The sequence below is a fragment of the Anolis carolinensis genome, chromosome 4, assembly GCF_035594765.1.
Source record: "Anolis carolinensis isolate JA03-04 chromosome 4, rAnoCar3.1.pri, whole genome shotgun sequence".
Classification (NCBI taxonomy): domain Eukaryota; kingdom Metazoa; phylum Chordata; class Lepidosauria; order Squamata; family Dactyloidae; genus Anolis; species Anolis carolinensis.
Genome location: NC_085844.1, coordinates 231,384,131 through 231,456,219, shown reverse-complemented (window position 1 = coordinate 231,456,219; position 72,089 = coordinate 231,384,131). Strand labels below are relative to the sequence as shown.

Below are 72,089 nucleotides of genomic sequence, written 5' to 3'. Positions count from 1 at the left end.
CGGTCTGTGACTAAGCTCTTGGGCAATCCATGTAGTCTGAAAACATGTTGAAGAAATAGATCCGCAGTTTCCTTGGCCGTGGGGAGGCCTTCGCAGGGAATGAAATGGGTTAACTTGGTGAATAGGTCCACCACCACTAAGATCGTGGTGAATCCACAGGAAGGTGGTAGGTCAGTGATGAAATCCGCGGAAATTATTTCCCATGGGCGAGATGGGGTAGGAAGGGGGTGTAAAAGCCCTGAGGGCTTCTCCCTTCGTATCTTGGAGCGCTGGCATACTGGGCAGGTGTTGACATATTTTTCCACATCCTTGCGGATCTTGGGCCACCAAAAATCCCTTAGGATCAAATGCATAGTTTTAAATAGTCCGAAGTGTCCTGCTGGTTTGCAGTCATGACACAGACGAAGCGCTTTTTCCCTGCCCGGTCCGGGTGGGATATAAACATGATTTCTATAGCAGAGCAGCCCATCTTTAAGCGAAAAGGGAAAATGCAGACCTTGGCGAAGTTGGTCCTGCGCCCAGGCATCTGCTTGCTGACTAGCCCTGATTTCTTGAGCACAGATGGGTCCTGGAGTAGGGGAAGTTGAACCAATGGGAATGGATTTGGTGTTCCCCACCGTGAGCGTGGCAAAGTTCTCAGGTTGTAGCAGTTGGGATTCAAAGGTCTCCTTGCGTCCTGCAGCGTATTCCGGTTTACGTGACAGGGCGTCTGCTTGCTTGGTTTGGGCTGGGGTCACATAATGGATCTGGAAGTTGAAACGTTCAAAGAATAAAGCCCAACGTTGCTGCCTCTGATTTAGTTTGCGGGCAGTTCTTAGATGTTCTAGATTACGATGATCAGTGTGGACTTCAATGGGAAATTTGGCCCCTTCTAGCCAATGTCTCCAAGTTTCAAAGGCTGCCTTTATGGCCAGTAGTTCTTTTTCCCAAATGGTGTAATTCCTCTCTGGTGTGGTTAGTTGACGAGAATAAAAGGCACAGGGGTGGAGGTGATCTCCCACCGGTTGTAAGAGTACAGCCCCAATTGCCACATCAGAGGCGTCCGCTTGCACCACAAAAGGGGTTCCAGGATTTGGGTGCTGTAGAATTGGCTGGGAGGTGAATAGTTTCTTTAGTTGCTGGAACCCTTTCTCTGCTTGATCAGTCCAGCGGAAAGGCTGCTTTCCACGGATGCAGCTAGTGATGGGGTCGGACCAGCGGGCAAAATCTGGAATGAACTTGCGGTAGTAGTTCGCGAACCCCAAGAAACGCTGCACCTCTTTCTTGTTAGTTGGCGCCCGCCATTCCAATACTGCTGAAACTTTGGCTGGATCCATGGAAAGCCCTAGAGGCGAGATGCGGTAACCAAGGAAATCTACCTCTTGTAGATCAAAAGCGCATTTTTCCAGCTTGGCATAAAGTCCATGATCCCGCAATCGTTGTAACACCATTTTGACGTGGTTCTCATGTTCTGATTGTGATCTGGAAAACACCAAAAAATCGTCCAGGTAGATTATCAAGAACCTGTCTAGATAGTCCTGAAAAATGTCATTGACAAAATGCTGGAACGTTGCGGGGGCTCCGCATAAACCGAAATTCATAACTCGGGACTCAAATAATCCGAATTTGGTCTGGAAGGCGGTCTTCCACTCGTCCCCTTCCCTGATGCGAACTAAGTTGTAAGCCCCCCGAAGATCCAGCTTGGTGTAAACCTTGGCTCCTCGAAGCCGATCCAGTAGATCCGAGATTAAGGGCAGGGGATAGCTGTTCCGCTTGGTGATATTGTTCAATGCTCTGTAGTCCACCACCAATCGTAGTTCCCCTGACTTCTTCTTCACAAACATCACTGGGGAGGCGGCTGGGGATTGAGAGGGTCTGATGAATCCCTTGCGAAGGTTTGTCTCTAGGAATTCCCTGAGAGCTTCTTGCTCTGGTTCAGTCAGGGAGTAGAGATGCCCTCGCGGGATCGGGGCCCCCTCCACCAAGTCAATGGCACAGTCATAAGGTCTATGTGGGGGTAATTTTTCGGCTTCTTTCTCATTGAATACATCCCAATACTCGGAGTACTTCTTTGGCAAGGTGATGATGGGCTCGGTGTCTGTGGCATGGCATACCTTGGCTACGAGGCAATGGTTTTGGCAATACGGTGAAGCAAACTGCAGTTCTCTGTTGGACCAGGAGATGTTAGGGTCGTGGAGAGTCAGCCATGGAATTCCCAAAATCACAGGGAAATGGGGGACCTCGGTAACAAAGAAGGAAATCTCTTCCATATGTTCCCTTATCCACATCCTGGTGGGTTCCGACCACTGACTTACGGGGCCCGTCTTGAGGGGACGGCCGTCTATGGCTTGCACCACACGGGCATTCTTGAAATCATGATATTGTAATCCCAGAGAGTCGGCATACTCTCTATCGATGAAATTGTTGGTAGCTCCAGAGTCTATCATGGCGTGGATCATGACGGGTCCCCTTTTTGCTGACCATAATGTGACCACGAGAAGGAACAGGACCCCGGTTGGCGGCTCTTGGATGGATTTTTTGACCGGGTTGGCGAGCCTCTCTACACCCGGTCGTTGGCTTCCCCCGCCGGCTGTGTGCCAGTCGGCTCAGACGCCTTCGTCTCCGTGGAGGACGCCGCCGCAAGACGGGCGGCAGGCTTCCCTTTGGCTGGGCACTCTCTGGCGAAGTGGCCCCCGTTCCCGCAGTACCAGCAGAGGTTTAAGCGTTGACGACGGGCCTTCTCGGCGGCATCTAGTCTGGGACGCACATTGCCCAACTGCATCGGCACCTCCTCGCCTCCTCTGGGGTATGGGGTTGGCGGTGGGGGTCTCCACACCGGACGTGGCTGAACGCTGGCGGGAGCGGGGGGTTTTGCCCCGGCTCTACTGCCCTGGCCTCGAACTTCAGCCCGTAAACATTGATCAATGAGTGCCTCGAGGGTCTGGGGAGGATCCACCTTGGAGATTTCTTCCAGCATTTCAATGTTGAGACCCTCCCGGAATTGTCCCCTGAGGGCTACATCGTTCCAGCCGGTGTTGTGGGCCAGCACTCGGAACTCGGCTATATACTGAGACATAGGTCTGTCTCCTTGGAAAAGGCGACGGAGTTTGTGACCGGCTGCCTCCAAATTGTCCTCGATTCCCCAAGTCTCCTTGAGGTGGTCCAAGAAGTGTTGCGCTGATCTTAGGTGTGGAGAGACTTGGTCGAACAGTGCCGTCGCCCAGCTGGCCGCTGGCCCGTCTAGAAGACTGTAAACCCATGCCACTTTGATGTCTTCTTGGGGAAACTCGGCAGCACGGGCCTCCAGATAAGCTTGACATTGGCGACGGAAGACATGAACCTTAGAAGCTTCTCCAGTAAACTTGGTTGGCAACGCCATGGCCGGAAGACGAACTCCGCGTTCCTTCAAACCCCTTATTTCTCCATCCTGTGCATTGAGCTTATCACGGATTCGGTCCACCTCTTCCTTGTCGATGGTGTAGGTAATCGGCTGGCCGCTCGGCCCAGGTACGACTCCGGTAGACATTCTGGCCGAGGTTAATTGGTGCTTAGGGTGGCGGAGTCAAACTGTCACGACCCAGGCTGCAGAGCACCAATAACCATACACAGAGGCCAGAATCTATCTAATATCTTTATTGAAGGAATATATAAAGTTAATAAAAACAAGTGTAGAAAATAGTTCAGAATTAGACCTTTCAGGAAAGGTCAGAATTAGTCCAAAAAAGCAATGTCCAATAAGAAATATTAAGGTCCAAAGTTGTAATCCAATAACCGAAACACTCACTTTGCCAAGCAAAGTGAGGGGAGATGACAAGGTCCTTTAGTCCATGAAACTTGAGCGAGGCTAGGAAATAACTTGATACTTGAAACAAGGCTTGAACGTGGAACAAGGTAACTAAGAACAAGAACAAGGTCCGTGGAATAACTTGATAAATCCGTGGAACAAGGCAAGGATTGATCCTGGGAAACAAGGCAAAGTCCGTAGATAAACAAAGGCTGGGAAGCAAGGCGAAGGCTGGATAGCTAGGCAAGGCTTGAGCAGGAGCGAGGCTTGAATCGGAGCGTGCTGTCCAGACACAACTCGCTCCGTAGGCTGACGAATTGACTCCGCGAAGTTACTACGCGGGTAAAACACCTAAATAGAGTCTAGCTTTCCCGCCGAAGCAGTTCTCTGGGAATCAGAACCGAAAGCTAACTCTGAGACCAGATGTGAGACTCCCCAAAGATTCTCACGAGAAGCAGTCTTAATTGGCCACATTCTTAGCTGCAATCCTTGCACTCCTGCGCGAAGCTGAATCCAAACTTCTCTGTTGTTTACAAAACTCCCGGCGCAAGAATACGGGAGAAGTAGGCTCTGGGCTTGTTTGACATACTTCTGGGAGACAACTTTCTTGCAGGTGCAAGGTTCCCAGATCTGCCTGGGAAAGATCTGGCTGAGAGGAATCCAGTTCAGACTGGGAAGGTAAAAAACCCAAGTTTTCATCTTCATCAGGAATTACAATGTCCTGAGCAGGACTACAAGGCCCATGGGTCATCACAGATAGAATGCTGGACTTCATTGCTTTGTTGTACTTTCAAGTTGCTTTTGAGCTATGGTGACCCTAAGACAGACCTATCAGTTTCCTTGGTAAGATTTGTTCATAAGAGGCATGCTATTGTCTTGTTCTGAGGCTGAGAGACTGTGACTTGCCCAAGGCCACCCCAGTGGGTTTCAAACCCTGGTCTCTGGAATCATAATCTTCAACCCTCAACACCATGCTGACTAGAATCTCCAATGCTAGACTAGTAGATAGACTTGTGGTCTGATTCAGCCTGGTCCTTTTCATGTTCATATATGAGATGGGAGCTTCACCGTTATTACAATTAGTTGCGTGCTTTCAAGACAATTCAGAATGTTCAGTGGGAAACAAAGGGACATCAATACATTCACCATGTATTTGGCTTAGTTTCTGGCCAAGAAGATCTTCAGCTTTGCTCATTATAGTGAAGCAAGTAACCATGTGTAGCAACTATTCATAAAGATGAACTTTTGTCATTTCTACAACGCAATATTGAATTCACTTCCAGAGGGTCAGGATGAAATGCAAAACTCTTGCAAGTTGCCACACCCTTCTGCTATTAGATAAAAATTCAGGGTGCAAATCAGAAATTTCAGAAGTTACTCCTTTAGACTACAGCCACCAGAATTCACCAGCCAGCATAGCCACTGAAAATTTTAGTCCCAGAGGAATTATGTTAGAAATAGGGATGAAGAAGTAGATAATGTGGTTCAAATTTCAGTGTTAGCTGACAGTCAACACTATTCATACCAATATGACAACAGAACTGCAATTACTCCATATATAATAATATAATAATAATAAATTTATTTTTATACCCCGCCTCCATCTCCCCGAAGGGACTCGGGACAGCTTACATGGGGTCAAGCCCAGATAAAAATAGCAAACAAGATTAAACACATCAAAAGAAAGAGACACAAAGATAAAATTTTACAAATTGACATAATAAAATTAAAATAATGACCATAATAAAACATGAATTACTGTATATACTCAAATATAAGCCGACCCGAATATAAGCTGAGGCATCTAATTTTACCACAAAAAAACTTGGAAATCATTGACTCAAGTATAAGCCGAGGGTGGGAAATTTCAGAAATAAAAATAGATACGAAAAAATTATATTAATTGAGGCATCAGTAGGTTAAATGTTTTCGAATATTTACATCAATCTCTAATTTAAGATAAGATTATCCAATTCTGATTAAATCATTATTCTCATCTTCTTCAATGTAAATGTGCTTATGTATCCTTTTAATAATAATAGAGTAAAATAATACATGTAATAATAATAATAATAAATACAGGAAAATAATACATGTAATAATAAATAGAGTAGAATAATAAATGTAATAATAATAAGATCAGAGTGACATAATAAATGTATTAATAATAAAAATAAAAATAGAGTAAAATAAATGTAATAGTAGCAACAATAATAGAGTATAATAATAAATGTAATAATAATAGAGTAAAATAATATAATAATACCAATAATAATAGAGAAGAATAATAAATAATCCATATATTCTCGAGTATAAGCTGACTCAAATATAAGCCAACCATGATCCTCACCTGAGTATAAGCTGAGGGGGGCTTTTTTAGTCCTAAAAAAGGGCTGAAAAACTAGGCTTATACTTGAGTATACACAGTTCATAAAAACGAACTGGGTAAAGTGCACCAAATGAGTTTTGTAAACATGAGGTAGGTGGCTAAAGTGCTAGAATCAATGAGAGAGTAACTTGGGATGGGGTGGACCCTGTGGCTGTATCAGACTGATGGAGCAACAGATAGGGAAATGGTCGCGGCTACGGGAACTATCATGGGGATGGGGAATTCATTCTCCAAAAGCTTGTTGGAAGAGCCAAGTTTTTAAGCTCTTCCTGAATGCTAGCAGGATGGGGGCTTGCCTCATCTCCCTGGGGAGCGAGTTCCAGAGCCGGGGGGGGGGGCACCACAGAGAAGGCCCTCTCGTTCATCCCCACCAACCATGCTTGTGAAGGGGGTGGAAGTCAGAGGAGGACCTCACCCAACGAACAAAGAGATTGGTCTGGTTCATAGGGGGAAATGCAATCATGAAGGTAGGCGGGGCCCGAACCGTTCAAGGCTTTATAGGTGATCACCTGAACCTTGAATTGGGCCCGGAAGGTGAACGGCAGCTAATGGAGCTCCTTAAAAAGGAGGGGGGGGGTTGACCACTCCCTGTAATTTGCTCTAAATTTTGTAACATACCTCTCCAACAAAAACAATGGATATCAAAATATTTATATTAGGGGAAATTTGTTTAAAATGCATATACTAATAAAGTTAACATAGAAAGATGTTTTAAATTAAGAATGTCTGCTTGTGACATGTTCATATTAGGCAAGAATTACAGTAGAGTCTCACTTATCCAATGTTCGCTTATCCAACATTCTTGATTATCCAACGCATTTTTGTAGTCAATGTTTTCAATACATCATGATATTTTGGTGCTAAATTCGTAAATACAGTAATTACTACATAGCATTACTGCGTATTGAACTACTTTTTCTGTCAAATTTGTTGTATAACATGATGTTTTGGTGCTTAACTTGTAAAATCATAAGCTAATTTGATGTTTAATAGATTTTTCCTTGATCCCTCCTTATTATCCAACATATTCACTTATCCAACGTTCTGCCGGCCCGTTTAGCTTGGATAAGTGAGGCTCTACTGTAGTACAAAATATCTACATGACAAGGAAATGTGCATGCAAATCAAACGTGATTTCATGTGAACATTTGAATAATGGTTTAAATAATACAAAATAAAAAACACATAACTATTGACTGATTTGTCCTTTAAACAGTGTGGTAGAGATCGCATGCCAATAATAACTACCTAGGATTTGTTTCTCTGTCCCCAAGTAGTATTGAATTGTGTTGGATAAAAACAGCAGGCACACTTCATGAAAAACTTTATTTTTGTTCTAAAAGATATGAATTCTATCTTCTAATTTAGCAAAAGTATTAAAGAACAGGGTGTTTAACTTTTTTTCCTTTCTTTTCCCCCCTTCTTCTATCTTCCATTTCTCCTCTAATGAGAGAGAAGGAGAGGAAGAAGCACGAGAATTCCATCTGGACTTGAACTCGTGACCCTTTTAATTAGTGAAATAGTGCATTGACACAAGGCTTAGAAGACTGCCTCACATTAGGATATGAGGTTTGTTATGATTTAAGGTGGGCTCAGTGACACTATGCAATGCGCACAGCAACACTGAATTGTCAAGCTAATGTTAAAGACATAGACGTTCATTTTGAAGCCCACAGAGTAATCTAGCTACTCAGATGAAGAAAAAGCAAACTGATATGAGCCATTTGTCCTCTCTAGCGATGATATGAAATATATTCAAAAGATGTATATGCCAAGATTTCAGAAACCACGATAGGCAGAGATGTAAAATGGTGCTTTGTCTCTTTTGCTTAAATACTGGCTCTTAACAATGAATGTAGCAGAGCTCGGAAACATTACTTTGATGGAGTGCCATGCTTACTGGTGGATTCTGGAAGGGAAAAATTATCAAAGCTTTATATGTTTTTAGTACCCAAGCTTCACCCCATTCCAAAACAATCTAGAAGTCTTAAAGCAAATGCCACATAGTTTTAAAAAACACAAGAGATCAACATTCAATACAATTATAATTTTAGCAACACTAAAAAAAATATGAAAGTACAATCAATTTTTAAAAGCAGCACAAATAAAACAGTACACTCTTAAAATCCCTCCTGTTAAAAACTTGAATTCACCAGGGCATAGTAGTATAGCGTGTGAAAACTTGTCACTTCCATCTTGTCATTTGCAATTAACACAGTTGGACATCTCTTTATTTGCCATGGTCAAATGCTATGGGATCAAGAGAGTCGTAATTTTACAAAGTCTTTTGCCTTCTCTGCCAAAGAGTGTTGGTGTCCTACCAAACCACAACTCCCAGAATTCCACAGCATTGAGCCATGGCAGTTAAAGGTAGCCCAGGGGTCAGATGCAGCCCTCTGGGCACTTACCTCAGGCCCTCCTCATTTTTCCTGTCCTCTCAGAATGAGGAGACAGGAAAGCTTGGAAAAGATCACGATGCTGGGGAAAATGGAAGGAAAAAGGAAGAGAGGCCGACCAAGGGCAAGATGGATAGACAGGGAGCTCTGGCGTGGACTGGTCCATGAGGTCACGAAGAGTTGGAGACGACTAAACGACTGAGCAGCAGCAGCAGAATAAGGACACGGTAGCCCACTGAGTCCTTATGCAGAAAAGACAGGGGAGGAAGGCATGCTGTAGCTGAGAGCCCTCTGGAGCGCTCTCAGACACAACATGCCTCACACTCCTCCCGGCATAAGGATGGTGTGAGTGGCACTGTCCTTATGCCAAGAGGACAGCCAGAGGAAGGCACACAGCAGCTAAGAGCCCTCCAGAGTGCTCTCAGCTGTCACCTGTCTCACCCTCCTCCTGGCATAATGCCAAGAGGACAGGAAGAAGAGAAGGGAAGGGGGTCAAGGAGGAGGGTCAGGGCAGTTGCCGCATGTCTCGCTCCATCCTTATGCCAGGAGGACAACCTGAAGATGACCCAGGCCCTGCCCCACCCCCTCCCTGCCCCACCTTCTCACAGGACCTTTCCCTCCAGCCTGGCAGTATCAGTCGGGCCCACAATGCAGCCCCAAGACAAGAAAGTTGACCCATGCCTGGAGTAGATGCACCCCTTTAGACTAAGGCAAAAGCAAGCTGCAGCACTCTAAGCTTGTGTGCAGGTTGGATTGGCATAGTTTTCCCATGGGTTAGCATGTAAACCCCAGTATACCCTCAGCCAACATTTTCCATCCACTCTTGCCACAATGGTTTCTCTAGACTCATGACACATGGAAATTGAGGGAATCTCTAACAGGAAATTCTCTCTTGCATTTAGAAAGCTCAAATAATAATGCTACAGTTAAAGGCCCTGGTTTCTTATCCTGACCTCAAAGGATCATCTGAACAATCATTTGCCTTCTAAGAGCTTTAAAAAGTTAATGGTTTTCCCCTGACATTAAGTCTAGCCATGTCCAACTCTGGGGGTTGGTGCTCATCTCCATTTCTAAACTGAAGACACCTCCAATGTCATGTGGCCGGCATGACTGCATGGAATGCCATTACCTTCCTGATGGAGCAGTACCTATTGATCTACTCACATTTGTATGTTTCAAACTGCTAGGTTGGCAGAAGCTGGGACTAACAGTGGGGCTTGCCCCACTCCCCGGATTCGAACCACTGCCCTTTCGGTCATCAAGTTCAGCACTCGGCTGTTTAATCCACTGAGCCATTGGGGGCTATCTAGGAGCTTAGCTTTCATTAAAACAGAATTTTATGTTTGAACAGCACCACTAGGGTTAGAACAAGCTTCTGCCATTATTATTATTATTATTATTATTATTATTATTATTATTATTATTATTATTATTATTATTATTATGACACAACAAACAAGATAGACATGCTGGATTTCGTATCACAAAATCACAAGTCGAACACTTCCCAAGTGTCTAGGACTGTGTGATGTATTTTCGGATGATGCGTGCAGATCCCAGTAGGGTGGCCTTTTGCAGTTGGCAGATCGTGATTTTGTCAATGTCTATTGTTTCCAAATGCTGGCTGAGATCTTTTGGCACGGCACCCAGTGTGTCCATCACCACCAGGACCACCTGCACTGGTTTCTGCCAGAGTCTTTGAAGTTCAATCTTGAGGTCCTGATAGCGGCTGAGTTTTTCCTGTTGTTTTTCGTCAATGCGACTGTCACCTGGGATGGCAACATCAATGATCCAAACCTTTTTCTTTTCCACAACTGTGATGTCTGGTGTGTTGTGTTCCAGAACTTTGTCAGTCTGGATTCAGAAGTCCCACAGTATCTTTGTGTGCTCATTCTCCAATACTTTTGCAGGTTTGTGATCCATGCTTTTGAGGTTCAGAGTTGTAATAGCATTTCATAACTGTGCGGTTTTCTGGTATTGTATATTTCTGCCGCTTCTGTGACTGTTCATTTGTATTTTGATTCCGTAGCCCACTTGTCGATGGATGTCCAGAATCAGCAGCATCCACTGTGGTCCCTTTTTATCCTGGGCGACGACCGAGCCAGTATAAACTTCGTTTTGGTTTGATTCTCCATAATGCTAATGGGTTAGGTGCTCTTAGTTTTGCTCCTCAGCTGAGGCCTCTCTGGCTTGGTTGGACTTGCCCTCAGTCATCATTGGAGCGGTTAAGCCACCCCACCACGTCAAGGTGGCACCTGCGGGAGGGTTGTTGTTGTTGTTGTTGTTGTTATTATTATTATTATTATTATTATTATTATTATTATTATTATTATTATTAATCTGGACTGAAACCCAAAGTCACTTATAATGTAAAAATATAAATATCAAAATAGAATTAAACATACAATTATTAAAATCACATTAAAAGAAATAGGTAAAAAATATTTTTAAAACTTGAAACACCATACAGCACTCCCTGGCATGTCTTTCAGCACTTTCTCTTTTAAAAACCCGTCTGAATAAAGGGGTTTAGGCTGCCATAGGAAGACCAACAGGGAATAGGCCTATTCTGGCTGGAATGGCAATTTCTGAGAATAGTGAAATCTTACTTCTTCACAAAACAGCAAAAGGTATAATTTTCATGTGAGAAATTGCAGCAAAGAGGAAGGACATTTTCCTCCCTACAACCTCTTTCCAATGCAAAGTGCAAAGCCAGGGCAGCAGTAAATGGAAATTGCATGGGAAAAGAAAGGTTCCTGCAAATTGCCTCCTTTTGGTGTTATTTTGTAGAAGACAATCAATGGCGGAAGCAGTTTCCATAAGCAGGAGTAGGCACAGCCTACAGTTGAAGACCTATATCTCTTTGTGTCTTTGCCCATCTCTTGCTTAGTTACCTAGGATTCGAAAACCATGTACTTTGTCTTGTTTTCTTTCCTCTTGAGCATCAAATGCTATTTTGCTTTGGCTTTTTTAAAAACCCATTTCAGTTATGTGATTTCCTTATCTGTATACCTCTGAGAGCGACTTTACAAGACTTCATAAACAGCTGCTAAGTTTTATGAGCCTGTCATTTGGGTTTTCATTATGCCAGATAACAATCTCCCTCATATCTTATGAGAAGATATAATATGATCTTTAAAAAGAAGAAGAAAGGAATAAAAAAGCAGAATAAAAAAAGAAAGGAAAGGAAATCAAGTCAACATTGTCCATTGCTTCATCAGCTGTAACCTCCCCAATGTCAGCAGTTACCACTGCTTTTTTTCTCGTTGCTGCAATCCAAGGGGAAAAAAATTATCGCTCTCATTACTTTTGTACTCAGAAGGATCTACTCTTTCATATATTTATTTTCCCCTCCCAACAGTATCTGCTGCATTGGGGCTTCTTATCGGGAATGTGGAAATATCTGGGCCTGACTTTGCTTAGCCCTGACTACTCTTCAGCACAGCACAGATGGGATGAAAAGGAGGAATGAAAGGCGATTGTCAACAGTTTCTCCTTTTGCATATGGATAGCTATTACTCTTGTAATTTGACAGTTCTTGACTCTCAGCTGCATAATGGCAGCAAAATAGTAAGAATTTCAGAGCCCAACTTCTGTCTTACTTCAAGATAAGCTTATCAACTGTAGCCCGAATCCCTGTAGCTTAGGAACAGACGAAAACTCATGTCATGTTGAACTGCTCCGTGGTTACTTAAGTTTTGACTGTTGCCTTTTTTATTCCCACATACACATATACACATGAGTATAATTTGAAGCATTTATCTGTTTTTTGTGGTACATAAATCAACGTTTGAGCCCAGTGATACTGCATTTTGGGGTGACATTTAAAAGGACACAAAAATTCATTTAAGCATTGCATCTGATTTGTCAACTACTGGAGGTATCTTTCGAATGCTACATTGATGATGTATTTCGTTGGCACTAAATTCATGTTTATGAACTGAGTTTGCTATGTCTATTCACACTGAGCTCACAAACATATTTATGCAAGTGCCGCACCAGGTGGCAAATTTCTTTTTTTCCAGACAAAAGCTGACTTCGGTCCAATGTACTTGGAACATGGAATAACCAGATTTTAAGGATTTAAGTGCTATCATATTCTTTCTCTTCCTTTCCCCCTCCTTCACTCCCTCCCTCTCTCCCTCCTGTTCTCCAGTCTCCATAGCAGTTAAAAGCCATTTCCCAGAATACATACAATCACTGTTAGTTATCTGGTACCAGTTGGCATGTTTGTTTGTTTTTAAATATACTGATGTCTCTGTTTCAGAATTGGCTTTTTACACTAATTTATGTCTAATTTATTAATTAGACCCATTCATTCTAAATGACTTTGCTGAATAACATGAGCATAAAAATTCAGTCCTGCAATGAAAATAAACTAGAATTAGATGGTGGTTTTAGAGAAGAGACAGAGGGAGAAAAAAAACAGAGGCAATCTGCATGTAACAGTAAATTTCAAATATTATCAGTCACACATATGTAAGACCTCATTTTAAAATTGGATTGAGCTTTATGGGATCAACCCAAAAATTTTGAGCAGTGAGTTTTTGTGGCATTCCCAAATTAGGTTTCCAAATGTTTGGAGCCCCCAGTTGCACAGTGGATTAAACCGCTGCTGCTTAACTTGCTGATCGAAAGATCAATTCGAATCCTGGAAGCAGGGTGAGCTCCTGCTGGTAGCTCCAGCTTCTGCCAACCTAGCAGTTAGAAAGCATGCAAATTTGAGTAGATCAATAGATACCACTCCAGCAGGAAAATAATAGCACTCCATGCAGTTGTGCCAGCCACAGGACCTTGGAGGTGTCTACAGACATCGCTGGCTCTTTGGCTTTAAAATGGAGATGAGCACCAACCCCCAGAGTCAGACACAACTAGACTTAATGTCAGGAGAAAACCTTTACCTTTACCTATGTTTGGAATTTCCCAATTTGGCAAGTAGATTCCCTATTGACCCAATCTCAACCCACTTTTTTAGCTTCTTTAAAAATGTCCCAAGTCCTTCCACTTTCTCCCTTTTTCCTCAGTTTATGGCAGTGGCTGCAAATTGAAGACAAAGTGCAAACATTGTTGTTCAGTAGTCTCAGCAGAGAAGAGAGAGACAGCATTGTCCTTCGCAGTAAATTCCTGCAAAAGCAAACTTCTGCAATTTGCCTTAGCTTGTGTGCCCTTTTTCATTAATAACGTTTATCATTTTGACTACACTCTAATGTAGCGTGATCCCAAATGTCCTGATTTTCATCGGTGAAATGCACTGCAAAAAATATAAAAATGTGCAGAACTTAAGGGGAGAATATGCTGAAAGGAAATGTTAAAGAATTATCCATTCTAATTCTGCATGTTTGGAAATAATACCCATTATATTTCAGATTACTTATTAAACCAACTGAGCTGACCGCTACAATTGGAAGTTGTTTGCTCGACCTCCATTAGGTGGAGCCAGATCTTCTCAGAATGTTAAAATCAAAGGTTATGTGTTTTTCCTTTTATTTGCTTTAATTATACCTCAGTGATTATTACTTTCCCCCACACACTTCCCATTGTGTTACACATTTGCAGGCTTTGGAATTGGACAAGCTATACATTTAAATAAATGAATCAATCAATAAACAAGTATGTACAATCCAACTATTTCTTTATTCATAAAAACACTGATGTTCTGCTTTTGTATATTTCTAAAAGGCACACACTGCCCTCAGGCAGCTAACAAATCTCACTACAAATATTGCAACCAAATAAAATTAACTAGAATCAACCAGGAAATGAATGCTGGGTTTCATAACCATGTGTTGGAAACTGGCTTTGGGTCTGACAAACCTTATTTGGGTGGTCATTTCAGGGCTATCCCAGAATTTGAGGTTTCCAGGCAAAAAACTGAGACCTAGAGACAGCCCAGGTGATGTCATTAATCATACATTAAGTATCAACCTTAGTTACTCATAGACTGTCAATCAAATGCACAGAGAGAACATACAGCATTTTCCCATTTAAAATATTAGTGGTTGGAGCTGATCAGCAGGCAAGATTCAGTGAATGCATTATTCTTCTCACTCAAGGAAATGGGACAAGGAAGCCTTAATATAGGCTACTACAGTAGAGTCTCGCTTATCCAACATAAATGGGCTGGCAAAATGTTGGATAAGCGAAAATGTTGGATAATAAGGAGGGATTAAGGAAAAGCCTATTAAATATCAAATTATGTTATGATTTTACAAATTAAGCACCAAAATGTCATGTTTTACAACAAATCAACAGAAAAAGCAGTTCAATACACGGTAACATTATGTAATAATTACTTTATTTACTAATTTAGTACCAAAACATCGCAATGTATTGAAAACATTGACTACTAAAAGGCAGACTGCATTGGATAATACAGAACGTTGGATAAGCGAAGGTTGGATAAGCGAGACTCTACTGTACTTGGTTTTAGTCAAAAAGTGGTCATAAAGCAGAGGGTGAGCCCTGGTGCTACAACAACTGCGAAGAAAAATGACTATGCAAAGAAAGAAAACCCCTGTAGTGTCTTTGCAAGTTGCAACAACAAATCAATTTAGGGACTAAGAAGGCGTATTTGGCACTGCATTATCTTGGTCCTCAATTACCATTAATACCATAAACGTAATCAGATCACCATACCTGGCCACACATTTTGGTCCACTTTTCCAATCCTTTGCATTATTTTGATCCACACTATTATTTATTTTATTTAGGATATTTCTACCCTATTTTTAGGGCTCCTGGTGTGGAGCCCCCAGTGGCGTAGTAGGTTAAAGCCTTGCAACTTGAAGGTTGGGTTGCTGATCTGAAGGCTGCCAGGTTCAGTAAAAACATCAAAACATCTGGGCATCCCCTGGGTAACTTCCTTGCAGAAGGCCAATTCTCTCACATCAGAAGCGACTTGCAGTTTCTCAAGTCACTCCTAACACGCTCCTGGCCCCTGGGTGTGCAGCGGATTAAACTACTAAGCTGCTGAACTTGCTGACCGAAAGTTCAGCAGTTTGAATCTGGGGCACGGGGTGAGCTCCCGCTGTTAGGCCCAGCTTTTGCCAACCTAGCAGTTCGAAAACATGCAAATCTGAGTAGACCAATAAATTGATACTCTAACAATAAATTTTTTTGTGTTTGTATATATGTTTGTTTGTTTGTCATGCATGCAAATATACATCTTTCCTGTTATGCAGGGGTTGCTAATAATGATAAGTATCTGCACGCATGCACACAACTTAAAATAAACTTCTGGACAGGAATGCTCATCTCCCACTAACTAGTTCCCCCACCACAAGCGTCATCCTCCCCACCAGTCACCTATGTATCCACTGCCAAGACACTACACTTGGAAGGCCAGACAACAAGGGATCGCCTAACTGTCAACCTCCCCACCACTTCACAGCAAATGCCTGGGAGGCCAGGCATACTCCCACAAATCTAGATTTCCTCTAAAACTGCAGGTTGAAAGGCAAAGTTTTTGAACCAGATTAAATTCCTAATAATTGCATTGCAAGCAAATTGTCAAGAACATCATGTGTCAGGATCGCAGCACCTATGAGGCGAGTATGACTTTTTTTAGTCAGTGTAGACAAGCCCCTAGTCCATCAAACTGTAACAAGCTGCTGCTTTAGTAGCTGAGTTGGAGATTTTCACAAACTTCTTTCCTCTTAACGGGAGCTCGGCCCATCAAAACCGGAAAATCTGCACCCTAGGGACTCAGAAGCAGGCTGTGAGATCTGGCAACCTAAGAGAGCCTGCCATGTGTGCTGAAATGCTAAAAAGGACAGGCATTCAGTCGGTAAAGGCAATAAAATAAACAGCTATATATCTGCACTGCAGAGTTCTAATAAAGTTTTACTAGATAAAGTGACATGACTTCCCCTGAAGGATTTGGTAAGTTCTACATTGCTGAATTGCTAAGAATTCTACCTAGTTCAAAAAGTTCCAATAGAAGAGGAAATTACTGTTAAAATAGTAGATTTCCAACAATGACAGTGACAAAGATGATAGTCTGGAGAATTTTACTCCACTCTTCAGCTGAAAAAGTATCTAACAATTAAGTAAAAAGACCATCCTTCTGAAAGCAGGGGTCCATTCACACTACACAATTATATCATTACAATTCACTTTAGCAGCCGTGATTCCATCCTATGAAATCCTGGAGTTTATAGTCCAAAAAGGTACCTGAGCTCTCTGGTTCACAATCCTTAATGTACCTCTGTTAACTGAAAGTGCAAGGATTCCATAAAATGTCACCATGGCAATTCAAATAACATCAAAGTGCCACAAATAGGAAATGTGAATAGGCTCCTGCTTCTGTCCAGAAGTTTTGAACCCCAACTCTTCATGCCAGACCACCAAACAAGCCAGCTGGAAATTATGTAATATAATTTCAGGGGAAACTGTGTTAATTTAGGCTATGCAAACAAATTCAACTGGTATCTCTAGTTGCTTGGACATGTTATTTATATATTGACAGTTGACATGGAATAACAGCGTTTCACTAGTGTGAAATGTTCAAGTTTAGCACCTTCAGCTAAGACAGTGGTTCTCAACCTGTGGGTCCCCAGATGTTTTGCCCTTCAACTCCCAGAAATTTTAACAGCTGGTAAACTGGCTGAGATTTCTGGAAGTTGTAGACCAAAACACCTGGGGACCCACAAGAGAAAGCAAGTTTGGGGGATTTTGGATTGTTGGGTTGTCAGTAGTGAATTCCAAGAAGTGCAAAACCAAAAAAAAAGTTCTGATGGTGTGGGTCTAATGTACACCATTGCAATTTATCAACAGGATGCAAGCCAATGTTTTGCACTACAGGTTGAGTTTATCTTTTCCAGAAATCCATAATACTCAAAACCTGAAACTTTCTGCTGCTAGCCACCCATTCCCACTTTTGGGGAAAGGATTTTAGTCACATATCCAGTGCCCACTGAGTTTTTCCTAAAACAACTGTTATTAAAGAAAGAGAATAGTGGGAAGAAGGAAAGATGCCACTTACATAAGACTCCTGTAAAAACCAGACACCCTAAATAATTTTTCACTCATACTCTACCAGGTCAATGGCAGCACATTGAGTGACCTGGAAATGGCCATAAGGGCAAGTGTAGAATAACCCCATTTACCATTGCCTGCATCCAGCCTAGAAAGAATGGCAAAGACTCACTAGGGTAGGTAGGGGAGGATTTCACCTCTCTCCTTAGCCGCTTGCTAGAGCAGAAAGTGTGTTACAGCTGGAGAAGCGTATGGGACATTTGCTTTTAACAGGGCACATACTTAAGCAAATTTGTATTTCTTTCTCCCTCTTCTCTTTCCTCCATCAGATTTCTTTTACTGGGGGCTCCTGGAGTGGGGGTGTTCCTGGATGTGTGACTAACCCTATTTTCCCCATCTCTCATTCACTATGCACCTGCAAATTCAGGTACCCCATAATCTAAAGAAATCCTCCTCTGTCTTCTCCTTCTGGGCCCAAACATTTCAGATACAAGAGAGTCAACTTGTACTATTGAAATTATACTAATTATACTAATAATAAAGGAGGCATGGTACAAGAAAGATGGCAAAATCCAAGCTATTGGTTACTGCCCAAAATGGTCATCTTCAGAATTTTCAAACAGAATGCCTGAGGTGTAGTATTAGGCATGGGAAATAATTCTATTTGCTCTGCACTTTTAAAGTGAAATGACCTAATTTACATTGCCTGGAGTCATATCTGAATTGGAACACAGCTACCCTTGAGATTGTGTATTTCTACAAATGCAGGGATGCATTTCTTGACTTTCAAAGCAATTGTGTGCAAAATTATTGAAATAAGGAACATTATAAACAGAAAAATGCAAATATCCAGGAGGATAGAAAACAAAATATATATTGAGGAAAAATACATTCAAAATATGTATGTTTAAAGAAACTGTATTCAAAGTATGTAGGTTAGGGAAAACTGCACTGAAAATATGAGTTTTCTTGACTTTTATTCCCAGCCTTGTGCAGAAATGGGTTAAAATAGTTACATGCAAAAGTGTCATTGACTGATTTATCCACTCTAATGGTTACATGTAGTTCAGCTTTCAGGATGTGCTAGATTGGGCTGTCCACCACTAAAGGGTAGCCCATTAGTCAGATGGGGCACCATCCCATTACAGATTCAGACTACTCCCATACAGCCCCCTCTTCCAGTCTTGTTCTTTATAAACATTCCATAGGATGGCACCAGCTAATAGTTTTCCCCATAGTCAGTCTCTGGGTGTTTCATTTATAAAATTCAGCAGGAAATAAAGGATGTAGAACTGGAGGATTAGAACAGCTAGAAAGAGTGCTATAGCCCACACTTTCTCTCCAGAATTGACTTGAATATGGCAGCATAGAAATCTAAGTTTGGCCATCAAAATGGGAGTCACAAGAAAAGTGGAGGGTTGTGAAAGAAAAAGTTATAGAGGGATGCTGGTACATGAAGTAATTTATAGTTTCCAAATCATGGCCTCCCCAAACCCCTGCAACCTGGATAGCAAGTGTTCCAGAAGCAAGCAAAAATACAGCCAAGTCCTTCCACAGCAAACACATGTGCTTCAGCCCCGTCTATCAGCAAAGTTTAACTGTCAGCATCTGATCTCATCTACACACACTGTTTAGTAAACTCACAGATTCAGGTGTTCATCCAAAATATCCAGAGCCTGTAATCTTCACCATTGCAATATGTACAAATATACAATCAGGATTCATAGATCCACTTTCCTTGAACTTGCAAACAACTAGAGTAATCAAATAATCACATACAACATAGGCAGATACTCACACTGAGTCACACAGGAGAGAGAAAGATGGATTCTTTCATCCTCCTTATATAGCCACCTGCTGATAGGTCATCAGTAAGGGACACTGGCTGATGCAACTCCTTTGCAGTAACCTCACATGGTTCTGACTCATCCATTACCACACCCTTTAGGCATTGAATCATGACATTCACAGTCATTACCCAGGTAGTATCAATTTACCACTTGTTCATAAAAAATATTTTCTTATGATTAGAAGTGCTTTGCCATTTCTATCTCACAGAAGTCACTGACCTGGTTGTGTTATTTCATATCTGCAAATGGTTAAGTTTTGAATGAAAAGTTTGCTGAAACTTTGTTGAACTGCTCTTCCTTTCTGTGGTATAAAGTCCTATACTGATTCTTCCCATGTTATTTCTCCCTCTGGTGACAACTTTTCTGTTAAAGAAGTAATGCCTGGGATACACATCTACTTTGTGAAGTGAGATATTTGTTGTTGGTTTGAGTCTTCAAGTCATTTCTGATTCATGGCTACCTCAAGTGAAATCTAGCACATGGTTTTCTGAGTAGAATTTGTTCAGAGCCGGTTTGGTCTTGCCTTTCTCTGAGGCTGAGAGTGAATGGCTTGCCCAAGGTTACCCAGCAGGCTTCCATGGTTAAGTAGGGATTTCAACCCTGGTCTCCCAGCATTCTAGTGCAACACTCAACCGCTATCCCATGCTAGCTCTCAACTCAGATGTACTTGTTTTTGAAAGCCTGGACTTCCACTCACTTTTAGTTTAGCTTAGTTGACATTCTTGATACTGTAGCCCATGTAGTGCTCAGTATGTTCCAATGAAACAATATGGGGTCCCCTAAGACAATGCCCCTGGATCATTGTGCACCCCTGAGTTAGATATTTGAGTTAGATATTTTGTTAAAAGTCAAATCTATCTTGGCAAAATTTGTTCAGAAGTGGTTTGTAATTGTAGTGCCATTATAAAAAAGGGGAAAAAGGGATAAAACCAGTTTTATTTGGCTCCATCTACTATTGATTTTGCTCCATCTACTTTTGGCTTTGGCCTCACCATCCCTCAGTTACCCTACCCTAGATACCTTCCAGTACTCCAGCACCGCCCTCAATCCCTCCAATCAGGTTATGAAGCATTCCTGTCATGCTCCTCACCCCTTGAGGGCTTTTCGGACGATGAAGAAGAAGTGGACTTACCAATGGAAGACACTGAAGACCAGCCAAGCCCCTTTTCTGTTCATGTATCAGAGCAGGAGGAGAGACCCTCTCAGTCCTAGGAAAACATGGAAGCTCAAGCCTCTGGCCCAGATACTTCCCCACAGATACAGGATAAGGCTGCAATCGAGATCTTGAGAAGAGCACAACTGAAGGACCCTGCCATTAAATAAATCAGGGTAAATAAGAACACCTGCTCATTGTAAGAGCAATGCCATTCCTGATTCTCAGCTCTTTGCCTGGTTCCCTTGTGTCTGATGGATTTATGATTCCTCAGTTGCTGATCAATCTGTCTATGAATAACCTCTAACATATTGTTCCATCAACAGCATTCTTGACCAGCTATTGACATTGCATCTTTCCAGTACTTAAATTGGGTTTACTTCTGACCACCACTCACAGATTCTAAATACCTGACCCTCACTAAATCTGGACACTTACAACAAATATCTCCCTTACCAGTGGGTGGTTTGCTCCAATCTGCAACACAAAACAATCCCGGTATTGCTTTGTCAGAAAGTGTCTTGAAGTTAAAAACCTGCTTCTCTTCCTCAAAAACCTTGGGGGAGTTGTGGAAGAATCCATTGGTTAATCTTTGTTCAGAGCTTTTGAAAAGAGAGGTGGGGAGGGGAAGCCACTATTCAGTATTCTTATCAATAATATATTCTTATTTCCTTGTTTGAATTCTTTTAGTTAGTTCACAAGAAAAGGCCTCTCGAGAGGTACACCTCATTTTCATACGCGCCCCAGGGGGACGGGACTTGTATTACTCTGAAGTTACCTTTATACTGGCAGGCAGAGGCGACAACTGGTCCAGAGACACCAGGGATCCCTGGAATTTAAACTTGTTAGGTGTTTTGCTTAATACAGCTGAGCTGGAATTTATGCTGGTATTGAAGTTTTCAGAGCTAGGCTATGTTCTTTGGAATGGAATTTCACACTAATGAGCCTTTAAAAAATGTCTGGAAGCAGATTTCAAAGAATGTTCAATTGTATCGTTCATTCTGTACAAACAGAAGAAAATGACATATGCAACCAAACAGCACCCTCTACTGGACAAGAACACAACTTCACAAAGGGCTCTTGGGGAAAATTTCAAAACATTCTTGTGTAGGGTGCGCTCCTCAAGATGAAAAATAATACCAGTAGCAAAGTATGACTGAAGGCTCAACCTGACACTTCCCTTGCTCCCCGGAAACTATGGAAATTGTAGTGCAATCAGGGATATAGCTACAGGGAAACGAAGGTACTATTGCCACAAAATAAAATTCTTCTCACCTGAATGAAGTTTTCCTTCATGCCACAAATTTCTAGCATGGCAGAAAATGTGAGATTTAACATTGTTCACATCTAGAATTCTTATGTTGGCTGTGTTTGCATTCTCTGGGGAATTTTGCTTTTCCTTTTCTTTTAGGTGTCTTTCTTTTAAGCTGCATTTGTTCAACTGAAGTTTCACATCATTGAAATAAAAGGAGTAGAATGTTTATTATGCAGGGGAGGCTAGATCCTCATTTTACCACACAAATATCCTATAGTTGCACCTTTGAGCCCAACACATATGCAAGGTAACAGGTTATGAAAGATTGCCTTAGGGATGGTATTAACAATAATATAAAACATATAACATGCTGAAGAAATGTTATAATAGTTATTATTTTAAAACAAGAAACTCAAGTGTTAGAGGTTTTTTCTACTGCTATAATTCATTTAAAAAAATACAATCAATTTGGTTATCTCTATTTGCTCAACACACACACACAAATGTCTCTGCAAGTTTTTGAGGTCTTTCAACCTATTCTTCAGGCAAAATGTTCTCAGAAGATGATTACTCCCATCGTGCCACATTTTTGGGTAGGTGGTTCATGACTGCTGGGAATTACAGTTCAACAACATTGGGAGAAGGGGAGCACAGGTTGTCCAGCCATTTGAAGATGTATACCAAGAAATCTTAGGATTTGAAAACTGGCAATGTGGACATCTCTGACCAGTTGAGATAACTGAGTCCAAGATTGTTTGTTTTTTTCAACACACAAAAAGCAAATGGCTACACCACACCTCAGCTATTTCTCTGAAACTGAATCCAAATACAGTGTCAGGTATTAGGTATTTTGGATCCTATGGTAGTGTCTATGGGGCTTCGGTTATCTATTCATCCAATGTCCTGTAGGAGAACTGGCTCAAGACATTCTGCTGCCTGGGTTAAAGCATAAAAGTACCTCACACCAACCCAAGTCAAGGCTGTTGTTATTGCTCAAGTCAATTCCAGATTATGGTGATCTTGTCATATGGTTTTCTCCATGAGATTCTGTCAGATAATCTGTGCCATTGCCTTCCTCTAAATCTGAGGAAGTGTGATTTGTCCGAGGTCAACCAGTGGTATCCATGAATGAGCAGGATTCCAGCCTTAATCTCCCCAAATTCAGGATTCCTCACTGTGCTGGCTTCCTTTCTTGTAATCATCCCAAACCAGTCATGTTATTTTGAGCCCTCCTCCATGCAAAAAAACCACCCATAACCATCCTTGTAAAAACATTACAATTACAAATTAAATAACATTTTGCTGTCCTTTCATAACACCTACATTTTGCTGCCCAAGTAAGTCATCTCACTCTTCCTAAGGATATATCCAGAGACAAGCTACCCTTGCCCAAAATACTTTTTTCTTTTTTAAAAAAATCTCAAAATGAATTTTAATCTAAAATAATTTTAACAATATCAATAATGAGCTCAAATTTAACAAAATAATAGTAGCGCTGAATTTTCAATTCCCTTCAGACAGAAAGTCAAGAAATGGGCTCCATTCCTTCTATCCATCCCCAGAATTACTCTCCCCTTCAGCCTTCTACAAGGAGCCTGCGGTGGCGCAATGAGTTAAACCCCTGTGCCGGCAGGACTGCTGACCTGAAGATTGGGTTGCTGACCTAAGGGATGCCAGTTCGAATCTGGAGAAAGAGGGTGAGCTCCCTCTGTCAGCTCCAGCTCCCCATGCAGGGACATGAGAGAAGCTTCCCACAAGGATGGAAAAACATCAAAAACATCCGGGCATCTCCTGAGCAACTTCCTTGAAGAAAACAATTCTCTGACACCAGAAGCTACTTGCAGTTTTTCATGTCACTCCTGACACGAAAAAAAAGCCTTCTACAAAAATGGCTTAGACATTCAGAGTTATATAGACTTCATTGTCAGAAATTGTATACAGTGGAGTTAACAACCTTTTGGCAATGTATGCTTAGAACTTCAACCACCATGCTAACATCCTATTGGATTCTGAAATGTATAGTTTGGTGACGTCTTGACCAAGAACTCTAAATAACCCTCCCAAAACTTCAAGTCACAAGATTCCATAGGATGGAATTCCAGAGTAAAATATATCACAATAATTGTTTAGCATGAAAAGGTCCTTCCAATGGCAACTTTGGAATCCCTCCTTTATGGGGAAAGGCAAGTGGAAATGGGCTTCCTGAGGATTTGCTGCCTCAAAGAGCCTTAAGCAATTGGAAGTGTTGGTTCTGGAAGCTCTTAAGGTTCAGGGCAAGGTATAAGTTAAACTTTCCAGAACCATGCTTTGGGGCACTCCTGACACCTTACAGCAGAGCTTTCCAAACTTTTCATACTAGTAACACATTTTTCAGATATGCATTATTTTGAGACTCAGTAATTCAATTTTACTAGTAAACCAGCAGTTAAACCTATATATATATATATATATATCTGGTTTCATATAATCTTTACAGTGTAAACAACACTTGGAAAATTTTCCTTTACACTTCTTCTGTACTACAGTTGTTAATCACAAGATTTTATTTTCTTAATTAGAAACTAATACTGTAGTAATAATAATAATAATAATAATAATAATAATAATAATAATAACAACTGCAAAAGGCCACCCTACTGGGATTTGTGCGCATCATCCGAAAATATATCACACAGTCCTAAACACTTGGAAAGTGTTCGACTTGTGTTTTTGTGATACGAAATCCAGCATACTTATTGTAGTTGTCTGCATGTAAATATAATGTGTGCATGAAGGAATACAAGCCGCACTTTCAGGCGTAACTTATACATTAGCACAAGGGTTGTGGCTAACCTTACTACTGGTATCTGGTCTTTGAGATGTCAATGCAGAATAAATGTGGCCAAAAAAGAAAAGATGGGGGAAAGTTTCTCTGTTTTCTTTTGTCATAAGTTGGAAACAGCTTGGAGGCACACAAAAACAACAAAGAGATTGGGAACCATGATCTGGTATTTCCCTTATAAGGACAAATCCAGTCATTGTAAAATAGCATTTTTTGAATGTGGTCATATTAGCATATCTAAACACGCCACGTTTCGAGCACCTCACCGAGAATATAATTTAAATGAATGTGCATACATTTGAATGTTAGAATTAGCTGTTCTAATTTAAAACAAAAATGTATGTTCATTGTATATGAATTTCTCTACATCTTTTATCTCTGTTTTTGTTCCAGTTTATGCTGACTTTAAATTAGATTAATAGATTAAATAAAGTACCGCACAGCTTTGTTCTCTGACAATGAGTGTATTGATAGACTTTGCTTTAAAAACTTTATTTATTACAGTTATTAGTTGTTATTATTTGCCTTTTTAACTTCCTCTTTAGTTTGAAAAGCTTGTAGGAGATTTACATAAATATGATCGGTAAGACACAAAACAATCTTCAGCCATAATATCATAGTATAAATTGTAGGCTCTAGACTAAGTATTTGGCCAATATCCCACAACGGGATTTTGTAGTGTATCTCTGCATATGGATCTCCACATTGATTGTGCCGTGTTACCCTTATGCTGAATGGTAACATGGCACTGTAGAATGCATGCATGGATGCACAATGAAATGCATTTCCATATGTGCATCCTATACATATGTAGATCCATATGTATCCCATGAGCATGTGCATCAAAGGGACAATGGCAACACATACATAACTCTTCTTTCATAACCTTGAACTTTATAGATATGTGCTTCATTTGACAAAATGTGCAATTGTTTATGTGGTGAGACTTACCCATGTGGAAGACACCAATAGGAATCTGGCCATACACAAAATAATAATTTTTAAAAATCCAGGAGAAGGGAAGCAAATTCAAGTTCTGGTCTCTGTACTGCATCGGCAGAGTGGGTTCTCCAGAACCAGCATAATATAATGGCGAGAAAGCTGGACTAGCACTCTTGATGACCAGACTTCAAATCTCTACTTGGCCATGGAAACCACTGGATGGGCAAAGTCATACCTCAAAGGAAGGCAATGGTAAGCCCTTGGGGTCTATCTTGCCAAGAAAATCCTAAATGCACACAGCAGCAACAACAACAACGTGTCTCAATTCATGCACAGATATTGAGGGATTAGTTCATAAGTGTGAATCAACTCTTTAATCACAACCACAGCTAAATGATTCAGCTTCCAGTTCCTCCCCAGATTCCTTCAGAGTTTTTGTATTTGAGGGGCAGGGGCACAAAGGCTGTTCAGCGGAAAGCTAAATCATGACACTATGCCATATCCAGAATGATGTAGCCTACCCACGTCCCTGAATTTTATGAAAGATGGTAAGATTTGTAGAGAAAAAAGCTCAGGGAACATTATTCTTGGTGAGCTCTGGCGTGTATGAGTTAATAAATTCTAGTTGTCTTGGCCCTTAGGAATTCAGTTCTGTCTAAAATTTCAGTTTTGTTTTCCACATTCTTTCCCTGGTGGAGCTTGAACTTGAAAATAGCATCACTCAATGGCTCGTTAGTTTGATAAACTGGTATAAGTGACTCAAGCTAGAATGGGTACCTCTAGCACAGAAGCATTTATAGGCCTCGGGGGGATTCTGCAAAACACCAGCCAGTCTTTGGGTACTGAATCACAGCAAAGTACTCTGAGATCTTTAATGTTTACATGTATATAAATGTGTGTGTATGTTATGTGAGTGTATCTGTCTATGTCCTCTCTAACACAGAGGCACACGCACATACGCAAACATTTGCATGTAAACACTAACGGATCGGACTAGCTATGATTCAGTATCTAAAGTTTGCCTGGCATTTTGCTGAATTCTCTTGCCTTAAAAGAAAAAAGTGAGAGGAAGGGGAGGGAGAAGGAATACACATATAAATATATATATGCTGTGAAAATGTCATCACTAAAATATGGAATAGGTTTCTCCCACTTGGTTTATATTACTAGTAAAGCATTCAAAACCATCTGGAATAGATGCTTTTGAAAAACCCATCCAATGCAGAAGTCTATGGAGTATTCAAAGAGTCCCTCTGCTGGTGTTGCTTTCCATTTTCAATCCAGCATTACAATAAAAATGAGTAAATATTAATCCAGAGCTGTCTGACTTTTGGAGTGTACCATACATTTGCCGGTTATCACCTTGTTCCCAGCAGCATTCTACCTTGAAGCTTTATTTACACAAACATGTGTCGTTATAAATTTTGTGAGATAACTGGTTGGGGAGGGGGCTGGTCCAGAATGTGACAAATCTATCATTGAGGTGCCTCATCAATTGCCCGATCCAGCTGAGAGGATAAATGGTATGTTTTAAAGGTTATGTGGGTTACAAGGGCAGCAAGCCATGGAGGGAGGTGGCAAGAAATGAGGATGACAACTAGGGATTCAAAAAGGAGAGGGACAGACATGGAAAAAGGAGAAGAGAAAGCATGGAGCATAATGATGGGATTCCATATCCTACCTAGCCTTCCTGAATGAAGAGGAGGAGGAGAAAGTCAGGATGATGACGTAGTTGCAGTCTTGCTATGGCATCAGCAAAGGCAGAAGCTGATCCATCCCAAACAGCAGTAGATTGAGAGGAGCCGGATACGCTTCACCCTCTCTAGCAATAATCCAGAAGCAAAATATCAGACAACATCCAGCTTCCAATTTGAATTCAGATCCACTGAGCTAATGAGACAAATGAGGCTTATAAACTGTTGGCTATCAACAAGCTGTCTCAAGAGTCTAGGCCATTCCTATGCTGCAGAACAACAACTCCCTATCTTCTGTGCATACTTGTCTGACATCCCTGGTGTCCTGTTTCCCCAATCTTTGGTAAGTATTTTTGGACTAATCTTATATTCAACTAGTTTTGTGCCTTCAAATGCTACAGTAGAGTCTCACTTATCCAACGTAAACGGGCCGGCAGAACGTTGGATAGGCGAATACGTTGGATAATAAGGAGAGATTAAGGAAAAACCAATTAAACATTAAATTAGGTTATAATTTTACAAATTAAGCACCAAAACATCGTTATGCAACAAATTTGACAGAAATAGTAGTTCAATACGCAGTAATGCTATGTAGTAATTACTGTGTTTACAAAATTTAGCACCAAAATATCACGATGCATTGAAAACATTGACTACAAAAGTGCGTTGGATAATCCAGAACATTGGATAAGTAAGTGTTGGATAAGGGAGACTCTACTGTACTTGGAACTGCTTCCTTCTTTTGAAACTTGGACCATCTGAACCATGCTCCATTTCTAACATCATGTAAGTATTGGGACTGTCCTGACTTTCACCTGCCCGGTCTTGTGGGTTGCAGGTATGCTCACTAGATACTGGCCAGATTTAAACAGGACAGTAATTTTAGGGAAAGAAATCCAGGTCAGCTCAAATTGGTGTACCTTTGCACACGTATGAATTCTGGACCACATTCTGAAATGTCCTCTTATCCACTTTAATATCTCTTCTGAAAGCTTTTAATGTGGTTCAGATTGATGCCATTTTGTGCAAACCAGCTTTTTGTAACATGGTATCCTTCAGATATATTTGGGCTTTCATTGTGTATTTCTTCATGGCAGGGGGTTGGACTGGATGGCCTCTGTGGTCTCTTCCAATTCCAATTCTATGATTCTTATTATTCTGATCTTCAACCAGTGTAGGGTGTGATGTGAGTTGTAGCACAACACATCTCAAAAATAAGTTACAGGAGGCTGGTATATGAAGCCATATAATCCAGTTCAAAGTAGATAATCTGGATTTTATATGGCAGTGTATATGTCAAGAGTCAGACGCCAGTTAACATACAAAACAAAGTTTATTCCGAAGATAACATAAACACAGGAAATATCCTTGAAACACTTCACTTTTCAGTGTTTCGAGAGTAGATTGGACAATAATAACTCAAAAATGAGCCACGCTAATTTCCCATGCTGGCATTCAATAAAAAACTAAATAAGGCTTCAATTCAGCTTTGGAAAACAAATAGAGTTAATTGCTGGAAAATAAACAAACTAGAAAAGCAGTAAAGCTGCTTCCACGGTGCAGATAAGCCGAGAGTCTCAAAGGGATGATGAACAGCCGTCGTCAGAAGAATCCAAGGTCAGGTCAGGAGGCAGCAGACATTCCGAAAGACAAACCAATAGTCAGAAGCTGGGAGTAGCCGTCAGTCAGAGGGCGTAGACAGAAGCCAGGTCAAATTCAATCCAAAGTCCGAAGAGGGTGCAGTCATCCAAAACAGGTCCACGATAAGACACAGCGAGAGCCAAGCTAGATGATTGTCACGACCCAGGCTGCAGAGCACCAATAACCATACACAGAGGCCAGAATCTAACTAATATCTTTATTAAGGAATTGTATAAGGTAAATAAAAGCAAGTGTAGGAAATAGTTCAGGAGTAGACCTTTCAGGGAAGGTCAAAATTAGTCCAAAGAAACAATGTCCAATATGAAATATTAAGGTCCAAAGTTGTAATCCAATAACCGAAACACTCACTTCGCCAAGCGAAGTGAGGGGAGATGACAAGGTCCTTTAGTCCATGAAACTTGAGCAAGGCTAGGTAATAACTTGATACTTGGAACACAAGGCTTGAACAAGGCAACAAGAAACGAGGAGCAAAACCAAGATCCGTGGAATTTACTTGGCAAGGTCCGGGAAGCAAGGCAAGATCCGTGGAAGTAAACAAGGCTGGGAACGAAGGCTTGGAAACAGGAACAAGGCTTGGAAACAGGAACGAGGCTTGGAAACAGGAACGAGGCTTGGAAACGGAGTAGCTGTCCACACACGCTACTCCAGTAGCTGACGAATTGACTCCGCAAGATTCCAAAAGGGGCAAGGAACCTAAATAGGACCTCGTTTCCCACCAGAGAACACTTCTCTGGGGAAACTAGAAACGAAAGTCAATCTCTGTGTCCAGATGTATGACTCCCTAAAATTTCTCATGGGAGCAGGCTTAATCATCAGAATGCTTTGCTGCGATTCTCAGGCTTCGGCGATTAGCCTGCTGAACTCCTTTTTGTTGTAGATAATAATTACGGCGAGAAAATGGGGGAGATTTTGACTCAGGGCTTGTTTGGCAGATTTCTGGAATACAAACCTCCTGCAGGTGCAAGGGCTCTAATTCAGGCTGGGAAAGTTCCCTTTCTGGCTGAAAAGGTGGAAAACCCAAGTTTTCCTCTTCATCTGTCACAACAGCACTAGGAACGGGACTACATGGCCCATGAGTCATCACACTATCCCCCTCCTCAAGCCCCCTCTCAAACTGGGACTCTCTCCCCGAGGCGCGAGGCCGCGGCTTGGCGGGATAGGTCTGATGGAAACGGCGGGTTAAATCTGGGGCATGGACTGTGGAAGCGTCTTCCCAAGAGCGTTCCTCGGGACCAAAACCCACCCAGTCAATAAGATATTGAAGGCGGCGGCGGTGAAAGCGAGAATCCAAAATGTCCTGAACCTCGAATTCCTCCTCCCCATCCACCAAAATAGGAGTGGGGGCCGGCCGGTCTACATCAGGGCGCACACCTTCCGCCGGAAGGAGCAGAGAGCGATGAAACACTGGATGAATGCGCATAGAGCGTGGGAGTTGGAGTTTGAAAGTCACGGGGTTAAGTTGCGCCACCACTGGATAGGGACCAATGAAACGGGCATCTAACTTCCGGCAAGGGCGATGGGAGGGCAAAAAGCGAGTGGACAGAAGAACCCGGTCTCCTACCTTGATTTCGGGCCCCGGCTGGCGATGTTTGTCCGCGTGACGTTTATAGTCCTCCTTGGCTTGGTCTAGTTGCTGGAGCAAAAGTTGTTGCACCGCTGTGAGTTCCTGCAGCCAGTCTTCGGCTGCGGGAACTTCTGAGGTTTCAATGACAGGAGGAAAGAAACGTGGATGGAAGCCGTAGTTTGCAAAGAACGGGGTTTCTTTAGTCGAGGCCTGGACACCATTGTTATAGGCAAACTCTGACAGCGGTAACAGTGAAGCCCAATTGTCCTGCTGGTAGTTCACATAACAGCGAAGGTATTGTTCCAGAGTGGCATTGGTGCGCTCAGTTTGCCCATCCGTTTGGGGATGGTGAGCCGAAGATAAACGAGAGTCTATGCCCAATAGTTTTTGTAGTGCTTTCCAGAAACGAGAGGTGAATTGGGACCCACGGTCTGTGACCAAACTCTTGGGCAATCCATGCAATCTGAAAACATGTTGAAGGAATAAATCTGCAGTCTCTTTGGCCGTGGGAAGGCCATCGCAGAATGCTTTGCTGCGATTCTCAGGCTTCGGCGATTAGCCTGCTGAACTCCTTTTTGTTGTAGATAATAATTACGGCGAGAAAATGGGGGAGATTTTGACTCAGGGCTTGTTTGGCAGATTTCTGGAATACAAACCTCCTGCAGGTGCAAGGGCTCTAATTCAGGCTGGGAAAGTTCCCTTTCTGGCTGAAAAGGTGGAAAACCCAAGTTTTCCTCTTCATCTGTCACAACAGCACTAGGAACGGGACTACATGGCCCATGAGTCATCACAATGATATCAGCAGATTCAAATCATAGTCCAAGTTCAGTCTTCATGGAAACACAGAGATCCCAATGGCGCCTCAGCAACACCTTGCCACACGCAAAGTGCAGTGGCCAAACATTCCCATTTTATTCCCCTTCCTCCTGGGTGACCAAACACTCACACCCAAACACCAGGTGTCCCAAATCTACTCTGAGTCTGAACTCCACACAGCTAGAGCTCATGGATCTGGAGTACCTAGCAATTCGTCGGAGTCCCAATCATCCTGCCTACACTTAGCCCCATGAACACTTAAAGAACCATCCTCCCTTCTCCAAGCATCCCAATTGGGATCAGCTCCTGCAGAAACCCCAGGTTCAGAAGTATCCATAAGCCCCAAATCCCCAGATATCTCCGGTGGCTGTGCCCATTCAGTGCCCGCTTCCCCAGCCACCACCTGTTCCTCAGCATCCATCTCCCCATCTGAATCTTCCTCAGAAGATCCCCCATATAGCTCTCTAAGTCGCTTCCTGCGCAACTCCTCCAGTGAACCCTCATCACGAGGGTTTTTTCTTCCTCTTCGAATTCCATCACCATCAACCATAATCCCCGAAGGCGCAGTCACAACAGCTACATTCACGCAATGTGAAAACAACCTTCTGATCATTATTTTTCTTAACTCTGGGCTATGCCGTCCGTAAATTACTGTAAAGGAAAACACGCAAACCACAATGTGAGTAATAAAAAGACTTCTTGACTATGCAAAACACTGTCAATCTTTTGCATTCTTTGTGCAAAGGTGATTCCCTGATGTCAATTAGCAATGGGTTGTTTCTATGAATTACAGTTTCCATACTATTACTGTAATGTTCAGGCAGTGGTGGGAAATGTCTCAGAGTAGGCTGAGATTCTTCTGTGCAGCACAGTGCAATTACAATGAAAATATTACATAAATTGCAACATGTATTAGATGTCAAAATACCTGCTCTGAATTATGAATTGAAATGACATTATTTAAAAAACATGTGAGAAAGGCATCTTCATAATTACATGTTATCAGCACAGAGACAGATTAGCTATTCTTTTAACATAATTAATTTTATGCACAATGCATTTGTTTGTGGTATTTGTCATTATCCATCAATATAATTATGAATTACTGAGAACTGTTTTCTAGAATCTTTTAAGTTATTTTAATTGCCTACTGATTTCTCCCTATTCCTATCCTTCACTTTTATTCTCCAGCTGCTTATTGGGTATCATCCTGCTTCCATTCTAATTTACTTTTCCTTAATTTCTAATTTACTTTTCCTTAGTTTCAGTTCAACAACCTTGCTCCCTCTTTCTTTTCTATTTTATAGATTTAACTTTATGCCAAATCCTACTTGCACATGGCATTCAAAGGACGAATGTTAAACTCCTTAAGGGTTTTCCCTCCTATTTGTGACCATATGCATCTCAGGTCCCTTCTACACTGCCATATAATCCAATATCTGATGCAAGATTATCTGCTTTGAGATGGATTATATGGCACTGTAGACTCATATAATCCAGTTCAAAGTAGATCATCTGCAAACATCTTAGTTTTTATCTGTGAAATATTGGGAGTATATAGAACTATGTGGGGATGGCTTAGGTCTCAATAGGAAATTCCAGGCCATTTGTTTTACAAATGACCTGCTCCCTGCAGGAATGAAAATTGCTAGAATTAGTTTGTTGACATAGATCTATACAGCCAGGGACCCAAGAAAAGGGTGTAGGATGTGAGGGGGCTCAACTTTCCCTGAAATGGTCTGACTCAATATGACCAACAATCATTATGATTATTATTTGATACACAACAAGATTAGTACACAGCAAACAAGATCACTATGCTGGCTTTTGTATTGGATCACATGTCGGACACTTCCCTAGCATCTAGGACTATGCGATATATTGGGGAATAATGCATGCAGATCCAAGTAGGGTGGCCTATTGCAGCTAACAGATGGGAATTTTGTCAGCGCCAATTGTTATTAAGTGCTCCCCAGGGTCTTTAGGCACTGCACTCAGTGTGCCGATCACTGGGACAACCTTTACTGGCTTGTGACAGAGTCTTTGCAGTTTGATCTTTAAATCCTCATATCATGTCAGCCTTTCCAGTTGCTTCTCGTAAATTCTGCTGTCACCTGGGATTGCAGCATCGATGATCTATACTTTGGGTTGTTGTGAGATTTCTGGGCTGTATGGCCATATTCTAGAAGCATTACCTCCTGTCGTTTCGCCCACATCTGTGGCAGGCAGCCTCAGAGGTTGTGAAGTCTGTTGGAAACTAGGCAAGTGGGGTTTATATATCTGTGGAATGCCCAGGGTGGGAGAAAGAACTCTTGTCTGTTTGAAGCTGGTGTGAATGGTGCAAATGACTACCTTAATTGGCATTGAATGGCCTTTCAGCCTCAAAGTCTGAGTGCTTCTTGCCTGAGGGAATCTTTTGCTGGGAGGTGTTAGCTGGCCCTGATTGTTTCTTGTCTGGAATTCCCTTGTTTTTGAATGCTATTCTTTATTTACTGTCCTGATTTTAGAGTTTTTAAAATACTGGTAGCCAGATTTTGTTCATTTTATGGTTTCCTCTTTTCTGTTCAAATTGTTTTCATGCTTGTGGATTTCAATGGCTTCTCTGTGTAGTCTGACATGACATGGTGGATGTTAGAGTGGTCTAGCATTTTAGTGTTCTCAAAAAATATGTTGTGTCCAGGTTGGTTCATCAAGTGCTTGGCTATGGCTGATTTCTCTGGTTGAGTTAGTCTGTAGTGCCTTTCGTGTTCCTTGACTCGTGTTTGGTGCTGCATTTGCTGGTCCTTACATAGACTTGTCCACAGCTGCATGGCATACTCCTGCAGAGGTGAGAGGATCACTCTTGTCCTTCGCTGAACCTAGCAGTTGTTGGATTTTCTTAGTGGGTATGTAGATAGTTTGTAGGTTGTGTTTCTTCATCAGCTTCCCTATGCGATCCATACTTGGTTTTTTAATACGATCGCGAGGTCCGGAATATTCTGCTCTGAAACTTTGTCAGTCTGAATTGGGAAGTCCCAATTACGTGTTCATTTTCTGTAACTTTTTCAAGCTTGTGATCCCACCAGTTCTTTGTCACAGGCAGATGGTATTTGTGGCACAAGTTCCAGTGGATCCTGCAAATCTCTTGGGAAGACAGGCGGACCAAATGTCAGCGTGCTGGAAGAAGCAAAGACCACCAGCATTGAAGTGATGCTCCTACGCCATCAACTCCGCTGGACTGGCTACGTTGTCTGAATGCCCGATCATCATTGCTCAAAGCAGTTACTAAACTCCCAACTCAAGAACGGGAAATGAATGTTGGTGGACAGGAAAAGAGATTTAAAGATGGGCTTAAAGCCAATTTTAAAAACTGTGGCATAGACACCGAGAACTGGGAAGCCCTGACCCTTGAGTGCTCTAACTGGAGGTCAGCTGTGACCAGCAGTGCTGCAGAATTCGAAGAGGCACGAATGGAGGGCTTAAGAGAGAAACGTGCCAAAAGGAAGGCGCATCAGGCCAACCCTGACCGGGACTGCCTTCAGTCCAGAAACCGATGTCCTCACTGCGGAAGAACATGCGGGTCAAGAATAGGGCTCTGCAGTCACCTTTGCATACACCACCAAGACACTACACTTGAAGCACCATCATCCTCGGGCTGCAAGGGATTGCCTAAGTAAGTACAATGGATCATCTGACTAACAGTATTATCCCTCTGCTTGCAGTATGTATTATTATTATTATTATTATTATTATTATTATTATTATTATTATTATTATGTTTCAGTGTAATGGATGGGAAAAGGCACTTCCTTCCCCCAGACAAAATTGACAGCAGCCAGCCTGCTAATGTTGGGCTGCTTCCTTAAGACCTAAAAACAGTTCTGATGCCTCTGGATACAGCTCTCTCTTTTGGGGTTCTCCTTGGAGGCAATTATCACGGAAGTTGTAGTTTTCCAAGTTTTTTAGAAAGGTCTTCTCTGTCAATGAGTTCTAGGGGAGTCACCAAACAACAACTCCCAGTATCCCATAGAATTGCACCATTGCATTAATTCTATAGTGTAGATAAGGCATGGGCAAACCTGGGCCCTCCAGGTGTTTTGGACTTCAACTCCCACAATTCCTAACAGCCTACTGGCTGTTAGGAATTGTGGGAGTTGAAGTCCAAAACACCTGGAGGACCCAGGTTTGCCCATGCCTTCTGTAAGGGCAAGAATACTGCGGTGGCTTCAGCACCTACTACGGAGCATGCGCGTCCGCTCCGCCTCCGTCCCCGCCCTTTGAGCATTAAGTGGGGAGGGGGGGGGAACTCTCCAATGACCCGGCCTGCTTTTCCTTCTCTTGCCCTCGTTGGCTCGCCGGCGCAGTCCATTGCATAAGGGGAGAGGGAGAGCCGGCCTCGCCTTTTGCAAAAACCCAAGCTATGAACCCAAGTAGCAGCAGCGACGCCGCCGCCCAGCCCTTTGCAGGCCCCGTGCAATGTAAGTGCCTGCCTGGGTCTTATCCGCGCTCCCGGGCCCCGGGTTTGCAGAAGCCGGGCGGCGCTTGGGCTCAACCGGGCCCCGAAACCTGAGTAGCGGCAGAAGCGCGCGTTCTGGGCCCAGCCCGGGAACCTGGCTGAAGAAAGCGAAAGTGGGCCCGGGAACCTGGGTGGATGGGAAGAGGGAGACAGTGCAGAGATGCTCAAAAGAGGAGGAATTGGGTGAAATGGGTTGGAGAAGGGGCTTGGAGGGACCACAGTTGTTTTGCAAGCCTGTTTTTCAGTCCTTCGCTGCCATATAACTGGGGGGGGGGGTGCAGCCACACTGGGATTAAAGCAGTTTGACTCCACTTTAAATGAAATTAGGTCCTGGAAGTTGTAGGTTTGCAGAACTTTTGAGTCTTTTCTGCCAAAGAGTGTCAAACTACAACTCCCAGGATACCATAGCACAGAGACAGGGCAGTTAAAGTGGTATCAAACTGCATTAATTCTACAGTACAGATGCACCTTGAATAAATAGACCTGTTTGCTAGTGCTGGCATTCAAAGGCAAGCCTTATTGGATCAATGCAATGGGATTGTGGGAGTTGTAGGTTTGCAGGAATTTTGAGTCTTTTCTGCCAAAGAGTGCCAGACTACAACTCCCAGAATTCTATAGCACCAAGACATGACAGTTAAAGTGGTATCAAACTGCATTAATTCTACAGTGTAGATGCACCTTGAATAGATTGCTTGCTGGTGCTGGCATACAAAGGCAAGCCTATGCAGGGTGACCCCCTCAAATGTATGCATGCCTTAACAACATTCATAGTCCACACGCTATGCAAATAATAACAACAGTATAAGGGTCTGCTGCTTAAGACTTCAATATATCATTTTATAGGTTTTGAGAGTACCTTATTGAAAATAATTGGCACTAGGAAGTTTTTTGTTTGTTTGTTTGTTTTTGGTGTAGTTAATGCAGCTTGACGCCACTTAAACTGTCATGGATAATGCTATGGATTTTTTTTCATGTCAGGAGCGACTTCAGAAACTGCAAGTCGCTTCTGGTGTGAGAGAAAGGAACTTGCAAGGAACTTTACCATCCTTGTGGGAGGCTTCTCTCATGTCCCCACATGGCAAGCTGGAGCTGACAGAGGGAGCTAATCTGCATTCTCCCCAGAGAGAATGGCACAGGGGTTTAACCCATTGGGCTACCAGGGGCTCATTGCTATGGAATTATAGGAGTTGTAGGTTTGTAAGATTTTTAGTCTTCATGACCTTTCCCCCCCCCATAGGTTCCATCTTTTTATAATTTCCACTTTAGTATATGTCTGCATGCGTGTGTGTGTGTGTGTGTGTGTGTGCGCACACACACACCAGGAAAAGCTGACAAAGCAGGCATATCTGCTTTTCTTTCTGCTAAATGTTTATCTATGCTCAGTAAGGGTTTCTGGAAATATGCAGGCATGCACACACAGCTACAGGATTAGCTAGAGGAAAAGCAGCTCAGCTCAGCGATTTGAAATCCTCCATAAACATAAATAACAATATGTTTTATTTCCTAAATAACTGAAAATGGACATATTACGTCAAAGCCGAAGTTGATTGTTTGAAGAGTAATTTCTTTCAAGTAACTTCTAATGAATACCCATTGGAACATACAATGCTCCAGCCAGCAGTCCTTTGGAAACTATTTCATTGTACAGTTTGCCGGTTTGACTTTTGTGAATTTGATTAAAATATTCTCTAAGAATGTCTGAATGCTCCAATGCAACACTATGGTCAACTTCCACTAAATGCTAACCATAGAACCACGCTGGAGCACCTAGAGCAGAGCTGTCCAAACATTATAGAAATTGGGTGAGAAAGGTGGGATACAAATATTATAATAAATAAATAATAAATACATATGTATTTGTAGAATGTTTACAGTGTTTATGTGTTTTAATTATGCTGTAACTTGCTTCAAGCCCCAAAGAGAGGCGGATAAGAAATAAAATTAATATTACTATTTCATGTTGGTGGCACACTTTTTAGAAATGCATCATAGTAATCCTGCCAATCTAGCAGTTCGAAAACATGCAAATGTGAGTAGATCAATAGGTACCGCTCCAGCGGGAAGGTAACGGCGCTCCATACAGTCATGCCAGCCACATGACCTTGGAGGTGTCTACGGACCACGCCGGCTCTTTGGCTTAGAAATGGAGATGAGCACCAACCCCCAGAGTTGGTCACAACTGGACTTAACGTCGGGGGGAAACCTTTACCTTTACCTTTACCTAATTCAGCTTTATGAGCAAAGCGGAGGTTAAACCCTTATAAGAGATACAGACAATAACGAAATGTATGGGGACACAACATATCTCATAAAAACTTTTCATTTATATTTTTAAAAATATATGATTTATAAGATAATGATATGCATTTCCATGATTTTTGTCATTTCTTGTTACATTTGTGTGACAAGTACACACTGCAGTTGACACACAGTTTGGAAATCTCTGACCTAGAGATTCAAAGAGAGAACACTTTTCTAGGAATCTCTAGGTCCTCCAGTGCAATCATGTGGTCAACTTTCAGCAGTTATTAACCATAGAATTGTGCTGGACAACAGAGATTCCTGGGGAGGTTAAAGCAAATGCCAAATGGGTTTTTTATTCATGGTTTTTCCACTTTCATGGGTGTGCTACACCCCAACCCCAGTAAATGTGGAGGACTGGTTGTATTGTTTAATCTGATACATTGTGTTTTGGCAGTTCCAGGAGGCACCACCGTCCTAGTGGAACTCGCTCCTGATATCCACATATGTGGTCTGTGCAAGCAGCAGTTCAACAATCTCGATGCATTTGTTGCTCACAAGAGAAACAGCTGCCATCTGTCAGGTACAACTTCTGCAGCTGCTGGAACAGTACAGTTTGTAGCAGAGGAGACAGTGCCAGCAACACAAACCACGACCAGAACCATCACTTCGGAGACTCAAACCATCACAGGTATTGATCCAAGTGGCTTCCAAGCAAAAAAAAAATAGAGTTAAGAAAAGTTGGGGATTTTTTAGGGGTGGGGAGTTGCAACATTCACACCTGCCTGAAACAGAGGAGAGTTCTTTCTCCCACCCTGAACATTCCACAGATATATAAACCCCACTTGCCTAGTTTCCAACAGACCTCACAACCTCTAGGGATGCCTGCCATAGATGTGGGCGAAATGTCAGTAGAAAATGCTTCTGGAACATGGGCATACAGCCCGGAAAACACACAACAAACTGTAAATTCCAGAAAATATTAAAAATCTCATATTGTCCTTTTCAAATCAAAAGTTATTTTCATATATTCTTTTAGATGTGTTTTTGTTTGCCATGAAAGTACATCAGCCCTTTGTGTCCATGGACTCAGCCTCCATGAATTCCACCATCCCACAACTTGAAAATATGTTTTAAATCCATTAAACAAACTTTTATTTTGCCATTATATATAATTGAAGTCATTTGCTATTATATATAATGTGACCTGAGCACCCATGGATTTTAGTATCATCAGTGATTTCTGGAACCAAACTCCAGTGGATACCAAGAGCGCACTGTATAGTGTTTGATATGTCAGAAGTACAATTTATTCAGAGTATAATTTAAAATTACATGATGTCCCTAAGGCAAACCCAAGAGATTTCTTGGCAAGATTTATTCAGAGAAGGTTAGCCATTGCCTTCCTCTGAGGTTGGCAGAGAATGTTGTAGAATGAGTAGGCTTCTTAACAAAAGACCCTCCTCATAAACATATAGCAGAGTAACTGTTCTTTGGATTTTGTTTACTGTAGTGTATTTATTTTTATTGTATTGTTTAATGTGTTATGATTTGTTGTTTTATTTATATTTTGTTATATTGTATTGTTCTGGGCATGGCCCCATGTAAGCCGCCCCGAGTCCCCGTTGGGGAGATGGTGGCAGGGTATAAATAAAGTTTATTATTATTATTATTATTATTATTATTAACTTATTTGCAGCAACGTGGCCCAGCAACAGTAGCCAAATGTGATGAAAACAAAAAACCAAACCACACAGACCAATGTTAACTCTTCCTTAGGAAGCTTTTCTTTACAGCAAAATAATATGGTTGCACTATTTACAAGAACAAGGTTTCCATAACACAAATAAAGTTCTTTATACTTCTTTCTTTGCTTCCACGTTACACTTCTTTCTCATGCAGATAAACAGCTTCATTTTCACAGAGCCTCTTCTCACAATGAACTTACACAGCAGCCTTCACACTGGAGCTTCTCACACCAGGCCTTCAACCTGGGGCTTTCTCACACCAGACCTTCTCACACAGAGGCTTCTCTCACAGTGAAACCTACCTCACATTGAGGCGTTCTCTCACAATGAGGGCTACTAACACTGAGGCGTAAGTTACAGGCTGACCTGCTGATATAGAAATGCAGCTTTTGCTGAGTCATTGCATCCATTTACCCTTTCAGTGCTTGACTCACATTTTTGTAATTAAAAATACCTAATTAATTTTTAATATTTCTGACAAATGTGACTTAGGTTACTCAGTAGAGAGCCTACTGTTTACTGTTACCTGGAAGTGGCAACATAAAACTCTTCTACTCCATCAGCATCTGTTTCCAGGCACAATACAGAGATTTGGTTATGTCTTAATGCCTTATAATGGCTTTGGTGTAGGCCATATATGTCAAGTGCAAGGCCCGCGGGCCAGATTCAGCCCATCAATGCCAGGCAACATAATTACATTTATTCAGTCTTACAATTTCACCTGGCCCTTTGAAGGCAACCAGAAGGTGGATGTGGCCCTTGGTGAAAATGAGTCCGACATTCCTGTCCCAGACCATTTGATAGAATGTCTTCTGACATAAAACTGCCTTAATCTTAAGGAGGTTTTTCTTTCAGTCCCATGGTCTTCAGAGCTATGTTTAATGGAGATATAAGACAGGGTCTCCTTGGTGGTTTCCCCCATGTTCTGGAACTTCCTCTCTAGAGAATCTACATTCCTTGCTATCCCATTGATAAACATAACTCTTTGTTTTAATTTCCACTGAAGCATTTTAAGGAAAGGGCTTCTACAATGGTTCTGTATTGTTTTTAATTGTACTGTTTAAAGATATTTTAATATTTAAATAGCTGAATTGTTTTATGTTGTTTTTTGTATATTTTAACTGTAGTTATCTTAATTTGCAAGCTCTCTTGAGTCCCAATCTTAGGGGGAAAGTGGAATATAAATAAAGATGGTAATGATGATGTGGATAATGTTAATATTTAATCCTGAGATTTTTTTTTAACTTGAAGCAAGTCTCACCTGAGTTCAGTGGGCTTGCTTCCAATTAGGTGTGCATCTGTAGCTATGTGGGACTAATTTCTCAGTAATTATTTGCTTTAGCTATTTCCAGCATTTTAAATGATCCAAAGCATTCTCTTGGCAATGTACAAATAAAGTAAAAATGTAGAGATGAAACCAGTTCTGTATTTCTACTTGCACAGGCATACTTGATGGGGTGATCTCTCTGTGCAGCTTTAAAACTGATCTGAGGGTTGGACGATGCTTCAGAGAAGGTTTTTGCTGATGCACAGGAGAGAAAGAAAGGGGGGAAAACCTCAGTAGCAGCTGTAAGCACTATGCTGGACGTAAGCCATAAAACACAAAATTACAGAAAACAATTATATTGAAATAACATGGAATAAAATTAGAGAGTGTAAGAGTTTCCTGTAAAGTATGATCCCATAATAATAATAATAATAATAATAATAATAATTATTATTATTATTATTATTGATACGAAATCCAGCATATCTATTTTATTTGCTGTGTCATAATAAAATAGATGATGATGATGATGATGATAAAAATAATTTTATTTCTTACCCGTTTTTCCTAGTGGCTAGAAGCAGGTTACGACCTAGCTAAAAACACATTATATAAAATACACATATTAAAAATGTATTCTATAAAATACACAGAAGACATACTAAAATATTGTGAGTTTAAAATTCATGATTAAAACTGATTTGGGTAGGCCTGCCAGAAAAATTAGGTCTTCAGATGTGTTTGAAATTCCGACACCTCATTTAGCTGTCAGCACTCTCCTGGCAGGTCTTTCCACAGTCTTCTTGAAGCGGCTGATGGAAAGGTCCTCTGGGTGAAGGTCACCAGTTGGGTTCTGGTTGGTTGGAGTAAGCATCCTCCAGAGGACCTAAGTGTTCTGGGTGGATTGTAGATAACATGGACCCAAACCATTGTTTCACTTACTCACATCTAAACAAAATGTTCCCTAGGCATTTTCTAGGTTCAGCATAATTCAGTGGCATGCTTCTATTGGAAATTTACCATAAAGTTGTGCTGGAGGATCTAGAAATTTTAGGGATACATTTTATAGATTCTGCACCATGATCTGGAATGTTTCTTCTAGAAGTAATTAATTTCAATTGGATTCACTATTATCCATGGACTTGTGTTTCCACGTTAAGTCCAGGAACATATCCTCAATGGATGTGGTGGTCATACTGTATAATCTTTTGCTATAAACTTCCTAATTAACTAAAAAAATAGCTCCCGATTAATTTTAGTTGGTGAACTTTGCGACATTTCTCTCATTAGCAATACTGTACGAAGAAGGTTGCATCATGTTCTTGACATCAAACAGAGATCTTTGATAAGTTGCATGAGGGTTTAGAGAAGGTGTATCATTGTGCATAGCTCTGATGTTTTGGAAAACCTAGTCTCTTTGTGTTTCTCAGTTTCTGCACCTGAGTTTGTTTTTGAGCATGGCTACCAAACCTACCTTCCTGCTGAGAACAGTGAGCCTCAGACTACGACAGTTGTCACCACTCCACCAAAACCTCGCACCAAAAAATCCACCACGTCAGCAGCACAGAAAAAACTCAACTGCTGCTATCCAGGTAACATATATGTTGTCTATGTGCCTTGTGTTTATCCTGGTAAAATACTGAAACAGGCTGAATTCTTCCATCCTATCACATTTATCAGTTGTCATTTCTCAGTATATCAGCTAGGAGTTCCCCAGCATCCACTAACTTGGTCACTTGAGCTTCCAACGTCATAGAAGATGGCAGGCCGACTAACATCAACATTCTCTTTAAGAAATCTGAAGCACTGGAATTTCGGGATATTTGACATGATTGGAAAAGTGAATAGGCAGCTTTGTACTATTTTAGCTATTGATTAATACGTTCTAATCAATACAGAATGACTCCATATCAGTGGGGCAGTATCCCTAATTTCATTTACCTGCATGCAAAGAATTATTGCCAATTATTTATGGCTACAGCACGAGGATTTTGGATGAATGGATTTGTAACCATATGTTTTATATTTTTATATTGTTTTAATTGGATTTTCATTGCTATGTTTTAATTATGTGAAGGCATCAAATTGTTGCCAATTGTGTACACAGGCCTGAGTCCCTTCGGGTGAGAAGGGTGGGATATACATGTTGGAAATAAATAAATAAATAAATAAATTATGTTCTCTGGGTTCTCCAACACAATTCTGTGGTTTACATCCACCAGAGTAGGATCATAATGTTGTGCTGGAGGACTCATAATTCTTTCTGTGCATTTTCCAGGTCCTACAATGTAATTCTATGCCATGCTTCAGTCAGAAGACATTCATTTCAAGAGGGTTCTTCAGTTTCCACAGCAAATACAGGAATGTGTCCCCTGTCAATACAGAGTTTTACTGTATTTACACTCATATTATTCTCTTGGAGAGGAACATTACTTGACATTGAGGCCTCTTCTACACCACCATATAATTCAGATTATCAAAACAGATACGTTGTTGATTATCTGCCTTGATATTCTGGGTTATATAGCTGTATGGAAGGGCCCTGAGTCCACTGTCATATAATCTAGCTCAAAGCAGATCCCCTGGATGTTAAACACTTGTGCCAACAGGACTGCTGACTTGAAGGTTGGGTTGCTGACCTGAAGGTTGCCAGTTCGAATCCAACCCAGGGAGAGTGTGGATGAATTCCCTCTGTCAGCTCCAGCTCCATGTGGAGACATGAGAGAAGCCTCCCACAAGGATGATCAAAAACATCTGGGCATCCCCTGGGTAATGTCCTGACCAGATGTCCAATTATCTCACACCAGAAGCAGTTTCTCAAGTTGCTCCTGACACAAAAAACCCTGGATTTTATACGGCAGTGAAGAAGGGACTCTTGGTATGTTCGTTTTATACTGATTATCTGCAAGGAATCCATCATCATTCATAACACTATAAAATAATGACATGTTGAGGAATTCTATACATTTTAAACTTATCTGTGGAGGAAACTACTCTTTTCCAAAGGCATCTCTATACCTTTATCGGAACTATAGGCAGCTATTAAAACTTTTCTCATAACAGGCAACACACTCCAGTGTGCTATCAACTAGCCTGTCTGTCATTAGTATTATCAGGTATGCTACCTTTGGAACTGCATAATAGGCTGCTGTTTTATACAGCCATGTGTACAGCTCTATGGAATCAATTACAAACTGCTTGCCTTCTCTCTCTTTTGAACCTGCATATATACTGAAATCATTATTCCCCTCTGTTCATGTCTGATATTTTGTTATCAGCAAATTTCCTATAAATTTTTCTGGTCTTTGTCCAAGGTGACTACTCTTCCCATCATTGTGCAAGGCCATTTCTCTCATCCAGTGCAATAAGACTTTTACTACTCTTTCGACAGGCCACTAATCAAAACATATTCTCACTGGTGTCTGTTAACTATCTTCCATCACATATGACTGCGATTATTGCTTATAACATATACTTCTTTGGAGTTCCTTGTTTTTTTTTCTATACAACACTGGCATCATTTGCTGGATTCCTATCAAAGTTGCCATTCTTTGGTTGTAGAGGATACATCACCTATTATAGTACATTACCAAATATTTCTGTCATATCTTAAGTCAGCTGGGATAAATACACAGAATTGGCTTCCATATTTAATGCTACAAAGGCATTGATCACAAAATATGTATACTTTCCTTCCTTAATAACTTAGGGACTGCCTGTATTCATACATTCAAGATAAGCATTTGTGGAGCAGGGTCAAGAAAATGTCAGGATTCCTGTGTAATTACATATGTTTTCTTCTTGGTTCCTATACTATTTTATTGCATGCAAATCAAGCAAACCTGAGATTCAGGGGCTGCATTTTCAACCCAAACCCAAAGAAAAAAGAATAATACGATGCATGGAGTAGCTCCTGGTTTTTCAGCGGCTTATCCCTCCAGCCCAAAGGCTCATGGGACTTTGCAATTGTGAATTATTCTCTGAACTGTATTTACATTCCATCCACTGCTTGGCTGCTTCAAGAGATGGAAAGAGGAAATAAATTGGCAATGCTTAAATTAATTTTAATCAGCGGCATTGCCACAAAGTTCGAAGAAGATTCATGGAAGTGCTTTCTAATTAATTTATATAGCCATTGATCAAATAATCCTAAGTCATGAAAGGGGAAAAAATACCCTTCCTTGTATGATTAGGTCAGTTAACTTCATTAGAACATATATATTCATTGTTTCAGAACCTGTCTTTGCTTGGGAATCTTGAGTAAAATTTATGGTGTGTGGTGTTTTTTTTCTTCTTCTTCCCTGTGCTTATCTCAAATTGCAATTGTAAACCAAGAATAATACCTGAGTACCCCTGAGCATAAACAAAGGCAGAAGTGTGGTATAGTGAAATGCAACCCATTGCCTTCTAGATGTGTTAGATTCATACACATGGTGGCCAGCTGGCTAAGATGGGAGCTTCTCTCTCAACAAGGTCTGACCAGATCTTCACCTGCTGTACACATTAACTTCAAGTTGTTGTTGTTTTTATTTCATTTTCATTCATACTTCTCTTTCTATATTTACTACTGTATCTGCCTAAGGCATTGCGGGTCCTGTGTTAGCTGAGATAGAACACTGGATCAGGACCAAGAGATGTTTAGATTTTCATTCCCCTATGAGACTATCCATACTGCAGAATTATAGCAGTTTGGCAGCACTTTGAATGCAATTGCTCATTCCTATGAAATCCTGGGATTTGTAGTTTGTTGTGGCACCAGAGCTCTCGGACTCCAATCAGCATCCCTTCACCTGCCATGTTTCATAGGGGTGCTATGAGAAAAGGAAGTCACATTTCGAGGAAGTTTGAGCTACAGAATAAATACACGCTCTTATATTTTTTCCCCTTCTAGGCTGTCAATTCAAGACATCTTATGGTATGAAAGACATGGAACGGCATTTAAGAACACATACAGGTAAATATTTGATTTTAGAAAAACATAAATCTGTGAAGCCACTATGTATGGTAGCTTTCCAGAAGAAAAAGGGAAGATCAGAAAGACAGTGTGGACATAGCCATTGCTTGTTTCCTGACTGTTTACCACCTTTCTATGAAAAGTGGTCGTTACTTCTGGATTTCTGTAGAATATTCTACCAGCTCATGTTAGTGTGAGATTTAGTGGAGATGCTAGAGTTTACATTGCAAACTCATCTTGATTCTTAGAGATCAGAAACTGCCTACTGTCAAGAATGATCAATTTTGCCCATGGAGTTTGCCCGGGGGACACGGTAGCACAGTGGGTCAAACCCTTGTGTTTCTGAACTGCTGACCTGAAGGTTGGCAGTTCGCATCCGCAAGACAGGGTGAGCTCCCACTGTTTAGTTCTAGCTCCTGCCAACCTAACAGTTTGAAGGTTTCTATGGATAACGCAAGCTCCTTGGCTTGGAAAAGGAGAAGAGCACCTCCCCCAGACCCAGAGATGAGCACTGCCTCCAGAGCCAGAAATGAAAAGAGAAGCTTTTGCCTTTGTCTGTGTATTTGTATTCCAATGTATTTCATTGTAACAAGGCACTGAATGTTTGCTTGTGTTTGTTTATATGCTGGAATATAAATAAAGTATTATTATTAGTATGGATGAAGATCAGCTGATGTTGGAACATCATTCCCATGATTCTCCACCGACGACTAGAAATGACTAGTTGCAATCTAGGGATAATGGAAGTTGCCGTCCAATAATGTGTGAAGGGACATATGATCCCTTTCCTTGGTCTAGCTCAGTGTTGCTTTATTTGACTTCCTAAGGATCAGGATAACCAGCAGTAAGTCTCATTACAGCTCAGAGAAAGATCTTCCCTTCTCCTACTTCCTGACATCTTTGTAACCAGAGGTAGAAGTGATTAATTTCAGGACCGTATACATGTCTTTTTGAATTAGACATATGGATTAATTATCTGTGTTGAAAAGATTAAATACTTCAAAATGTAAAAAGAGTAGACACATATTTGGGGGGAGGGGAGATGTGACTATTTAGTTGTCCCTAACATAAGAGGGAAATGTTTAATAAACAGATATATCAAAAGTTATGCATGAATTAATCTGTGCACTTACCTGATTTGCTGAAAGAAAAGCAAATGGCATGGAGTAAATCCCATCCAGGTAATCTTTATTACAATAGGGGAAAGATACCCACCCCTTTTGTGTTTTGTCTATTGCAGGGGTTGGCAACTGCAGTGAGTTCAGAAGCAAATAGTCTGTTCCTGAGATCTTTTGAGGGCCATATGGACTACCAAAAATGAAAATGCAAAAGAAATCGTTATTTTAATGTTAGAGAGCAGGGGCCCCTGCTACCTATTTAAAAGGTGCATTTTGACTCCTGGGGGCTTCCACATGCCAGTTCACTCTTTGGAGGGCCACAAAAAGTCACTTCATGGGTCTGAAGATAGCAACAAAAGCATTCTTAGACCCCTTCTACTCTGCCAGATAATCCAGGTTAACCAAGCAGAAAATCCACATTATCTGATGTGAACTGGATTATTTTAGCCTATAATCCAGTTCCAAGCAGATAATGTGGATTTTATAGGGCTGTGTAGAAGGGACCTTAGAGAGCCCTACTTTGCCCATTCCCAATCTATTGCAATTCACCTGCAGTGCCCATTTTTCTTCTGTAGGTGACAAGCCCCATAAATGTGAAGTTTGCAGCAAGTGCTTCAGCCGCAAGGATAAGTTGAAAATGCACATGCGATCCCACAGTGGAGTGAAGCCCTACAAGTGTAAAGACTGTGACTATGCAGCTGCCGAGAGCAGCAGCCTCAACAAGCACCAGCGCATCCATTCAAATGAGCGTCCTTTTAAATGCCAGATCTGCCCTTATGCCAGTCGAAACTCCAGCCAGCTCACCGTTCATCTCAGATCCCATACAGGTAATTCAGGGGTGTTTTCTAGCATATTGGCTTCACTCAGGAGCAAGAAGGTTTTGCAGAAGGAAAATGCATTTTGTATATACAGTACACCCCCCATATTAATAGGGGATATTAATGAAGTCCCAGACTTCATGCGGATATGTGAAACTGGGATAATATTAAAATGTATTGAAGTGAAAAACATCTGACCCAAGAATACCATAGAATCGCACTGAAGGACCTAGAACATTCTGAAGGAGGACATATTTGATTGGATATGGAGCAATGAAATAATGGATACCAGTCCTGCGGATATAGAGGTTGTACTGTAGGGCAAAAACAATAGAACCAAAGAAAGGCTATTCATAGTGACATCAGCAAAAATGGAACAACCAGAAATTAAGCAAATAAATTTACACAAGCAACACACATCTCAAAAAAATTCAAATGGAGGAGAAAAGTGTAAGTGTGTGTTTATGCCTTCAAGCAGCTTGTCAATTCATGGCATAGGTTTTCCTAGGCCAGAAATACTCAGAGATGGATTTGCAAGTTCCCTCCTCTGAAACATAGCTTACAACACTTGGTATTCATTGGCAGTTTTCCATCCAAATACGAAGCAGGGCTAATGTTGCTTAGCTTCCAAGATCAGATGGGATTTGAGGCATTTAGGGTGTTCAAGTCATGACAGCTAATGGACATGTGCTGGTGCATAAATAAAGGAGGAGCCTAATGAGTTCTCTAGCCTTGTAACCTTCCGCTCTTTGGAAATATAAGGCCACAAAAAAGCCATTTATGGTGTCTGTCTTCTAGATACCATATCACAGAAATATAATTTTACTGCACGTTCATTGCAAATTGCAGAATTTTTTCTCTGAATCAAAATTAAAATGAATGCTAACTTTTGAACACGAGGAAGTCACTAGAAGTTGCAACTATATTATGTGCCTCAAAATATTTATTAACTTGATTACATTCCCAACATCTTGCTAAACTAGTCAGGTTTTTATTTTGCTTTAAAGGCAGTGCAGTGTCCATTATGTAAGAACCAGCCATTATTGATTAACTAATCGCAATTTTAAATCTAGCAAATTAGTCCACATGCTGTACTTAGTTTTTTATTGATTATAATGTATAGAGATTTCTAAATCTCTACTGAATGGAACAATGGGAGTCTAGGGAGGGTTCTTTGTAAATGTAACACAGTATGACCCCCTTATCCATGGGGAGATGTTCCTGGACTTAAGGAGGAAATGTGAAATCACAATGAAATCATACTATAGCATGCTTGAGGACCTAGAAAATATCTTGAGGAAATATCTCTCTAGCATTTCTTGGTCCTCCAGTGCAACTTTATGGTCAACATTTGGTAGATGCATATCATAGAATCATTTGGGACGAGTTAGAAAATGCCTAGAGAACATCTGGGGAAAGGCGGGAGATGGGTAGTGAAATCAAGGATACTGGATACCATACTAGATTCACTGAAAAGCCAGTGTAGGGATACTGGTGTAATAGACTAGCCATGTTAAAGTTCCTAAGAATTGTGTTTGCAGATGGCCATAAGTATCTCACCACTTCAGACTTTCTCTAAGTGTTGTCTGTATGATAATTGTTTGAATCATGATGGCTGGAAACATTTTTAAAAAGCTTAAAAGGGCTTCATCAGAACCAAGCTGCACTTCCAGAATCTGAAGAGTGTCTTGCTCTGATCTGTGAGGCCAGGGGCTTGAGATGAAGCATGAATAACGGCTTCTTAGATGTGGCATTTTCAGAAGGCCACACTGCTGGTGTTTATACTAAGGTTGGTGAATGCAGGTGCTGTTTATTACAAGCTCTTTCTCTGCTCAAAGATAGCACTCAGGATATTTTGAGAGTTCCAGATTGTGAAATTCAGCCCTTTTCATATAATTGTATTTCTTAGTTTAATCTGCAAAGTAAGGATTTTTTTATTTTTCTCGCTTCTTGGGTTTGGATCCCCCAGACCTTTAGCTCAGCATCTTCCATTCTCTGCTTATTTCTCTAAAATTTCTCGCATGGATGATTTTTCTTAGCTATGAGCTCCTTTGGATTTTCTTTTTCTTAAGCTTTCTTTGCCACAGTCACATATTGTAAGTTCAGTGGGATAAATCTGCAACTCAGAGCAATCTCTGAATTAGAAAACTAAGTGTATTGCTAACATTTAGACTCTCTGATTGCTTTTTTTTAAAGTACAGTTTGGCATCTGAAATTGGGGCTCTTGCAATACATACTGCATCAGACTTTCATCAGGAAAATTGATTAAAATCCAGTAATTTATTTCCAGTGCAGATCTTAAGCATGCATATCTGGAAGAACCAGCTTGCAAAATTCACTGAACTGGCAGTCTGTGTGTCTTCATTAATAAAATGTATATTATAAACATTTTATACCCAGGTTCTCAATTATTAAACAGACACATGGATTAGCACAGTATGTCGCATCATGATTTGAAAAATCTTCAGCTGTATCAGTGAAATATGGAGCCAGTTAAACAAATTATGCATACATTTTTACAGTCTTCCATTTATGTAGATTTATAAAATATTAACTGGTAAGGTAAATTAAGCCATATGTGTCATGATTATTAAAGAACAGCAATGTTCATTGAACTAAGGACCTCCCTACATTTTTTTCTCTTTTAAATGTCACCCCCATGGTTCATTTAAGATTTTCTGTGTGTGTGTGTGTGTGTGTGTGACATCATTCAAATAGCTGGCATCAGGAATCAATCCTGTTTTGCAAGGTAGTACTAGAAGTAACTAGCTATTCTTAGCTAAATGAGAACCCATAATTCCTACTGTGAAGGTATCAATACTACCAATTTTTGCATTATACTGCTATGGAGATTAGGCAAGTTATTGCCAGCCAAGGAGGCATAACCCTGCCAAAAGAGCTAATATAATGTTTTATCTGCAAATTGTTATGCAGGGGTTTATCTTATATTCTCATTTACATTGGCATGCTTCATGTATGTCTTGCTTTGCTGAGTTTCACTTTCTTTCCTTTTTGAAAGAATGTGTATTTTATGGCAGTTTTTAATGTTAGCATAACAAATATGAAACATGTATAGCAAACTAACAATCAAACCCTTTTCAAGGATATTATAAGAAAGCACAAAATGTTGTTCTGAATCATAGAATTATAGAGTTTGAAGAGACAAGGGCCCTATGATATAATATTTCTACATTTCTAAGTACAGATGCAGCTCTTTGCTCCCTGCTGAATTGTGTATGTAGATGCTAGGCAAAGATAGGCAAGCACCATCATTCTCGACAACTCCCATCATCCCCTGATCATTGACATTTTGGTCTGTTTGTATAGAAATGTCCAAAGGCTAGAAACAGAAGAAATCAGAACACATAGATTACGTAACCCAGAGCAAGGAGGACAAATAAAACCATAGAATTGGAAGAGACCACAAGGGCCAACCAGTCCAGCCCCCTGCTATGCAGGAATTACAGCCTTCCCGACAGAGGGCCAGTCAGCCCCTATTTAAAAACCTTCAAATAAGGAGATCCCCACACTCCAAGGCAGTATAATTCCACTGAAAAACAGCTCTTACTATCAGGTCTTTCTAATGTTTAAGTGGAATCTCTTTTCCTGTAGTCTAAATCCATTGCTCTGTGTTCTGCTCAGTAGCAGAAAACTCCCACCTCAATATGACATCCTTAGCTATTATGTCCTCTCTTAACCTTCTCTTCCCCAAACTAAACAACATATTTTACCTGCAAAAACTGTATTTCTTATACCAGGTAACCCTAATGCAGAATATGTCTTCCCAACAGGAGATGCTCCATTCCAGTGCCGTCTCTGTAGTGCCAAATTTAAAATCAATTCAGATTTGAAGAGGCACATGCGCGTACACACCGGGGAGAAGCCCTACAAATGTGAGTTCTGCGACGTGCGCTGTGCAATGAAAGGCAATTTGAAATCACACATCCGCATCAAGCACAGCATGGAGAATGCCTTGCGATGCCCTGAGTGCGAGTTCCAGTGTGGGAACAAGACCAGTCTCCGTCAACACCTTCGCACCCATCAGCCTGAGCAGGCAGTGAAGTGCCCCGAATGCAACTACTCCTGTTCCAGTAAGGCCACCCTCAAGGTCCATGAGAGGATCCACTTCAAGGACCGCCCATTTAAATGCGAGTTCTGCCCCTTTGACACTAAACAACGGAGCAATTTGACCACCCACCTAAAGAAAGCCCATCGGGAGAAGGTCAAGGTCAAGAAGAAACCAGTTGATAAGATGGAAGGAGATCGGCTGAAGGAAGGCAGCTCCAGGCAAGTGGCCAAGTTGGAGGCCAAGAAGGCATTCAGATGTGATCTCTGTGAGGCCTCATTTGTCCGAGAGGATTCTCTGAGGAGCCATAAGAGGCAGCATGCTGAGTATAATGGGAACAATAATATTGAGCAGCCTGTTCTTCACTTCCAGATAGACTCTGCTAGGCAGGTTGGTGCCCCTATTACTGTCAGCCATCTCCAGGTTCCACTACATGCTTCAACTTATGATGAAGGACAGGTCAAGATCATTGTTGGACACCAAATGTCTCAGGCCAGCAGCCTGGTGCAGGCAGCTTCTGTCAATATTGTGCCTCCTGCCTTAATAAGCCAAACCGAAGAAGATCTCTCCAGTAATAGCCAGCTGCAGATCCTTCAGCAGGTGAACTTGCTTGCTCCACCACTTTCAGCAGGATCCCAAGTGGAAGGTATTTCAGTGGACCAGTCAACAGTTCTCCTTGGAGCCCATGATCAAGTAGATGGGAGTGCGCCAAGCCAAACTCTTATCCCTACAATTCCTGTAGGGAGCCATGACGTCTCGGCAAGCCAGACCTTCATTAATGGCACTGGGATCACCTGCTCAGACTTGGAAGGGCTCAATGCTTTGATTCAAGAAGGAGCAGGAGAAGTGACTGTGGTGACCGATGAGGACCAGAGCATCTCAGTGTCAACTTCCACTCACCCACCCATCTTTTCCTCCTCTTCTCACCCAGATGTGCCAAAGCAAGGCTACTCCATCATTCAAAGTGGGGTCCATGCAAGTTTGTTGTGTCCTGCAGACTCCATCCCAGATTAGTCAAAGAAAATACATCAGAGCTCTGTGAGCTATATTACACTTGACCCAGAAAATGTATTCTAGTTTAGGCTGCCGAGTTGAACAGGCAAAAGCAGCCCTGTTGACAAAACCCAAGTCTAATTTTGTACAGTCTACATTCCTGGAAATAATGCATAATGCATGTCCTTTCACAAAGCTCAACGCATGTATATAACAGGTCCAGAAGTGTTGCCACTTTCAGGGATCGGGAGTATGATCGGGTTCTCCAGATTGATACAAAGTATATGTTTTCCACTATAGTACAAACCCACAAAACCAGTCCTTGCAGTTTAACCTAACTGCATCTGACTACAAGTTCTCTAGGAAATTTCTAGGTCCTCCAGGCAATTATATGGCATGCTTCTACCATAGACTTGCCCTGGAGGACCTAGAAAATTCCTAGAGATAATTCCAGGGATTTTCTAGTTTTTCCAGGGCAAGTTCCAGCAAAATTCATTCATTTCAATAGGTCTTTTAAGATGACTCTGTAGGAACCTCCAACTGGAGTCATTCATTTCAATAGGTCCTCTAAGGTGACTCTGTGGGAACTTCCAACTGAAGTCATTTATTTCAATTTGCTATTATTCACTGTTGTTTCTACAGTACATGCAGAAATATATCCCCTATGGATATAGAAATCGTACTAATATAGCTCCTTGGGTTTTCCCAGATTTTACCAATTGTTGCCTCTACATCCACTCATTTCATTGTTTTTGAGGAATATTTACAGTGATTTCTTGGGTCATAAATGGAGGAGTGTTTTGCTGACGTCCTCTGGTTTGAAAGACAGGTTTTCTAATTCTTAAAGTTATAGTCTACAACTGCTATTTCATTATGCACTATATTTTGTTAAGTTTTTTCAAAAATTGAAAGAGAGAATGAGAGATGAGAAAGAAAGGAAAAGAAGCTTCTTATTTGTTTCAATATGTTTCAAAATTAAAAAGAAAGCTATTCCAATGTTTGGAATAAATTGTTGTAGCCAATACTAGAAAATAGTCTTGAGACAGAAAAAAATGTTATTTAAATATTTTAAATAACCTGGGGCTGGCAGCAATAAATTCATAACTTCTTAGAATGTTTGCCCCATCTGTGGATTTGGTGCCACTCAGTGGCAATAGCCTTATTGCAGAAGGCTCAGCTTTACCCTTGATTATTTGACATCACTTTTTTGCTATGCAGTAATGTTTTGTACCCCAGTAATGGTACTAATTCATTTTTAGTACTTCCTGCTCTAGTTGGCAGAGTTAGCCTTAAAGAAATAGTATTTAAAATACATTGCATTGGAATGATCTTAGAGATTTACAGACAGTTTCGGCCCTAGCGCATAGTAGACCCTTCTCTTTTGTAAGGGTGAGTGAGAAAATGCAGATGCAATTTTTTTTACCTCATTGAATGCCTCTTTAGGAATTTAGATCCTCCAGCACAACTCTATTGTCAACTTATTAGAGAGAATATATTAATAAAATTCATTAATAATCAAATCCCCAAGAGTGAAACCTGCAAATGTAGAGGGTCAACTGTAGGGTGATTGTGATCCCTAATATTACATTGGTTGCTATGTTACACAAAGCAAATCTAATGAAATTTGTGGAAGAATATATTTGAACTGTTGTTTGTGTTTCTTTTAAATCATGTTTAATTTATAAACAATAGTTTTGATGCTTTTAAAGAATGGAGCAACTTTTAAAGTCTTGTGCTCAATTTTACAAAACGTATAAGCCTTCAATGTATTGATAGAGAAAGAGATATTCAGTGGATATAGGATAGTTTATGAAATGGTAATTTTGCTTCTTTACATTCAAAAGTAAATTGACATGCAGCAGTAAGAGAATCCCCAGTTGATAGAAAATATAGGAGTAAGTATCCATCCCAAAAACTGACTTAAAGCAAGGAATCAAAGCAGTTGATTTGTTTTTTGAATATCAAGTATTCTGTATCAGGACTGGAGAGGTGGGAGACTTTTGGAACCAGAGACTAAACCAGAACTATGTGCTATTGTCCACTCCAACCAAATATTTGCATGCTAAAGGGAAGGTATATTCCGTGCACATTGGAGACCATATTTTGTAGCCTCCAGTATGATCATTTCAGTTATTTTGAACATGGCCCAAGTGTTTTCTGCGGTTCGCAGGGCAGTAGAACATTGTTACCCACTGCCACAAAAAAGGAGTGGGGGAATTTTCCCCCAGTAATATTTCATTCATCTCTTTGTTAAATAAGTGTTGGAAGAAAAGCGGCATAAGGAGAAATGCATCATTTTTTATCATCTGTAGGTGGTGCTAGAACTCAAGTTTGAGTTCTTTCTTAATTCTCTTAAGGGAAAATATTAGGAATGAATTAAGAAATCACAAGTGAGTTCTAGCATAATCTATTTACAACAGTTCCAGTATGGTGTTGTGGTTTGGGTACTGGACTAGGACCCTGAAGGCAGAGGGTTCGGTTCCCCACTTAGCCATTGAAACCCACTGGATGACCTTGGATAAGTCACAGTCTCCTAACCTCAGAGGATGGCAATAGCATAGCCCCCTCTCAACAAATCATGACAAGAAAATCTCATGATACATTTACCTTAGGGTTTCCATAACTCAGAAATTGAAGGCACACCACAGCAATCGTTTTTTCCCCCCTGAGAGATGAAACCTGGTATGGTTTTCTTGTTTTAAGACTTTATGTAAGGGATCCCCAAACTAAGGCCAGTGGATCAGATGTGGCCCTCCGAGATCATTTACTTGGCACCTGCCCTAAACTTTAGACTTAGGGTTGCTCTAAGTTGAAGGCATACATCATACCTAATTAACTTGACTAACCTATCAACCCAAAGCAGGCCTACACTTCTCACTGAAATACTGGTAAGTTTATATTTGTAAAATTGTTCTTTGCTTTAAGTAGTGTATTGTTCTTCCATGGGTTTTTGCAGTACAAATAAGATATATTCAGTGTGCATAGGAATTAGTTCATGTATTTTTCAAACTATTGTTTGACTTCCCAACTGTCTGAGGAACCATGAACTGACTCTCTGTTTAAAAAGTTTGAGGACTCCAGTTTTATGTGCAGGTGTTAATTTTTTTAAAAAAACAAACTTCTTCCTAAACAAAAGTGTACCAGCCCACTTGTACTCAGTGATTCAGTTACAAGATTTTGCTTCCTTAAGTAGTTGCCAGGGCAGCTTTTTGGAAATGGTATAAAACAGAAATGCTAGTGGCATAGGTACATACACATATACAGTAGAGTCTCGCTTATCCGACATTCTGTCTTATCTGATGCGCCCCCCCTTTTCCTCTAGCATTTCCCCTTCAATTAAAGGAGCACTCCCCAACTCTCTTCCCAATATGTGAAAAAAGGCAAGATGAGGAGGGAGGAAAGGGGGAAAAGAGGGCAGGACCGGAAGCAGAACTGTCCTCCATCTGATTTCCATGTTCCTCTTCCGCATCTGGGCACTTCCTACTGGGCCACTCTAGTCCAGTTAGTATTCTAGGTGTCTAGCACAATGTCAGACAGGTAACAGTAGGAGACTCTATTATCCGTCATTTTCGTTTATCCAATGTTCTGTCAGCCCGTTTATGTTGAACTCTTCTGTATATTTAAAAAGGCAGCATTTCAACGTAAAGGTAAGTTAGGAACTACACATGTATCTAACATATCAAGGAAGGTTTCAAACACCTTATGTCAATTTCCTTGCTAGATATCAAAAAAAAGATGAATGGGTGGATTAATAGTTTCTTATGACTACTTAAAACAGACATGGGCAAACTTCGACTCTCCAAATGTTTTGGACTTCAGCTCCCAGACATTTTCACGACAGCACCACAGGTACTCCAAGTGGCCAGCTTCTGTTTAACTTTATATTTTTAAATACATTATAACTGTACCCTCAATTCGCTTCTGGCACTATAAATCAATAAAACTCCAAGGAATCCTAGCCAGTTTTCCAGCTGTCAGGAGTTGTGGCAGTTGGAAGTCCATAACACCTGAAGAACTGAAGTTTGCCCATGCCTGATCTAGAACGAATGCAGTTTGACACACTTTACTGCTATGGCTTGATGCTATGAAATCATGGGAGTTGTCATTTGGTGAGGTACCAACACTCTTTCGTGGAGAAGTCTAAAGACATTGTAAAAGATTCCATGGCAGTTAAAGTGGTGTCAAACTACATTAATTCTGCAATGTAGATGCACCCTTAGTATGACCAAGAAACTCAACCTTGGGCAGGATTATTCAATTGAGAACTTGTTGACTTGGGCTGGAAATCTTATTTTTAGCATGTTGCTTCTAATCCAGGTTGAAGATCTCTCACGAAAACAGTAGCCTGATGCCTAATGCCACCCACAGTATGCGTAAGTCTATAAAAACAAAATATTTGACACAAAGCAGCCAGATGTATCTGTGTTTATGGGGGGAGAAGAGTGAGCCGCAAATGTGCCTGTGCCTTTCTGCAAGATTAGTGCACTCCCACACAGGAATCTAATGCCACAATTAGGTTTTCTAACCACACTATTTGGTTTTCACTTTTCTCGAAGCAAGCTGTATCGAGCTGATTCAATAGTAGGAAACCAGTATGTTTATATCATTGTGATGGCTAGCCCATACACACTGGGCTTGTGTGTAGCTCTATCAGATAAACAGGAAAGATAACCTGGGTGCAAAAGAACAAGGCGATATTCAAGCACTTCTTTCTGCACCACAATGTTGTGCTATGCCTCAAGGCACTGATGATGGGGGAAGGTTTATAGTTGCTCTCTAAACTGAAGAAAATACTGCTAGGGATTTATAGTGTGGATGTCTTTTCTTACTATTGGAAGCCCTTCTACTCAAAGGTTATTATTTCCCTTATTTTTATCCTGCCTTTCTCCCAATAAGACTCAAGGTGGCTAACAAATAGAAAACAATGCTAATAAAAATATGCCAAGACATTAAAATAGAAGCTTTAAAAATTAATAACAATTTATGATATCAAAACCATATAAAAACTATTAAAATGTTTTTAAACTTTATACTTAGCCCTCTTAAGTTTATAAATCAAGCTCACTGCTATAGAATCATGGGAGTTGTAACTTTGCAAGGTTTATAGCTTTGTCTGCAAAATAGTGTTGTGTTGGTACCTCACCAAACTACATAGTTTGGTGATTCCATAGGATTTAGCCATGGCAATTAAAGCAAGGTCAAACTACATTCATACTACAGTGCAGATACACGCTTTAAAATAATACAGCCTAAAAACCAGCATAAAAATGAAGGGGAGAAAGTGTTTGTGTACATATAATTTCACATACAGATAATTTGACCAGTTATGCTGCCTAATTAATTTATTCATCAGAACATATCTAGAATTCCTTAAAGAAAGAATAGTTTCAGAGAGCATCTTGGCCTATTTATGTTAAGAAAAGAGAATAAGTATGCTCACTTTCATGGTAATCTCTTTCAGAAGGTCTGGTTCCATAGAAGTGATTTTGTCCAAAAGCAATGCAACAGCAGAGCTTGTAAAGCTACTATTTGCTATGTAACTGTCTCCATGCTTAAGTAATTAATTGCTGTTAGCTTTAGTTACTTTTCCATTCATTAAATTGCTAATTCCTTTTTTGTTATTGTAACTTTATAGGGTGCTAAGAGAAAGACATAAAATATGAAAACTGCTCAGGAAGCTTTTGCTAATACAGTAGAGTCTCACTTATCCAAGCCTCGCTTATCCAAGCTTCTGGATTATCCAAGCCATTTTTGGAGTCAATGTTTTCAATATATCGTGATATTTTGGTGCTGAATTCGTAAATACAGTAATTACAACATAACGTTACTGCGCATTGAACTACTTTTTCTGTCAAATTTGTTGTATATCATTATGTTTTGGTGCTTAATTTGTAAAATCATAACCTAATTTGATGTTTAATAGGCTTTTCCTTAATCCCTCCTTATTATCCAAGATATTCGCTTATCCAAGCTTCTGCCGGCCGGTTTAGCTTGGATAAGTGAGACTCTACTGTACTCTTGACAGTACAGTAACTAGAAAGCATTACTATTACATAAAACAAAACTCAAATGTTTCCACGTTTCATTTGTGACTTTGTTACATCTTTGTTGCTGAAAGAATACATGAAAAAGTAACAGGTAATAGGCAATTACGTTACTTGCTACTTGTTACTCTCAAACTTCACACAATAGTATCCATTTCTAATGCCTGTGTGTACAAATCAGAGTCAGTCTCTGATCATATCATACCCAATGAAAGTTAAGACACAGGTGGCATCAAATTAGGGAAGATAGCTAATATTCCCAAAGTCAGTAATGGAATTTAAAGTGACATTTGCAAACTGGGACAAGTCTAACAAAATTAATTGCAATGAAATGAAACCACTTGGAGAGGTCATACAGCTTTGCAAAACTACGTTGATGACGCACAACTTTCATTCTCCTTTGCATCAGATTCCTGTACTGATCCAGTATCTGCTTCCAGTAATGGACTGAATGAGGGTGAACAAATTGAAGCTTATTCCAGACAAGACAGGGGTACTGCTGGCAAGTCTGAAAACAGATCAGAGAATAGGGATTCAGCCTGTGCTGGATAGGGTCACACTCTCCTTGAAGTCTCATTTCCACAGTTTGGATGTACTGGACTCAAAGCTAAACCTTGATGCTCAGGTCTGGCTGTGGCCAAGGATGCATTTTCAACTAGTGTACCAGTTGCATCTATTGCTTGAGAAATCTGATCTGACTACAGTGACACATGCCTTGATAATATCCCATTTAAAATATTGTAACATGCTCCTTGGAAACTTCTACAGGTCCAAAATACCAAGGCCAGGATGTTGACTAGGGATTATACGACTCCCCTGTTGAAGCTGCTTCATTAGCTATCCATCCATTTCCAGGTAGCATTCAAAATGCTGGGTTTGGCCTTTAAAGCCTACACTGCTTGGGTCCAGACTATTTGGAAGGCACTATATCCTTATACCAGTTGGTGTGCACATTGAGATCTGCATTTCAACAATCTTCATTTGACAGGCATTAAAATACAGCAGATATTTAGGCATGGTTTTCTCACCACCAGTCCAGGAGAGGCTATGGTAAATGTTGCATAGCACTCAATACCAGATAACTCGAGTTGACTTCTGAATAGGAATGAAGAGACTGCACATTTCCAAACTAATTTTCTTATATAGGCAGTCCCCAAGTTATGAACAAGATAGGTTTTGTAGGTTTGTTTTCTTAAATTGAATTTGTATGTAAGCTGGAACAGGTATATTTTAAAGTGTAACTCAAGAAAAATATATATCTTTTTAAGCTTTGGATAGCATAGGGAAGGGTTAACACCCCTGTGGTGTTTGTCTGGCTGTTTGTGCCCCTGTTCAGAAGATTTCACCTCACTTTCTATCTCTTTGATAACTGGATTTTGAAAAAATTAGCTTGTTGTGGAAACAAGGATTGGAGATAAAGCCTCAGTGGAGACACATTTTTCCCTATGATAACTCTTTCAGGAGTTAATTTACCTCCTTGAAGGTACATTTCTCTCACTTCCTGTTGTCTCACCTTCGTTCTTCGCTATAAGTTGTTTGTAAGTCGGATGTTTGTAACTCGAGGACTGCCTGTATTAAGAACCAGAGACTGCAATTTAGTGTGTTACTTACGGTGGTGCAGTCTCTGGACTGAGACAGTGTAAATCAAACAGGTGTTTTTTCAAAAATTATGAATGTAGTTATATAGTAGAAGCCTAACATCCTAATACAGGTAAGCAATCTGATTTTATTTACTGAAATTATATATTTGGACTCCTGGATATAGTTGAGCCACTTCCATTGCATGAACATTTATGTTATGCCTTTTCTGTTCTTGTTGGAAATCCAAATAGATGGTGGAACAATGTTGGCTTTAATTGGAGTGTGATGGTCATGACATATATGAATAAACTAGCAGTAAAATTGCTTACTGGTGATGACTTTGCATGAAAAGTGCTCTGCAGGGAACAATTTCCTCATTGATTATCTTTCCTTGCTAATAGTCTCTATGGCCATTTGGCAGACAGTTCGCTTTTATATTCATATGTAAATCCTGAGGGCTTGGCAGACTGATGATCAGGGCAAATAGGAGAGAAAATGAGGTAAAACAAGGGAACAGCTTGTAGACCTCAACAAACTCTCCTTTTCTTGCTTGTAGTCAAATTAAAATGCTTACATCTTGAAAAATCAGTAATGCATATTGAGTAAGCCTACTTTAAAAAGCTAAGAATGAATCATTTCTAACAGCTAAAATGATTAAGCAGTATCTCTCTACAAAGGTTTCATTTCAGTGTCCATTAAAACAGGCTTTTCAAGATGGTACTATTCAACATTTAACCTATGTTTAAATGTCACATTAAATCATGGGATTCAGTGAAGTCGGGACCATAGCCCACCATGCCCAACAGCCATCACACTGCTGGATTTGTCAGTGTGCCACCAACTATTTCCCTTTAAATTCCCATTTAAAGCAGGGAGCAGATGGTCTGTTTTTTTGGGTTTGTTTGTTTGTTTGAATTACACTTCCAGGAGAAGGATGTGCCTGATAAACAAGATGTCTGTATCCTGAACTACTTGTTTTACAATGAATTTCTGTGGAGGGATGTGCCCCCATTGCACTAGAGCACTAATTGGCCTGGCAGCTATTTAACAGAGGGCACAGCAACATGTTGGTCATCCCCTGATGCAGATGTCCATCAACAGAAATAAGGGCCCTTCCACACAGCCACATAACCCAGAATATCAAAGCAGATAATCCACAATATCTGCTTTGAACTGAGTCCACACTGCCATATAATCCAGTTCAAAGCAGATAATGTGGGATTTTATTCAGCTGTGTGGAAAGGACCCTAGTAATAGGATCCTAGTATGTCTTCCATTCCCATTCTGGATTCCTGTCCTTCACAACCTATTCTCACAGAATCAGGTAGAAGCAATTCGAAGTGTTTGCTCCTAGGCCATTTTTTTTTTTTACTGGAGTAGGTGCTCTAAATCCATAAATAGATACATACATACATTTTCCTATGGCCACCATGTTCTTGACCTGAAAACAAACCTTTTAGGGGAGGGGGTTTGAAGGATTAATTACACGTAACTACTGTCTGGTAACTAGTTATTGCCAAGTTCGAGAATCTACTGAAACTGGAAGCAATATAACAATATCCATTAATTTAGTAATTCTGAGCTTCTTCCCTTGACCTGCCCCAAAAAAAATCAAGGATATTCTGCAAATTTTATCGCTTCCTTTTTATTGTAAGGTAATGAAAAACTTTAATGAACTGCTGATTTTAAAAACCCATTCCTGTACATTTTATGAGACTAATAATTTTAAATGAGCATGCACTTTAATTTGTTACAAGCACAGTCCTTGATTTTCCTTTTGCTACTAAACGAATGTATAAATAACTAATTCATATGTATAAGTCTGATAATAGATAGCTTTTTGTTGGAATTATTTTATGTTTTCTTTCCAATGCCGTATATTCTGGGTACATGGCACACAGTGTGGTGTATACTGTGTGCTAGGGGTCTATAGGTATACTGTGATGTGTGAGTCTTAAATCGCACCCCTTTTTCCAGTTCTCACCTCAGCCTTAAGATGTCAGTAATCGACTTGGCCTTGGGTTGGTTTCCCTGCACTTGCTCTGAGGTTAGGAAAGGAAAAGAGGAAACACTATGTTGTTCTTAACACATCTCCCACTTCCTACAGTGAGTGACAGACAAGGTGCTGATGTCAATTGCCTGCCCTTTCAGACATTCATTAAGCCTACTTAATTTTACAGGCCTTCTCTACTTTGCACACTTCCTCCTTAAGAGTCTAACTAGCCTTAAAAAATAAAATGTGAGTGCCTCCCCTTCCTCTCTCCCCACCTCAAAAACAGTTGGGTTCTGAAATAAATACTCAACAGCCCACCAAAAAAGAAAAAAGAAACTCAAGAAGCCAGCAATGCTTGCAGTTGGGTTATATTACTGAGGAATGCCTTAGAAACACATTTCACAGAGAGATAAACTCTTTAGCTGGGTCGCTGTTAGTTTGCCTTTTGTGAGGCATTGATTTGGAATGTCTTTTGTTTTATGACACACAGTGTTTTAATCTTAACTGAAATATGCCTGAGAGAGAGTAATAGCTATAAATTATCTCATTCTGCTGTATTTTACTCATTTTACTATTTGTATATTTTGGCTGTAAATGTCCCTGAGGCATATTTTGGTTGAGAAGAAGCACAGTGAGCTCACCAGATCTCCAGATTCAACCATCTACAGCTTGAAAATGTTCCTCAGTTTTTTTCCCAAAGTCAACCTTGTTTTTTGACATCATTTTCCTATAATGTTGTATATAATGTAACTTGAGCATCCACAGATTTTGTTATCCACTGGGGAGGAGCTGGACCCAAATCTTAGCAGATATCAAGGTCTTACTGTATTGAAATGTTCCAATGAGTGAATCTTGGTAATAAAAATAATGTACAGTTGGCTCTTTGCATTTGCAGGTTTGACTTTTATGGATTTGATTAAAATGCTATTCTAGGAAACTCTAGGCCCTCTGTGTGTGATTCTTCCAGTGAGTGTTGTCCATACATTGCTGGAGGATCTAGGCATTCCTGGAGAAATGTTTTCTTAGTTTTTAGCATTTTTTTTATTTGAGCCCCTAACCCCAGCAAATGTGTGCCCCTGACCCCAGTAAATGTGGAGGGCTGTATACTTTTTTATGTATCTCATCTCAGTCTCCAGAATGTTTACTGTATAGATCTGTGGTTCTCAACCTGTGATATTTTGGCCTTCAACTTCCAGAAATCCTAACAGCTAGTAAACTGGCTGGAATTTCTGGGAATTGCAGGCCAAAACATCTGAGAATCTACACTAATCTACCACTAATATAGATCCTTGTTTGTGCATCCCAATTAAGCTACAGTTCACAGGAAACCCTGACTTCTCATTCTTGACTATGCATATTGTTCACCATACTTCCTACTCACATGAATGGTGAAGGACAACTTATCATCAGGATTCAGGCTCCACATTAACAATCTAAGCCACATAAGGATGAGTCAAGATGCCATCTTGTTTTTCAGCTCAGGCATTAACAATGTTTTAGACCATCACTGGAGATTTCTAAGTATGCCCACAAATGCATTATCAAATCCATTATCAATCCATTATCAAAAAGAGCCTGTGGTTTACTAACAAAAACTAAAGGATCGGAAATAATAATGATACATTCTTTTAAAAAAAATCACCGTAGAATAGTGATTCACTTACCCAATTGTTTCTTGGAAGGTATGTAAAATCTCCACAGTCCTTTTTCATGCATCTGATGACACATACTTTAAAGCAGTCACCTGAGTTACAGTTGCTCCCTTTTGTACGACCACTAGTCATTTTATTGTTTGAAGAGCAGTCTCCAGATTTTCAGTCAGTGAGTCACATTGGGAGTATATTGTTCATTTAATGGAGGATGAACATTTTTAAATGGCTTATTAAAATCATGAATCAATGTCTTTGTGGAAAAGACTGCTTAGGTGTGCAGGAAAAAAAACGAAAATACGTTTCTGAAAACTTGGCAAACCTAAAAAGGCAAGACTTTCCTAAAATAATTGTTTCCTGTGGCACTGACAATTGGATAACAAAGAATGGGTATACTCATCCCTGGCACTGCATTGCTTGTGACTGTACATCCAATGAATGTGTAGAAATCAGTTCTGTGAACAGCACTGTATCTCAGGAGATGAAAACACTTTCTGCGGTGGTAAAGTTGGTATCAGGGATTAACATAATGAGTTTGTTCTTATGTGTTTCAAGTCATTTATGGTGATGTTAACATATAGTTTTCTTGGGAAAGTTTGTTCTGCATTCTTGAAATATAGCCAGTGGTACCAGGAGGTCTCCCTTCGAAGAGCTAACTAGGACAGCCCTGTTTATCTCCTGTAATTAGATAGGATCTGGTATCTTCAAAACATTCAGGCAAAAGACCATGTAGCATTATGTAAGCTATGAGAGGTCCTCCAGCCCAGGGGGAAAAAAATGTTTCCAAGAAAACCCCATGATAGGTTCATCTGGAAAGTATTTGAAGGCACAGAACAATATATTTTCGATAGAGTCATTTTTTTCTGACTTACAATTCCCAGAATCCCCCATGGCCAGCACTGAGCAGGAGTGTTTCATGAGCTGTAGCCCAGAAAACTAATTACAGTATATTGAAAACTTATTCTTGTGTGCCTTCAAGTTTTTTACAACTTATGATGACTCTAAAGTGAACTTATCGTGGGGTTTTCTTGCAAAGATTTTTTTCAGAGTGAAGTTGAGAGCATTACCTGTGCAAGGTCACCCATTGGATTTCCATGTCTGAGTGGGAATTTGAACCCTAGTTTTCTGGTGTCCTACTCCAACACTTATGCTACTACATCACACTAATTCTCATTTCTAAAATTCCCCCAACCCTAATACCCTTTCTGCTTACTGTTACTCTCTAAACTCCTAGCCTCTCCAAGCAAGTTAACTGCAACAAGATGATGTAGAAGAAGCAGTAATTACTACTCATTCTGAGATTTCCCTCAACAGTGATGTGGATTTGGATCCAAAAGAAAAGGCAAATGAATGGCTGTGGCAGCAGTGATCAAAGCAAGGATGCTAATCCACTCAGTGGTCACAGATTTCACTGAGAGTGACCCTGCCTCAGTGGTAGAGTACATACTTTGCATCATTTCACCAAATCCCTGTGTCCAATTCACAACCTTTGCAATTAGCAGGATCCAGTTGCAAATGCTAGTAAATCCTTTGCTTGATATGCCAGAAAACCATTGCAAGTTAAAGTAGATGATATTTCTCTAGAATATAAGACAACAGTATGAGACCACTGACCTGTCTAGTCCCGCATCCTTTATATACAGTAGCTAACCAGTTCCTGATGACACAAGCAGTATATGTGCACAACTGCTAATGGTTCGATAGTCTGACAAAATAGTAAGGGCACCTTCTCATGTTTCTATACACAAGTGTCCAGTTACCACAAGTGCACTTTAAAGAAACATTGTACTCAAGAAAACAAATCACATAGACACATAGAAAGTTAATTTTATATTATATAATTTGTACAGAATTAGCCATTGTGTGGTTATAGTGAGAAAATTGATGTGCAAATCTGTACTCCATATGGCTACCACCCACAACTGTTTATTTGCTTCTTGGATTTTCTCTATAAAAGAAATTCATTGAGAACAAGATGGTACATTACAATCAAGGTTTCTCACACATACAGCTTTTTTTTAAGGGGCCCATTCAACCAACTGACAAAATGACATAACCTGCTGAAATGACTATACCACTTCAGTTTCTGATTATGTTTCTCACTTGTTCAAAAGTACAGTAGATTCTCAGTTAATTGGCACCCATAGGGATTGGTAAGTGCTGGATAAATGTAGTTTCTAGTTGCTTGAGACTTACTATTAAAACAGGCATAATAAACACTATAGCCCATACTATACCATAAACTCTGTATTGACTTGACATTAATATTGAAATACAGTAATTAAAAGCAAATAAAAACAATCCTAACTTAATGTGACACAATTTCATTGTACATAAAAACAGCTTTGTGAATGCAGTATTATTTCTTTTATTTTTCCCCGGTTGCTTGAGAGTTCTGGTTGCTTGAGAGTCTGCTGTACCTCCCCTTTCCTCCTGTCAACTCCAACCCCCCAAAGGCAAGGAAATCCTTCAAGGATGACATGAATATTCAAACACAGAGGTTTATGTATGAAAAATGTATGAAAAAAGCTATACCACTCTCTTATCAATATGAAGATTTCAAGAAAACATACACACTTTTGTGATGTATCAGTTGGTGCTGAAAAGCTTCCTGCCTACCTGTGGCTATTGGCTTGCATTCTCTATCAGCTACAAAGATTAACTCTACTTAACTAAGTAACCTCTCCTGGCCTGACCCCATCTCCAAGCTTGACGGAAATGCCGTTCACCCATGCTCTGACCCCCAGCAGAATGCATCACCTTCTCCCCATGGAGCTGATGTTTCATAAGAGGGGAGAGAGTTACAGTCATGGCAATATTGTCAGAATCATAACTAAATAGCAATCATGAAAGCAAAATAGTTAAATAATTGCTACTAATTTCTGCTGGTGATCAGAGATCAATGAACAACATTTCCATCAAGTTTGGGGAGGGGCTCAGGAGCGTATACAAAATACAATCCTATCTTTTTTTTCTTCTCATGGATCAAAAAGGTAAACATCTCTAACTGACCTCAGTTCAAAATCTAATCTTCAATTTTGCTTTTATAAGGACAGTCATATTTCTCTGTCATCTGCTATCTGCTGACTCACAAAATCAGTAGGTTTCACTCAAAGTAAGAACATTTCTCCAAGCTGCAGCCAGACTAGTTGTTGTTTCAAATGGAGACTGGCCATTTGTTCCAGTTTACATTGCTTAATACAGAACAACTCCCCTATCTGTGGCTCTATATCCTCAGACTTCATATGGATATGGATTATAGTGATACCCTATTGAAGTGAAGGACCCCTGGCCAAAGAATACCAGAGTTGTGCTGGAAGATCTCGGAAATGCCTATAGAGACCATATTTTGTCAGAAGTGAATAAATGAAACTGCAGGTATTTGTCCCATAAATATTAGAGTTCTGAAGGTAAAAAATCACCCCTGTAATATTGTCAGTGCCAATTTATGCATTAATACTAATGAATATTTAATACAGGACTTTTTTAACGTCCAGGAGTGTGACAGGAAACATTCTTATCACTGCTGTCTATAATATGCGCTGCTGAATACGACGCATAAAGGATATCATGACTCAGTGTTTAATAGTCTTTAGTAGATTTTGATGTTTACAGGCAATAAAAGGAACTGGAGAAAAGAGCTATATGAATAATCCCATCTTTCTCTGAACACCTTTTTTAAAGGCCTTATGGGAATTTAAAGCAGTAAATAATGCAAATGTTTCCTTTAAAAATCTCTTGGGTATTGTTCATCGAGGAGTTCTCCTACATATTTTTCATTCAATTCACTAAGGCTCATGTGGGTGAATTTTCTAGCGGTGCATTAGACTCAAATGATTATGTAACTCAAACTCCTTCAGATTGGATATCCTCATGCTGGAAGTATGTTTGCCCAAATAGGCTACCTGTGGTAGTAACAGCTGTCCCCTTACTTGTTGGACAGGTGCCTTTCTGCTCTCCCTCCTCCTGTTGCCTATGCCCTAATGCCACAGCTGCATGTCTTTGTTGTGCTCTGTGATCAAGACATTGTGTACCAGTATTGATCATTGAAAGACACCAATGGTATCCTACACAGATACAGCTGGGCCAAAATACATGGCTCGCCGGGCGGGAAGGGAGGGGGTCTTCTCAGAGAGTCAACTGAATGATATTGCCACTAAGAAAGCTATTGTGAAACTAGAGCACATCAATAGGAGTATCATGTACCAATGTCGTTTGCATTGTCCCCATTGTGCACTGGTCACTTTGCTGGCTGTGCTAAATAGTTATGCAACCACAGTCCTCTACTGGATACAGACATGATACATTCCCACACATGTAATTCCCATCCACTTAAGAAGATGCAACTTCATACCAGCCAATAGTAATAGAAGAGATGTTGACAAAGGACAGAGAGACTTCGGCATGAATAGCTATGATGCTGTTCTATTTAAACTTACTATAACAGCAGTCATCCTGCAAAACCTGTGAAATGGCCATTCTTTTTTTTTAATTATTAGTGCTTTTCCAATCTATTTTCAACATAAACATATAATAAAATAAATTGCAAAACTGAGAAAAAAGAAAAAAAGAAAAAAACTAAACAAAGAATGAACAAAAAACAAGGCAAAAAGAAAAAAAACACTTAAAATGTAAAATAGACTTCCAACTATTGCATGATGTCCTTAAGTTTCCTTTTTTTTCCTTTTTTTCATAAGTTCTCAAATTTATCCTGGTATCCCAGATCATTCCTATTCTCCTGTTGTGAGGTTTAGTACTTAATCTAGTATTCTTAGATTTCAAATTAAGATCCTAATTTTTTTCCTCTTTTGAATAATTTTTAATCATTTCCCAGTCCATTTCCTGTCTTGGACAACCTTGACTGTTCACTAGCAGATACGCCAATTTGTCCATGTTCATTATTTCTAGGATCTTATTTATCCAGCACTTCATTTCCAGAATTTCTTTATTTCTCCAAATGGCCATTCTAAACATGAAAAGGGGTTTGGGACCTGCTTATCTTCACAACTGCATCTTCCCTTATGAATCTTCACAATCTCGAAGATCTTTTGAGGAGGCTCTTCTCTCACTCCCATCCCCGTCACAGACGCAGTTGGTGGGGGGCGAGAGAGAGGGCCTTCTCAGCGGTGGCCCCCCCGGCTCTGGAACTCCCTTCCCAGGAAGATTAGGCTCGCACCCACTTTGTCCATCTTCTGTAAAGATCTAAAAACATGGATGTTCTGCTGTGCTTTTGATTAGACAATCCCCCAGATAACTTGGCCCCAAGTAGGACATAAAATCTCATCCTCACGCTTTACTACTGTTCTCTTCCTAAAGATATTATGCTCCATTTTACATTGCCCTCCATCCCTAATTCATCCATCATCCCTATCCTCAAAACTGATTTGCACCAGTCCATCCACCCGTGTCCAGGAACTGATTGTTATTTCATGTTTATTGGTTGGTTCAATGATTGCTCTTATATTTTGTTATAATGCTGTTGTTTTATTCTGTTTTATGCTATTGTCTATTAATTTCATTGTGTTTATTGTAACTATTTGACTGGGTTCACCCTGATGTAAGCCGCCCCGAGTCCCTTCGGGGAGATGGAGGATAGGGTAAAAAAAATAAAGTTATCTGATAGGTTCATGTAGTTGTAAGGGGCCTCAAAGGACATCATGTCGAACTCCTTTAACTGTGCTGGACTTTCAGCAAGTAGCTATCCAATCTCTTTCTGAAAACATCCAGAGGAGACCGCAGCAACTCTTTAAGCAATTGGTTTCATTGGGTTGCTGTGGGGTTTTCTGGGCTGTTCCAGAAGAATTTAGAACAATTGGTTTCATTGCTGAACTGCTCTTTCTATTAATAATTATTTCGTTTATTTCATGAAAATCTACACTCTTGCAACTTAAAAACATTAGATACCAGTAACTCACGTGTTATCTCTGTCAGTGATTTCTAGGTGATGAAATACTGATTACTTAATAATTGAACAGCCTTTTTCATGTACAGGGATCTCACTAGAACTTGATCACTGCACACTAAGATTTCATGCATGTGTGATCATAATCATCACAGGATACTGCCTGCCTGGCAAGTGCAATCCACTCTTTTTATTCCAGAGCCCCAGCTTGCAAGTTATTCTGGTCCAAAGCCAAAGGAACTGCTCCCCTTTCCAATCCCAATCCCATTACAATTGTGGACAAGCATATGAAGAGCTTTTATCTAGCAATGGTGGCTGGGAGTTTTAATGCCCGAGGAGGGGCAAACTTGCTTTGAGGTTCATTCTGAACTTCAAAGGTACTGAACCCATTTTGAGGATAGGGTTCAGCACCTTGGATAGCTCCTGTACAATTCAGATGAGACCCTGAACTGATTTCACCACCCTATAGCCAGGGACACTCTCTCTCCAGCTGCCATTTTCTCTCATCTCTGGAAAGGATTGGATTCTGTCAAGCCCTATCACGTCAGGCCTACAAGAGAGCTGCCAAGTTTCCTTTATTTTCCATGGCCCTCTCTTGAGCTGTGTTCCTTCTTTACGGTCATGCAGATGGTATTAAGAACATAAAAAGAGCCATGCTGGATCAGACTGAAGGCTTATCTAATCAAACGTGATGTTCACACCATGGCCAACCAATTGCCCAGAGGAAGTCCACAAGCAGGAAATGAATACAATGACACCCATCCTCCCACTTTGATTGTAATCAGTTTTTGTGTTCAGCATTTTGGAAGTGGAATTTCTGATGTTTATTGTTTTACTGTCCAGTGTGTTTGTGAAAGAGAGGGAGAAAGAGAGGGGGGAGAGCGAGAGGGACCCTAGATGGCATATTTCAAATAAATGCTGTGAAATTCCCATGAATGGGGAGGAAAAGAAATCTATAACTTTGTAATTAAGCATTTTCCCCAGTAACTCATATATAACTGAATTCTGCTACAATACAATTTAATGAAAGATAATGTAATTCCTTTTCTGATCTAAGTTGGGGATGTAAGCTAGGAGGACAAAATAAGGGTTTTCCCACCCAAATAGTAATTTTGCCCCCCCCTCCCCAATTACATTTCCCTTTATTCTCCAAATTTCTATAATTGTGGTAATTAAAGCATTTAAATACCATTTAGAAAACAAAAAAAAAGGGTCAGGAGAAGAATTGACTTAAGTTGTATATTATGTATTTGGTCTGTTGTTTGTTTGATTTTTAAGATGTAAGCTGCTTTGGGTCCCATGAGGGAGAAAAGCAGGGTATTATTATTAATAATAATAATAATAATAATAATAATAATAATAATAATAATAATAATAATGTCTGTAGCATTGAAGTAACACTGTGTTGGACAGGAAGAAAACATGTTTTGCATCATAGGCTAACAGCATCTGATTTCTAAAAGTAACCAAACATTGTTGTTAATTAATGGGAATTCCTTTGAAATTGTAATTATGGTAATCACAAACCTCTTTCAGTTCCTTGGAAAATAGCTAGTAACTCAAATTTAAGAATGTGAAAATGTATATAGCTTTTTTAAAAAAATGAACTTTCTGAACTCTGGTCCTACCTTCCATTTAAGGTCATTCAGAACAAGCAATGCAAAATCTCAAGGCAGTTTCCAGCTAAAGTGGTATCAAATCAGAAAGCTGAATTCTTACAGGTTTTTTTCCTCCTGCTGGGGATCAGGACAGTTTATGCAAAAATAATAATTAAGAATTGGCCCTCAATCAGGTGCAACAGGTTTTATGGGAAAGGGAGAGGTCATGCTTGCTAATATTCCTGCAAAACAATATAGAGACCCCCTTAGGCATTTCCATGCAAATCATTACCTGTTTATTCAACTTGCAGACAGTTTTAGCAGTTCCTGATTTCCCAATA

General features: G+C 40.4%; 1 protein-coding gene across 1 annotated transcript; it reads left to right on the top strand.

The window, feature by feature from the left end:
• The first annotated feature begins 35,542 nt into the window (after positions 1 to 35,542).
• On the top strand, positions 35,543 to 54,620 carry zfp64 (ZFP64 zinc finger protein). Its single transcript, XM_003223982.4, has 6 exons — positions 35,543 to 35,738; positions 38,475 to 38,708; positions 42,463 to 42,624; positions 45,924 to 45,986; positions 47,680 to 47,931; positions 51,714 to 54,620. The coding sequence occupies exons 1-6, from the start codon at positions 35,681 to 35,683 to the stop codon at positions 53,000 to 53,002; spliced, it is 2,058 nt and encodes a 685-aa protein (XP_003224030.1). The 5' UTR covers positions 35,543 to 35,680; the 3' UTR covers positions 53,003 to 54,620.
• Positions 54,621 to 72,089: the final 17,469 nt, after the last annotated feature.

Bases quoted from the DNA above. Each gene is read 5' to 3' on its own strand.
- zfp64 (XM_003223982.4), top strand. From the start codon at position 35,681: ATGAACCCAAGTAGCAGCAGCGACGCCGCCGCCCAGCCCTTTGCAGGC. The intron at 38,709-42,462 runs GTATTGATCCAA...TGTGTTTCTCAG, and splicing joins GGAGACTCAAACCATCACAG to TTTCTGCACCTGAGTTTGTT. The intron at 47,932-51,713 runs GTAATTCAGGGG...TCTTCCCAACAG, and splicing joins TCATCTCAGATCCCATACAG to GAGATGCTCCATTCCAGTGC.